A 72,089-nucleotide genomic window follows, 5' to 3' on the forward strand; every position below is an offset into this window, starting at 1 on the left:
TGTGGCACAAAAGACTTGGTCATGCAAGTCTGAATCAACTCAACAAATTAGTCTCCAAGGACTTGGTGATAGGGTTACCTAACATCAAGTTCAAGAAAGAAAAAGTTTGTGAGGCCTGTGCAAGGGGGAATCAGGTAAGATCATCCTTTAAAAGCAAGAAAATGGTAAGCACAATCAGGACGTTGGAACTGGTTCATATGGATCTCTGTGGTCCAATAAGAACATTGAGCAAAGGTGGTAAGAAATATGTGATGGTACTTGTTGATGATTACTCTAGGTTTACCTGGGTACTATTCTTAACATCTAAGGATGAAGCATTTGACATGTTTACTGCCTTTGTTAGAAAGACTCAGAAACAACTAGGTAATCAACTTCCATCCATCAGGTCTGATCATGGAACTGAATTTGAAAATGCTAAGTTTGCTGAATTTTGTGATGAGCATGGTATAGATCATAACTTCTCTGCCCCTAGGACTCCTCAACATAATGGAGTAGTTGAAATAAAGAACAGGACTCTTGAAGATATGGCTAGGACTATGCTTCTTTCAAGTAAACTGCCCCACAGCTTCTGGGCAGAGGCTGTAAACACTACATGTTATATCATAAATAGATGCATGACTAGACCTCTTGTAGAGAAGACTCCCTATGAGTTACTTAAAGGGAGAAAACCAAATATATCCCATCTTAGGGCATTTGGATGCAAGTGCTTTATGCACAATAATGGAAAGGACTCCATAGGTAAGTTTGATTCCAGAAGTGATGAGGGAGTATTTTTGGGATATTCTTCACATAGCAAAGCATATAAAGTGTTCAATAAAAGAACTTTGTGTGTAGAAGAAACTGTACATGTAATGTTTGATGAAACTAACATTCTTTCTGAGAGACATGAACATGAAGATGAAGCTATTGGGCTAGTAAAATATTTGAGTGAAGTCTTAGCTCAAGCTAAAGTGGCACCAAAAGAAGGAACAGGTGATGGAACAGGTTCTTCTATCCAGGGCAACCTTATAGGGAGAACTGATCAAAGAGGAACTGAAACCAATCCCCTAAAGGAACCGGTTCATGACCCTGTTCCTCAGCAACAGAACATGGGAGAAACATCAAGCAGAATCAGTTGGTTGTGAAACCTCACAAGTATCGAAGTTCTTATCCTATTGAGAACATAATCACTAATCCAACCTCTGGAGTCAAAACTAGATCACAATTAAAGAATCTGTGTGCTTTTAATACTTTCCTATCTCTTATTGAACCTAAAAATATTGTTGAGACTTTGCAAGATGCAGATTAGGTAAATGCAATGCAAGATGAACTCAACCAGTTCGAGAGAAGTTAAGTTTGGCATCTAGTTACAAAACCCAAGGACAGATCAGTAATTGGCACAAAATGGATTTTCAGAAACAAACTTGATGAAGATGGAATTGTTACAAGAAACAAGGCAAGACTGGTGGTCCAACGTTACAACCAAGAGGAGAGTATAGATTATGATGAGACTTTTGCTCCAGTTGTAAGAATAGAGGAGATAAGACTCCCATAGCCTTTGCAACACACATGAAATTCACACTTCATTAGATGGATGTCAGAAGTGCTTTCCTGAATGGCTTCCTGAAAGAAGAAGTGTTTGTTAAACAACCTCCATAATTTGAGAGCAAGGAATGTCCTGAGCATGTGTACAAATTAGACAAGGCTCTCTATGGACTCAAGCAGGCTCCTAGAGCATGGTATGAAAGATTGTTCAAATTCCTGCTTGAACATGGCTACAAAAGAGGTAAAATTGACAGTACTCTATTCTTGAGGGAAAAAGGTAAGGATCTTCTTGTGGTACAAATATATGTTGATGACATAATTTTTGGGGCAACCACTGACAAACTGAGTAAGGATTTTGCCAAATTAATGGGGAGTGAGTTTGAAATAAGTATGATAGGTGAGCTTAATTTTTTCTTAGGCTTACAAATCAAACAAAGCCCAAATGGAACCATGATCCATGCAGAAATATGCAAAGAAACCGATCAAAAAGTTTAAAATGGATGAATCAAAGGAAATAGCCCATAGCAACTGCCACTAAATTAGACATAGATGAACCTGGTTTATCTGTTGATCAAAAGTTGTATAGGGGTATGATTGGTTCACTTCAGTATCTTACTGCCAGCAGACCTGACATAGTTTTCAGTGTAGGGCTTTGTGCTCGCTTTCAGGCTAATCCAAATGAGTCTCACTTGACTGCTTTCAAGAGGATACTGAGATATTTGAAAGGCACTACTGATCAGTGTCTTTGGTACCCTAAAGGTAGTAATATCAATCTAGTAGGGTATGTTGATGCTGATTATGTAGGTTTCCTTATAGATAGGAAAAACACCTCAGGCATGTTCAAGAGATTTCTAAATGAAGAACTAGGTTCATTAGTATTGGTTCATCTGAAAGCTAAGGTATATTTTCTATACTCTGCATAGTTAGAAATATAAATATTTAAATCATGATCAGAAGACCTACAATTGATTCAATTCCTTAGAAAATACTATCCGCTAGCTTTGAACCAGTTCCGACTGCCATAAAACTCTAAACCACAAAATTTGCCTAAAATCTAGGGTAGCTTAACCGATCATTCAAACTTGCAATTTTAGGTTGATTAGACCTCTAATTGACCACTGCTAAAGCTGTCATTATACATTAAATGTGTATTTCTCTTTAAATACACATCATTACCTCCTGCCATCTCCATTATTCTAAACCGTCAAAAAATCCTCTTCACTTTCATTTGTCTTCTTCTCCAGAATTCTAACTAACCAATTCTCTCAACAAGCCAGTGATCATGAAAAACCCACAAGAAAATCCTGGAACTCCACCACAACCCACTCCCTCTGATTCATCTACCCCTCCTCCACCCAGTACATCTCCCAAACCTAGGCTGAGAAGGGTGAAAATGCTTGCTCAGAAAACAATAGCGTATGGGCTCTCAAAAAGAGATTAAATGAGAAACTAAAGGCAACCCATGTCTAATACTCTGACTCCAACTCTGATTCTGAGTCATACAAATCCATTAAGGGGGAAGGACTTGGGTCTTCTGACTCTGAAAAAGATCAAGAATCCCCTTCTAAGGTAAGTTCTTCTTTGTCTGAAAATCTAGAAACTAGGTTTGTTCTGGTTGGGCCTGTTAAGGATGTAGAATTACCTGAGTTACAAAGGAATGGAGTTAAAAAGAATTCTGAAAAAGAAAAAGAGAGAGAGGGTGCATGTGGTGAAGAGAGGGGAAATGGGAAAAGAGTAGTTGATCATTCACCCACTGCTGATTTGCCTGTGCCTGCTATCTGTGGGGTTGAACAAGAAAGGGTAGAAGAGAGTGGCAAGAAGTCAGGGGGAAGTGGTTCTGGTGAAACTAATGAAGGGTTAGTTCATCTAAGCACACAAAGAGATAAACCTGGTTCATCTACTGAAGAAACCCTCGTTGACCTATTGAAAAAGGTTGGGGCAAGTTATGATCCTAAGAAACAAAGAAATCCCACACCAAAAGCCCCCAGTGCTCCTAAACCCTCCAAGAAAAGAAAGGCTTCATCCTCAATAGCTACTGAAATTTCATTGCCAAAGGGAAGAGCTACAAGAAGCAGGGTAAGGCAGAGTGAGAGTGATCTCCAAAAGGCTCTAGCTGAGAGTAAGAAGAAAAAATGGCTAAAGGAAAAGGGAAGGTTGTAAAGTCCTCAGAGGATATGTAGGTTGAGGATATGGAACAGGTCCATCAGGAGGAAGTTCAACCAGTGAAGGTTCAGACCCCCAAGCCCAAAAAGCCCAAGATTTCTTCCAAGAAGTCTTTCTCTATGTCTGAGGCTGCTGAACCTTCATTAGCCAAGAAGACAAGGTCTGCAGTGAAAAGTAAATAGGTAAGAATTTCTGAAGATGAGGAATGGAGTGGAGAAGAAGTAGAAGATGATTCTGATGGGGAACAAGACAGGCTTGCCATGTTTGGCAAAAGAAAGATTTTGAAGGGTAGACTGTTGAAAGACCTGGTGGAACCAGGAATGATGAGATTGGTGGATGCCTTAGCTGCTCAGGGGTGGAAGGACATGGTCCTTCAGATGGATGGTAGGCTAGCCAGGAATGAGATCATTGAGTTCATGGCAAATGCTGAGGTTAAGGATGGCAAGGTTAGCAGCTTGGTGAAAGGAGTTCAAGTGTACTTTGATACAGAAAAACTGGGTGAGATCCTTGATATACCCTCTGAAGGGTTTGATGACTATACAAGGCAAATGTGGCCTTGTTTGGACTCTCTTCCTCATGCCCTTGACATTACCAGGAGGTTCTGTGATGTTGAAGGTGTGAATGAGGCTAGGGCTATTCAGAAAAGTGAAATGAGGCCTCAACACAAAGTCTTGTTTGAATTTGGCAATAAGTGCCTATTTCCCAGACAAGATCAAAGGCATATTGCAAATTATATGGACCTAGTTCTTATGGAGTGCCTGGAAAGTGGAAGGCAAATTAATTGTCCTGCATTCATCATCAAGCTACTGGACAGGGTCATTAATGGCTCCAAGGCTCATGCTACCCCCTATGGCTTTATTAGGACTACGATTTTGGATATGTGCAATGTGCCTCTGAAGAAATGGGAAATGGACTCAAGCAAGGATCACTTTGGCATTAACACTCTGATTGCTTGTGATTACTTAGTCAATGACATCCCAAATGAACCTGGTTCATCCAAGAAGACTCCTATCAACAGTAAAGTCAGGGCTCTTATTCAGGAATGTGAAGCCAAGGATGCTGAAATAGCTAGGCTCAAGGCTCGTGTGGCAGAGGTGGAATCTGAGAGGGATTCCTTCAGAACTGAGCTTACCAAAGAAAAGGAGAAGAATGATGGATTTCTTCATAAAATGCTGAATCTTCTCCAAGCCCAAAACCAACCCTTAGGAATTCTAGCTTTTGTCTCCTGAACTTGTCTAGTACCTTCAGTGACCTGGATTAGGGATTTTTCTATCTTTTTGCTCACATTTTAAATGTTTTTTGCTTTCTGGTTGTGGATTGTGGTAGCAACATATCCTTTATTAATGATATATACTATTTTTGCTTTTGTTCAATGTTAATCTTTCCTTGAAGTTTAAATATGTTTGTTTAATTACTGATGATTAAACCATGATTGCACTTGCAGTTGTCCCAGTGGCCTTGAGTACTTATTAAAATATGGGACACACAATTTGTATGCAACTTTTCGACGATGCCAAAAGGGGGAAGAGATATTGTGCTTTACACATTCTGAATAAGTGATATTTATAACCTAATTAACCTGGTTCTTGATAATAACTGAATTTTCTAAACATTGTACTGATAGTTAAGCTGAGTTCTTACAGGATCCAAGTAAGTAAAAAGAATAGAGTTTGTCATCATCAAAAAGGGGGAATTTCTTGGCCCAAGAACAGGTAAAGTTTTGAAGATTGACAAAAGAACTGAGACATAGACCAGGTCCATCTTGTGAAGCACAGTCATGATCAACCTATACATGTGAGATGTACGTGAAGGAGATAAATCTAACTGATCAAGAAGCAATATCTCCTTATCTGATATAAAAGATTGCATATTGGATAAGGAGGGAAAGACTCCTTATATGAAGATGACACAGTTTAGGAATAAGATAGTATTAGAGTTTGAGATCATGTGAACTCTTCTACGATAGAAGGGTAGCAATTGAATCCTAGTCAAACTCTAATTACTAACCTATTAAATGTTAGTTTTGTTCTCTTTTATAGATAATGCACATAAGCAGAAGTTAAACTTAAATTGAGAGCAAAAGAGCTAGGCGATTTTGCAAGTAATTTATGTGTGATTTGAGTGTGCAATCTTAAAACTACTTGAACGAGATAGAAGAACCAATTCCAAGTGTTTATCTTTTATTCTAGTTAAATTGTAGTCGGAGATTTTACATTGTACCTTTTAGCTTTCATAGAAGCAATTGTATCAGGTACTTAGAGTGTTCAAGTTAGAGTTAACAAAGAGTATTAGGTACCTGTGTGTCACAACGAGATTAGAATTAATCCTTAGGTTTACAAAGAGTTTTGTAAATGCTGTTTTGGATCAGTGATTTTAGTGAAAGTTTGGGAAAATCCTACTGAGTAGTAGGTCGTGTTTTTTTTTATCTTTTGAGCCAGGTATTTTCCACGTAAAAATCTCTGTGTTCTTTATTTTCTGTATTTATTATTCCGCAAACAGTAGTAGTTGGAACACCTAGAAGAACTAGGTTATTCTATAGAGTAGTTAAGCGAAAATTAGGTACCACACAAATCACCCCCTCTTGTGTGTTATTGACGCTTAAAACATCAGAGCCTCATCGATTAAATATTGCTCCTTTGCTTCGCCATTCTAGCCTCTAGAACCACATTAGCTTGATAAAATTATACTCTTAAAGCCAAACTTTAAATAGTGGTTTGAATTTCATATATTAATTATTAACGATGCTGATTGAGCCATCTTGCATTAATCGTTATCATTCATAAAGACTTTTGTAATGTTTAAGAACTATTCAGGTTTAACAATTTTTTAAAAGTTCTCACCTAGTAATTTCAATTTTTATCACTAAATGGAATGTAAAAATAATAGCATATATTTTGAAAAAAAGCACCCAGTACTTTACCCAACCGAGTACCTACATAACATATCTTTCTTATCATACTATCATGGGTAAATGAGTCAGAAAGTCCGTCATGAGATAACAAGAATAAAACATAAGGGAATTTTGGACTTATGATGACCCAACATGATATACAAAATTATACATGTGACATGCATGCCTATAAGACCGAAATGATCATTTGGACACTCAAAACATAGGCCGACAAGGCCATATAAGTATCCATATACATGACATTTGTCTACAAGCCTCTAAGAGTAAATAAACATCATAAAGGTCGGAACAAGGCCCCGCCATACCAATCAATACATGTCTAAAGCATACTGACCAAATAGGCAACTCCGGAGCAAGTTGAGTGCACCAACACCTTCTGCTGAGCTGATAGCCTACTAAAGGACTGTTAACCTATCAATCGGGACTTGCGGGCATGGAACACAGTGTCCACAGGCAAAAAGGACATTAGTACGAATAAGTACCGAGTATGTAAGGCAGGAAAGCATAAACAAAAATAGTAATGTAAAGAGAGATAGAAGAGCTACAACCTGTAACATATGAGTGCCTCTAGGGGCTACTGACATGAAATGCATATTACATATATATACATAAACTTTTAAAAACATACGCCTCTGTGGGCATCGTCATCATCATATCGTACCCGGCCTCAAAAAGGACTCGGTAAAAATATACCTGGCCATCATAAGGCTCAGTAGAATCGTACCCGGCCAGGTGGAGCTCGGTAAAATCCAACTGATCAGTGGTTGCACAATAGGTGTTGTACCCGGCCGACAATAGCGCGGCTTGATGGAGTAAAATAGATACATATATATAATGTATGCTAGACTCATGAAATCATGTTCTAAACCTTTCGGAGTGACGAAAGGTCGTTGCACCTTCAATTAACATTATGTACATCCATACCATCAATATGAACCTCAGTAGGATTTAATGATCATACATACTTGCTTAGAATAACTTTATAAGGAAAGAACAACATAGACAACCTTAGTTACTAGGAGTAGATCCGTTATGAAGTAGCATATTCATTTCACTTTAGATTATGCCAAAAGAAAGAAGTGACTTAATATACCTTTGAAATCTTCTATCCAATCGCCAAACAAGCTCAATATGATCTTCTTACGTCTACAATGAGTAAACCAACTTCGTCGTCATTATATAAGCAGTGTAACTCTCATATTTGGAAACCAATATTCTACAAGAAAATGGACAACACCTCCCTATTTGTACTACATCCCATATGTTACCAAAAGCCACCAAACAACTCAAACAAGAACAATATAATTCACAATAAGCTCTCTGATTAGTTCAACAACCATTTTGAGCGGCAAGCTCAATTTATGATTAACAAAATATAGTTTGAATCCAATTCCTTTTCCATCAATCTGCCTACAACATATATAACATCATAATTATGCTTACCATATCATTTTCAACACAAAACATAATAAGCATAATCTTCAAATATAGTCCACACGCCCAACACCTTAACCTTTACAGTCAACATCTTATTTTTCATGTTATCTTCTTCAATCCACTGAATTAACACATAGATAAGCTTAACAACAATAGCCACAACATAATGAAACTATTTATAATAATTTCTAGCCACAACAAATCATATATATAGCCTCAACACAGCCCACAAAAAAAGATAATGATTTCTTATGCAATGTCAATTACTATTTTGTAGATTTTCACTCAACAACTCAACCAACACATGATTGACCTTAAGCACAACCAAGAACATGATTTACATACCTTAGGCAGTAGATCCAAAGCTAGAAATCCCGTGATGCTTGCTAGATCGTAGTTCTTCATCTTGTGGCTGTTTTGGAGGGTTCTTCAAAGGTAAGTAATTTCAGATTTCATGTTATTCTTTATGTTTAAGATAAGAATCAGTTCCTCCTTCGTATATATTAGAGTTTCAAGGCGAAAGTATTTACACACCAACTTTATTTTTAAGTTAAAAAAGTTTAGAGTAAATACTTTTTGGCAAGTGCTAATAATTTGGTTATCTCAATTTTTTTAATATCAATAATTTTATATATTTAAAATAATTCAAATCCATTTTGAAATTGAAAAATAGCTTGGTCCATGTTGGGCCTTCACTTTTTAAGCTTAAAGCAATTGTTGTAGTGGTCTTATGCTTGACTCATTCTCGTCTAGAGCTCCCAACATCGATTGCTCTGTTGCTCCTCCACAAGTAAACCTGCAAACTCTCTCTCTCTCTCTCTCTGTCTAATAAGCTTAGATCGAAGATTTTTTTTGGGTTTCTATTAGTTTTGATCAAATAATTTACACTAATCGTTTATTGTATAATTTTCTTAGAATTAAATACGGTAAGTAATATTTATTGCCTTAACTTAATTTGTTGAATGGTTGTAAACGTATTCATCTTAACTTTGCTACTTTGTGATATTGTGCTTCTGATAATATTGTATCAGATGTTTTTCTATGTTTTACTTTTCAAGCAAAAAACGAGACTCACGCTTTAGAATTTAGCACTATTAATGTTTTAGTTTAATTTGTTCTCTTTAGTTTTTTTCTTTTCGTTGATTTAGTATCATCAAATTTGAAAAATCAATTTCAAGAATCACGGGTTATAAGTTTTACTTGTCAATTTTAAATTTAATTGATAGAATATAACTTTAAAGAGTGATACCAGAGTTATCAAACCGCACAAATCGAAACTAAAAAATAAAACTAATTTCAAGCTTATTTAGGCTTCTTTTTCTCGATCCTACTTCAATCCCATTCCTTATCCTGATATGTCGTCTTCTCTCTTGCTCTCTCACTAATCTCTACTAAACTATACTGAGGTTTTTTTTCAACAGAAGCAAACCGATCAATTTCGTAGCTACCATTTACCGACTGTACAATCGATCAAAAAATGCATACTATTTTCAGTGTTTTGGAGGAATCAACAAATTTTTTAGCACCAAAACCCAGAAAACTAATTTTCCTATCAAGTCTATCGGTAAATTGAACCAAGAAATTTATTACTTCATAAACCAACAAAAGCAGTCAATTTTATAATTAAAATAAATAAAAATTTTATCCAGAAAACCGACGAAGACACTCGATATTTTGGTCAAAACTTCGGTCAACTCATTAAAATGACCGACCAATAAATCGATCGGCACAGTAGGTAATTACTTTTTCTTAAAAACACCTATGGGGTCTGCCGGTCGTTTTTGCATAAAAATACAATTGACTAGTATAAACAAGAAAAAACAAAAGTCTCAGACCGATAAGCATTGGTGATCTAGTGATAGAATATAAGGTACTACTTGGATCGAATATCCGAGAATTCGAACCGATTCACTCTATTCAGATTTTTGGATTTCGGATTTCAAATATTCGGACTCATATGGGTTAGGTTTTTTAAAAGTTCGAATATTTGGATCGAATTCGGATTGGTATTATTTTAATCCAATCTGATCCGAATACCAAATTATATGAACATGTATAAATATTATACTAATATTTTAATGTTAAGTCTTCCCATTTATTTTGCCTCTCTTTAGACTTTTTTTTTTTTTTTAGTTTAGATCGAAGTCTCTCTCTAACCTCTTTTTAGATTGCTCTATCCGCTTCCATTAAGACTTATCTTTGTGTCTCTCATTCTTAGTCTCTCCTTCCTATCGGTGGACAACGACGCCTCTCCCTTATTAGACATTCGTTTGAAATTTCAGTTTATTTTATTATGCTATGAAACTTTTGTTTTGTCTATTGCTATGAAAGATATTTATTGCCTTTCAATTTAATAGAATGGTAATAGCAATATCCTTAAAAAGTGCAATAACCGACTAGATTGTTAGTAGCCTTAATAAGGCGTACAATCTGATCCGAAATCTAAAATATTTATCCGATCCAAAAATACGATCCGATCCAAATTTTAAAATTCGATCCGATCCAATTTAATTCAGATTGGATTTGGATTGTATTTTAAAAAATTTAAAATCTGAATTTACAATCCGAAATGTGCTAAATCCGATCCGATTAAACCGATGCACAACCCTAGTAGAATAGTACTTTTTATGGTGGCGGCTCTATCTCCAAACCATTTAGTATGGGTTTATAATAGTCCTGAATCACTCCATTCATTGGCGCAAGCTTTGAACAAAATGCTCAAATTCATTCACAAGTACATATACAGTCAAATGTCTTTTGAGTTATTCATAAAAAGCGTCCATCAAATAAAAGATAATATAGTACAAGTAATTAGATTTTTAGAATTGATAAACCTTAAATAAATAGGCCTTTCTTTACGAAATAAACTGGGAACTATTTGAGACAAAGGAGCATCATTTTCATTGTATCGGCCAAAATCTGCCCTAAGAACAAGGTCGAGCATCATTTTCATTGTATCGGCCAAAAGCAGCAAGATTCATGTACGAGATGTCAACCATGATCGAGGTCGAGCATCGTGTGAAGGACAATAACTGCTAGTGTTTGAAATAAGATATTAAAGAGAATATTCTAGTGAATATCCTTTGCACTTGTACTATTAGTATTTATGAGGGATATGTCTTCTATAAATAGAAAAAGAGATAAGGTGATGGGATATGTAATATTCACTTAATAAGAACACTTTTCTGAAGAAGATTCTCTCTCTAGCAAAGATACAAACTTTAACTTTTCATCAATATTCTTACTCACATTATTCCATACTTTTTCCATCAGATCCATGAATAGTTCAAACATTCTAGGATTTGTCTATTACTCATCACTGTTAGGAGGAACAATCATCTACCTCATTCATTATCGGGTAAATCGCTCCCCCTATTTACTTAAATGTCATTTATTGTTATTTATTACTAGTTATTCCTCCATTATTGCTCATACCTTTTGGAATATTAAATGTGTGTTACTTTCAATCTCCCACTGACGCTGTCTTACATTGTCCGTGCTTTCAAGATTTATATCTTGATATATTATCATTAACTAAGTTTAACCCTTTATTGCATAAAACTAAATAGTTTAATCGAAAGTTTATATTTTTTAATCAAACAATTTGGCGTCGTTTGTGGGGATGTCCTAGTTAAATTTTTAGTTTCTTCTAGATCTACAACTAACACAGATTGATAAAAAAACCAAGAACAAGATCCCATTTTCCTTGTATACACAGATTTGATATGGCAGGTAACAGAGAAGAAAGAACGAGGATAATGTGCTCCCTCACAACCAACCTCTTGAACGCCATCAACGAGATTTATGAAGCAGAGGACGAGGATACAATGCCTAATGCTTCCCCTAGGCGAGGTAGGTCACCTCCTCCTCACTGTAGCATCACAATATCTCTCGGTAAAGGAGCTTCCACATCCGTGGTGGAAGAGATTCCATCAGCGATAAAAAAGCTCCTCGAGGCTTAGCTAACTGACACGCTAACCGACAACCTCCACAAGCCCGCTCAGGATACGGTTGCAGAAAATGCAAGGACTTGTGTTATACCACCAACGAGCTAGCAGCGTGACTCGTTCCCTCCTAAAATGATAGGTATTACTCATAACTTCATTAATAGTGTAGGTGATGACATCCTCGCAAGTATTTTGAAAAAGATGAAGGAAATGGAGAACGAGAAAAAAGCACTTCGGGACCAAATGAGAGAATATCAAGAAATGGTGGACTAGATACCAGGTGTCCCGAAGCTCTTGCCAAAGAGAGATGCTGGCCGGTTCGTCGAGCAACCATACAGTGATGAAGCTGTCGCGTATGCCATACCAAAGACCTTTAAAATGCTGCCCCACCTGAAAATATATGATGGTACGACCAATCCCGAAGACCATGTAACTTACTACGTCACCGCTGTGAAAGGAAATGGCCTCGCCAAGGAACAAGTGTCCTCCATTTTATTGAAAAAATTCGGCAAGACCCTCACCGGAGAAGCATTAATATGGTATTCATAGCTACCTACGTATTCCATTGAAACATTCGATGAAATAGGCGACAAGTTCGTAACGGCCCATGCAGGGGCCAAAAAGGCAGAGGCGAGGGTGAATGACATATTTGCTATCAAACAGTCACCAGGAGAAGGATTGAGGGACTTCCTCGCCCGATTCAACCGAGTAAGAATGACCTTACCAAGTGTATCGGAAGGAGTGGCAGTCGCAACTTTCTAGAATGGGTTGAGCAGAAATAACTCAAGGGCAACAAGAAAGTTAGTAAGTCGACTTATGAAGTACCCCCAACAACTTGGGATGAAATACACAACACATATTATGCCGAGGTCCGAGCAGACGAGGATGATATCAATGGGACAACTCATCGACTAACCTTGGAACAAGCTGAATCCAGAAAAGATTGAAGAAATTATATCAGGAGGGACCTCGTAGCTCCACGACCCAAAAGGGAATGGCATCTACCATATGTCAGAACCGCCATTGCATCCTCTCAGCGCCACGAAGAGGGACCATCCCGACCATGAGAAGGGACTCACCGGAATAAAGTATGCCCTCTATTATCCACTCACAATTTTTATGTATCACCTATAAAAATAATCTATGCCTTGGAAAAGCTCAAACCTAAGGTGATGTGGCAGCAAAAGATGAGATCAGACCCGAATACCAGAAAATCAGATACCCTGCGTGAATTCTACTAAGAGTGAGGAGACAAAATCGAGGATTGCATCACTCTAAGGCAGGAGGTCGTAAATATGCTACGACAAGGGCATCTTAAAGAGTTGCTGAGCGACTGAGGAAGGACAAATTTTGCCAGATGACGTGAACAACATCAAGGACTACCGAAACCGCCCTTGCCAACCCGCACCATCCATATGATCAATGGCGGTGGCGATGATGCCTCTATCAGCAGTGTGAAATTCACCACAACCCAAAGCTCAAACGGTCAATCACCCATGAACAGTATGACGAACTCATAGAAAGTATCATCTTCGATAAGTCGAATACCAACGGTTTGTCTTTCCCTCACTATGATGCTCTTGTTATCACTTTACGAATTTTAGATATTGACGTGACACGTATTATGATAAACGATGGAAGTGGCGCATGCATTATCCACCCTCGATTACTTGCACAAATGAAACTCGAGGATAAGATAGTGTCGCGCTACATCACGCTAACGGGCTTTAACAATGTAATTGAGAGAACATCCGGTGAGATCACGCTCCCCGTCTTAGCCGGCGGAGTCACTCTAGAAAAAACATTCCATATCATGAACCAAGACACAACATACAACGCCATAATAGGGCGACCATGGATACACACCATGAGAGCCATTCCCTCCAACTTGTACCAAGTCATCAAATTTCCAACTCCATAGGGAATATTCAGTATACGGGGGAACATCGCACATCCCAGGAATGCTACCACATCGGTCTAGACTGTACGGTCACTCAACAAACGAAGGACAAAGAAAAAGAGGCATAACAATCAAATGGGTCGAGGTCGGACAAGAAAGTCATCAAAGATCCCGATACGGTCGAAGCCGCAGAGTCGACCATAGAAGACCTCGACCTCGTTCAATTAGATGGCAACGACCACAGCAAGAAAGCTTACATAAGCTACAAATTTCAAGAACCAGGTAAATTTTGTCAATTCTTAAATACTAATGTGGACTTATTTGATTTTAGCCATGTAGGTATGCTAGGTATCCCGAAGAAAATTGCCACGCACAAGATGAACGTCGACCCACTCCACCCCCTAGTGAGACAGGTACGGCGTAAGTACAACTCCGTAATCAACGATGTAGTACGCGAAGAGGTTGGAAAATTATTAGAAAACGACTCCATCAGGGAGTCAAAATACCCCCAATGGGTCGCCAATGTGGTTATGGTGAAAAAGAAAAATGGAATATGGCAAATGTGCAAGGACTTTACAGATTTGAACAAAGTGTGCCCCAAAGATTCATTTCCCTTGCCTCATATTGACCAACTCATCGACGCGACGAAAGGGGCATGAACTGCTAAGTTTTTTGCACGCCTACTCAGGCTATAATCAGATCCTCATGGAAGATGAGGATTAGGAGAAAACCACTTTCGTCATCCATCAGGGGATGTACTACTACAGATTCATGCCTTTCGGACTAAAAAACGTAGGAGCAATGTACCAAAGGTTAGTAACAAAGATGTTCAAAGACCAACTCTGTAAATTTATGGAAATCTACATATATGACATGTTGGTCAAATCTGAAAGGAAAGAAGACCATATAGATCACTTGATACAAACCTTCGACATACTCAGGCAATACAAAATGAAACTAAATCTCGAAAAGTGTGCAATCGGTGTGGCTTCGGGAAATTTCTTGGGCTTCCTAGTGTCACAGCAAGGTATCGAGGTCAACCCTGAACAAATCAAAGCCATATAAGGGATACCATAGCATTGACCACCAAAAAATAGGTTCAGAGGTTGCCCGGCCGTATCGCTGCCCTTTCAAGGTTCATTTCACGATCATCTGATAGGTGCCACGAATTCTTCGGCATACTCAAAAAGGATAACAACCTCCAATAGTCCTCTGAGTGGGCCCAGGTCCTGAAGGAATTGAAGGCTTACTTGTCGTCGCCACTATTGCTTTCAAAACCAAAACCGGGGGAACGCCTCCTCGTCTACCTTGCCGTATCCGAATTAGCTGTGAGCTCAGTCCTGGTCTGAGAAAATAAAGGTATGCAGTCTCCCACCTATACATTAGCAAAACACTAGTCGATGTCGAGATGAGGTACCCTTACCTCGAAAAATTGGCCCTGGCCCTGGTCGTAGCTTCACGAAAGCTTAGACCCTTCTTCCAACGCCACCCCATCTCGATATTCATGACTTTCCCCTTATGAAGTATTTTCCATAAACCCGAGCTAATGGGCAGGTCGGATAAATGGGCCATAGAAATAAGCGAACATGATATCACATATCAACCACGAACAACGATAAAGCCATAAGTTCTTGCCGACTTCATCGCCGACTACAGCGCAAAAATAATGCCCGAAGTCGAAAAAGAAGTTGCCCACACTTCTCCCCAAACACAGGATCTCTGGGTCTTGTACACCGACGACACTTCTAATACGCTAGGGTCCTGACTGGGACTCGTACTCGAAGTTCCGACCGGCGAAGTGATTCACCAGTTCATAAGGTGCCCGGACATGACTAACAACGAGGCCGAGTATGAGGCCGTAATTGCAGGGTTAAAGCTACAACTCAAATACGGGGCGAGACGGGTAAGACTACGTTGCGGTTCTTAACTCGTTGTCAACCAAGTCACAGGGACTTTCTAGATCAAAAAGCAAAGGTTACAAAAATACCAGACCAAGATTTGTATGTCGCTGCCTGAGTTTGACGAATGTCAGCTCTACTAGATCCCCGGAGCACAGAACACCGAGGCACACGACCTCGCCAAATTAGCAGCAGCCACCAAAAACGTCACAACCGGAGAAAGAAATATGGTCCACCTCCTCAACTCATCGATAGATCAAATCGAGTGAAAAAGCATAAACTTGACTTGGGACTGTCACAACCGTATTGTAACATATTTGCAAGATAGCTTACTCCCAGATGATAAAAAAGAAGCCAAGAATCTTTGAATGCAAGTAGCCAGGTACAACATCATCCACAATGACCTATAAAAAAAGATGTATGGTGGCCCCCTAGCGGAATGCTTAGTCCCAAACCAGACATGGCGCGTCCTTGAAAATGTCCACGAAGGTCATTGCGGAGCTCATTCCGGCAATCGAGCTCTAGTCAGATGCCTTGTACGGCCAGGATATTACTGGCCCACCATGAAAAAAGAGGGCGCAAATTTCACAAAAAAATGTGAGCAGTGCCAAAAGTACGCCCCAATGATCCACCAAGCGGGCGAGCACCTCCACTCAGTCACTTCTCCTTGGTCGTTCATCAAATAGGGAATAGATAATGTGGGCCCTCTTCCGGCAGGGCGAGGGTGACTATTTTTTTCTAAATTGGTAGAAGTGGGAGCATTCGCCCAAATACACGAGCAGGATGTGATCGCCTTCATATGGAAAAATATCGTATGTCATTTTGGCCTCCCCAAAGAGATCAATTGCGACAATGGATCCCAATTTACAGGAAAAATGGTTGTCGAATCTTTTGAGAAATGGCATATCAAAAGAATACTCTCAACACCATATCACCCTATGGGTAACGGGCAAGAAGACTCCTCCAACAAATAGATACTGAACATCATGAAGAAAAAACTCGAAGACGCCAAGGGGCTATTGCCGAATTTACTACCCAGAAGTACTTTGTGCCTATCGAATAACGCCGAAGACGAGCACATGAGAAACATCTTACTCATTAGTATATGGAACTGATGTTGTAGTATCGGTCAAAGTTGGCAAGCCCAGTCTAAGATACTCCCACAAGAGCGGGCCGAGGAACGACGAAAGAAGAAGGCAAGAGCTCGATGAAGACGAAGAACGAAGGCATATGGCCTACATAAGAAGAAGGCGCTCCCCCTTTTTCCTTGCAGAAGTCTGAGTTTCGACATTCATTGGGAACAACTCATTTCCTTTTTGGTAATTAGGTATGGAATTTGAAGAGTCGCCACCTAACGGATTTTGAGGTGTGTTAGGGCACCTAAAGTAAATAACTCATAAACCGGTTTGCATTATCAAAGATTGGGTAAGGGCTCGAAATAACCTTGAGGGGAAGGTGTTGGGCACCCCTCGAGTACACAACGGTGGGTCCCGGCCAAACTCGAATTAGGTGAATTAGTCTTATAAACAAATAAAGTGATTTAGACAAACGGATACTACATTTAAAACAAGGAGTAAAGGAGGTCCTAGGTTTTTTAGCCTATAGGATCACTTCTGTGTAATACTTGGTAATCGTCCCCAAGTTGGGGTGCTACACATAGCATTAGCGCATCGGTCATCATATCCTTTATTACCTAATTACCATTCCATTAGTGGTTATCTAAGCGATTCTAACTAAACGTACACTATGCGTGCATTACCCATCCCTTACTTATGGTCTTGAAGGTGTTTAGGACTTCTAGTTAAGGTGGATCTAGAATTTCCTATAGTGTTTAAAAGGAGAAAATCTAAGATACAAGCAAAACAAATAGGACTGTCAGATAAAGGAACATTTAAAGGCTCATATTTTACCTCCACAAATAAGCAGGCAATTGCATATCTCAAACAACAGTATTTCAGACACTTTAGAAGTCCTATAGCAGGATATCTAGGTGAGCACAAAGAAGAACTTATGCAGTGTTTTATTAAAGCGAGGCAGAAGGTACTTAATCAATTGTCTACTAATTTTAGGACTAGCTGAATCTGGGCAGTTCACAAACAAAGCACAATTTTATAATCTTCAGATTTTAATCGCCCTACAGGCTTGCCTAGGCGTGGATTAGAGATGTCTTATGAACATGATATCTAATCGTTAATCAGAACCGCAATAAACCAGTAAATAATTTTAAGCAGGCAGTTTGGTTCATTAGATCCTATAGGCGTGCTGTCTAGGTGTAGAAACTGATTTTAAACTTACAGATATAGTATCTAGATACGAGAACTGATTTAAACCTTATAGCCATGTTGTCTAGGTGTAGAAACTAATTTAAACTTATAGACATGGTATCTAAATGTAGAAACAGATTTAAACCTTATTTGCATGCAGAAACTGATTTAAGCCTTGTTGTCATGCAAAGACTGCTTTTAAACTTACAGACATGGTGTCTAAACAAATGAACATCGCAGTAACCTATAGGCATGATATCTAAAATGTAGGATTGATTTTAAACCCTATAGGGATGGTATCTAGAATGCATGACTAATTTTAAATTCATACACAAATTATCTGAATGTACATAGGCAAACAAACATCGCAGCAACCTATAGGCATAATATCTAGAATGCAAGACTAATTTTAAACCCAATAGGCATGGTATCTACCCTTTTCCAACAAAATATATATCAGAATCCCTCCTAGTTTTACTAATATCCCTAATATCTATTTACAAAGAAATTATTATTACAAACCAAACATAAATAATGAATTACAGAAGTAAAATTGCTAAAATTATAGAGAGCATGAACAAGCCCAAACAGTAAACCTGAAAATCCAGTCCCAAATAGTAAACTTGAAAATCCAGGCATGTTGGGGTCAGATAGTCATACAGGAAGGTAATAAGGTTGAGAACATAGAAATCACGAATCTATCAGGGCTTCTGAAAGATATACTTCAGAGGGTTCATCCTGGATATGAGGTACGTGGTATAGGCACAAAAGTAATGCCTCAATTTTTGGGCTGTCCAAGTCAAAGCACATCAAGTGCGTTCCAAAAAGGAGTATCATGCTTCATAAGGTGTGAGCTTCTTATTCAAGTAGTATATGGCTTGCTCCTTCCTTATTTTTAAGATGGGTTCACATATAACTGTGGATTGTGCTATGAAGTGGCTGATGTAGTTGAGGTGTTCTAGGAAGCTCATCACGTCCTTCTTGCTCTTTGGTGGTGGTAACTCTTGAATAGTCTTAACTTTGGACAGGTCCAACTCGATTCCTTGGCGGCTAACAATGAATCCCAACAACTTTCCTGCGGGAACCCCGAATGCACATTTTGCGTGGTTTAGTTTTAGATTGTACCTCCTTAACCTGTCAAAGAACTTTCTTAAGTCTGCTATGTGATCCGCGACCCTCTTGGATTTGATGATGACGTCATCAACATACACCTCTATTTTCTTGTGCATCATATCATGGAAGATGGTTATCATGGCTCTCATATAAGTAGCCCCAGCATTCTTTAGACTGAATGGCATCATCTTGTAGGATTACACTCCCCACGGTGTGATGAAAGCAATTTTCTCTGCATCTTCTTCGTCCATCCAAATCTGGTGATAACCCGCGAAGCAATCCACAAACTATTGGAGTTCATGCTTGGCGCAATTGTCGATCAGGATATGTATATTTGGTAGTGAAAAATTGCTCTTGGGACTTGCTCTGCTTAAATCCCGATAATCAACACACACCCTAAATTTCCCATCTTTCTTCGAAACTGGTACAATGTTGGCTAACCAGGTCGGGTACTCAACTACCCTGAGGACTTTAGCTTTAATTTGCTTAGTAACTTCCTTCTTGATTTTCAGGCTCATATCTGGTTTGAACTTTCTAAGTTTCTGTTTTACTGGCGGACACATTGGATTGGTAGGCAATTTGTGAGCCACTATGGATGTGCTCAAACCGGTCATATCATCATATGACCATGCAAAGATATCCTCATATTCCCGCAGGAAACGAATGTACTCTTCCTTCTCTGGTGGTGATAAGTGAATGCTTATGCGAGTTTCTTTGACGGTTTCGGAATCTCCCAGATTGATTGCTTCAGTCTCGTCCAAATTGGACTTAGGTTTATTCTCAAAATTCTCAACTTCTCTGACAACTTCATCAGGTATTTCATCTTCTTCCTCCGAGTCACTATCTTTATGTTGCGTTGTCTCATTACATGTCACAGTCATCGGTTCATCAGGAAAAGTAATAATAACGTTGTAGAAAGAAAAATGTGAAAGATAATAATAAATAATAAATAGCAATCAATTGATTAAATTTTAAAAATATCCAAAACAAGTACGGCTCTGTGAATCGAGCAATTATTTTGAAACAAAACACATCTTTAAAACAAAATTACTGAAAACATATGAAATGCCTAGCATGGCTATAGAAATAAATTTAGGCTAAATGCCAAGCTACCCAGGGACTCATCGGGCCCTGGATGGTGTGGCAGTCCAATTCCTGAGAACAACTCCCTTTTTTACAGTCTGAATGGTGAGGCCTTCTTCCTCCTCCTCCTCAATTATCACACTGTAATCCATATCCTTGTCCTCTAGGAACAAATTCTTCAACCTAGCTAAAGCTTCTTCCTCTGCAGTTCCCCATATTGTATCAGCCTGGTGAAAATTCTGACCAAGATGTGACACTGGTTGCTCGAGAGGATAATAAGGACCACGACATGCCAGCGACCAATCATTGTACTCCTGCCAGATGTGTGGGTATCCCAGCACAAAAGTTGTGCCGTGACGTTTCAACTGTATCGTCTTGGTAATGCCTTGGAGTTTCTTCCCAAGCCCTTTGTCGGGTTCATACCCAGACCATTCTAGTATACTTTCTATTTTTTTACTCCACCATTTGTCTTTCTCAACTGCATTTACATGTTCAATGTGGTGATAAGTTTCCCCTCCAAGCCTTCTTCTATTCTCGATAACCGGGATAGTTTGACTGGTGTAAATAGGGTTACTCTCGTCTCCGTGAATGATAACCTCCTGATGATTCCATTCGAACTTCACAGCTTGATGTAGTGTGGAAGCCATGACCCCAACGACATGTATCCAAGGTCGACCCAACAGAAGGTTGTATGTAGCTGATATGTCAAGCACTTAGAATTCAACATCAAACCAAGTTGTTCCCATCTTCAAACAAAGGTTAATCTCCCCAATCGTGGCCCTTTGAGACCCATCAAAGGATTTCACGTTCATACTTCATGCCCGTATATCGTGGAAATCTTTGCCCAATTATTTCATAGTAGTCAATAGACAAATGTTGAGGCTTGAACCCCCATCTATTAGGACCCTGGCAATGAATTTGTCTTCAAATTGTACCGTGATATGACTCTCCAGCACTAGCCCTACCATGTTGGCCATTTCGCCGCAGGTGATATTGTTGGGCACGTAAGCTTCATTTAACACCTTCATCAAAGCATTCTTATGCGCCTTCGAATTTTGCAATAGTGATAGGATGGAGATCTGGGGGGGAGGTCCAGATCAAATATTTGACGACAGAGTATTCCCTCGCTTGTACTTTCTTTCAAAGATCATCTAGTCCTGTGTCAATGACATGTTGCTTAGTAGCATCCTCCTTGCTCGATCCTCCCAAATGTTCGGGTGTATAAATCCTTCCTGTTCTGGTCATTCCTTGTGCGACATCAGACTCTTCCATCTTTGCTTTTCCTTTTAGCCTAGCTTCGGCAATATAATCTCAAGGTATGGTGTTGGAGTTGTGTCACGACCCAAATCGATGGGACGCGACGGGTGCCTAAGTCCTACCTGTCAAACACCCCTAAGCATGTGTCTAAGATATGAATCCGAATAACATCTACTGTATTACAAAAATAACATACGTGAAGGAAACCTGCCTTCAAGGCATATGTACATATACATGTAGAATATAGTGGGCGAGCTGGCAAGGCTGCTATAGAAAACTATACATCCAAAACTAAAAGCCGCCACATACAACACAACTAGACATATTGTCCACAGACCTCTAACAGAAATATAACTGTATAAAGACGGGGCTGAGCCACGTCATACCCATATACATACATATATATATATATATATATATATATATATATATATATATATATATATATATATATATACACACAAACGTATCGTACCAAAATCAAAAGCAGCTCTGGATCAAATGGAGCACGCTAACTCTCATTGATCAGGGATCCTAAGAAGAAGGACCGTCAACTTTCCTACCTGCACCTGCAGGCATGAAACACAGGCCCCGTGAAATAGGGCGTCAGTACGAAAAATGTACTGAGTATGTAAGGCATGAAAATTAGTACATAAAAGACATATATGAAACATAGAATAAAGAAACACATCTTTAAATCTGAATAACTTTGTAAATTCTGAAACGTTTATAATGTCATCCACGTGTGTATAAATGTCGTGCCATGCATAGGTATGGGTGTACATAATATCATCAAGCCACTGAGGGCATCCCATCATATCGTCTTGGCCACTGTGGGCAACATCATCAACATATACCAGCTGATCAGGTGGTGGTGCGTATATAATGTCGTAGCCTTTTCCCATACCCCATATACATATATTTACATATATACGCGTATATAACGCCATCTGGTTATGGGTCAATGCACATGTATAAATGAGTGAAATGCATGGAAAATATGTAATAATCTCAATATTCCTTCTAGATAAACATTTTCCAACTGCGTACTATTCTGAGACCCATGAATAGAAGATAATAATAATTTTTATGGGGAATCAAGAATATAGACACCCCTACTATTTCTTTGAATAGAGTAATTTATGGAAACTATGTATTTGCTCGTTTCTTCAATATAATTTGGACCATGCCAAAAGAAAGAAGGGAGAGCATAAAAATACATGTTTCTTGAATTATTTGAACGAATCTGCTTTTGCGAAATATTAATGAAATTTACACATTGATTTCCTTGAAATTCAGAAACGAAATTGGGGTTGCTCTTTGAAATGTCAATAGAAGTTTTGGCAAGAATTGGACGAAATGTTTTCTGTTTTAAGGTTCTTGGTTTCAAGCCAAGCTAATTTGGCAAGAATTGGAAGAAATGTTTTCTGTTCCAAGGTTATTGGTTTCAAGCCAAGCTAATTTGGCAAGAATTGGATAAGATTTTACAAGTCTTTCTAAGACTTAACCCTTAAGTCATGATTATGTTATTCATAGGTAGCCACCTAGAATTATGACTACTTAGTCATTTTCTAGGTTTGTGGTTTCTTGCCACGTGTGGGAGTGGGGGGTTAATTTATTAATTTGTATCCACTTATTAGTTAATTGGGTAATGTCCTGTAACCCAGTAATTAATCAATTACCACAAATTACTTAAGATTCTATTTATTTTTAAAATACTTGATATATACTTTATATATTATACTACCGTGGTCATATGGCACCTTGCATGGTACTAGTTCATAATTATCAGGTATTATCACTCAACCGGTATTTTATTCCAAATTGGCTACTTTCAACGAACCTCGTTTTCACTAATTCATGTACCCCTTTATCTTTCATAACACTTATTTATCGCTTGTTCTAAATAGCGTAAGTACGTTAACGTCAAGATGATCTCATCCCTGAGTCTACGTCGGTTAACTGAAAATAAAATTTTAACGTACGAAAACGCGAGATGTAACATCCTTCCCCCCTTAGAAACATTCGTCCTCGAATTTTCAACTCCCGTAATCCATATAACTTTGGCATGGTCACCTTTGTAATAATACTACTACCAACTCTCCCTGTAGAAGCTTAATAATCCAACGCCACACCGGACCACAATTATCAATAACAATAATGGCCTCACATGACCAATGACAATAACTAACACAAGAATTTATACACGTACCTTATGATTATGACGTCTCAGTCGGACCCTTCTCTGGAGGAGGAAATAGGTAGGGATATCTAGACTTCATGTTTTCCTCGGCCTCCCAAGTAATTTCTTCCACATTGTTGTTCCTCCAAAGTACTTTCATGGAGGCTACCTCCTTATTCCGCAGCTTGCGGATTTGTCGATCTAGGATGGCAACCGGAACTTCCTCGTATGATAAGTCTATTGTAATCTGTACATCATTCGTGGGCACCACTCGGGTAGAATCGCCAATGCACTTTCGTAACATAGATACGTGAAAAACCATATGGACAGACTCCAATTTCGAGGGCAATTCTAAGTCATAAGCTACTTGGCCCACTCTCCGAATGATCCTATAAGGCCCAATATACCATGGGCTAAGTTTATTTTTCTTGCCAAACCTCATCACACCCTTCATAGGTGACACCTTTAAGAATACCCAGTCATCAACCCCGAACTCTAAATCTTGATGCCGCACGTCAGAATATGACTTATGATGACTCTGAGCTGTCAATAGTCGATCCCGTATCAATTTTACTTTTTCTATGGCTCGTTGAACCAGGTCTGGACCATGTAATCCAGATTCTCCAACATCAAACCACCCTATAGGCAACCTACACTTCCGTCCCTAAAGAGCTTCGTATGAAGCCATCTAAATACTGGAATGGTAACTATTATTATATGCGAACTCAATAAGCGGTAGATGATCATCCGGGCTACCTTTAAAGTCTATTACACAAGCTCGTAACATATCCTCTAGTGTTTGAATAGTACGCTCATCCTGTCCGTCTGTCTGGGGATGAAATGTTGTACTAAGAATAACTTGAGTCCCCAATCCTTTTTGGAAAGACCTCCAGAAGTTAGTTATAAACAGAGCTCCTCTATCCGAGATGATAGACACAGGGACACCATGTAGTCGTACTATCTCCTTGATATAAAGCCTCGCATAATCCTCTGAGGAATATATAGTTCTCACGAGTAGAAAAAGGGCTGACTTTGTAAGCCTATCAATAATTACCCATATCGAATCAAACTTACGCTGGGTACGAGGTAAGCCTACGATGAAGTCCACATTGATTATTTCCCATTTCCAAGTCGGAATCTCCATAGCCTACAATAATCCACCGGGTTTTTGATGCCCAATCTTTACCTGCTGGCAGTTAGGACACTAGGCAACAAATTCAGCTATATCCTTTTTAATTTCGTCCCACTAATACACTTCCCTGATATCATGATACATCTTTGTTGCTCCTGGATGGATAGAATAACGAGAATAATGCGTTTCTCCCATAACTTGCCGACGCAGCCCTATAACATTAGGCACGCATAATCGTTCTCGATATCTAAGGACCTCATCTTCTGTAATTTTAAACGACATCTTCTCCTTCTGAAGGGTGGTATCCCTATAATGAACCAACACAGGATCCTCGTACTTGCGTTCATTTACTTCAGTTACTAAAGAGGATGTTTCCATATCCTAAAGATTAATTCCAACGTCACCTAAGTCTAGTAACGAAACTCCAAGACTAGTTAGCTGATGAACCTCATAGGCTATTCCCCTTTTTTCTGGCTACAAATACGACAGGCTACCCATAGATTTACGGTTAAGGGTGTCGGCTACTACGTTCACCTTCTCCGGATGGTACAAAATATCAATGTCATAGTCTTTAAGTAGCTCCAACCATCTCCTTTGACGTAGATTCAATTCCTTTTGCTTGAAGATGTACTGGAGGCTCTTATGATCCATATAGATATCAATATGAATGCCAAAGAAGTAGTGCCTCCACATCTTTAGTGCATGAATCACCGCAGCTAACTCAAAATCGTGGGACAGGTAGTTCTTCTCGTACTTTCTTAGTTGTCTAGAAGCATAAGCCACAACCTTACCATGTTGCATCAGCACACAACCCAATCCAATGCCTGAAGCATCACAATATATCACATAACCATCGGTCACTTCTGGAAGCGTTAGAACCGGTGCTAACGTTAATCTATCCTTTAATGCATGGAAACTCCGTTCACAAGCATCAATCCATTGAAACTTTGTTCCCTTCTGAGTCAACTTTGTGAAAGGTGCTAAAAGGGAAGAAAATCCTTCCACGAATCTTCTGTAATAACCTGCCAAACCGAGAAAGCTACGAACCTCCGTCGATATTGTGGGTCTAGGCCAAGTCTTTATTGCCTCAATCTTTTGTGTATCCACCTGGATACCTTCACCCGAAATAACATGCCCAAGGAAAGCTACAAAGTTTAACTAGAATTCACATTTAGAAAATTTTGCATACAACTTCCCTTCTTGTAGAACTTTGAGCACAGTACGCAGATGATCTACATGCTCAGCCTCTGAACAAGAATACACCAATATATCGTTGATAAATACAATTACGAACAAATATAAAAAAAGTCCTAAACACACGGTTCATCAAATCAATGAATGCTGCTGGGCATTGGTCAGACCGAACGACATAACCCGAAACTCAAAGTGCCCATATCTAGTCCTGAATGCTATCTTCGGAATATCTTCATCCTTAACCCTTACTTGATGGTACCCGGACCTCAAGTCTATCTTTGAAAAACACTTGGCACCTTGCAACCGATCGAATAAATCATCAATTCTTGGAAGCGGGTACTTATTCTTGATTGTCACCTTATTCACCTGCCTATAATAAATACACATTCGCAAGGAACCATCGTTCTTTCTCACAAACAAAATAGGTGCTCCCCACGGTGATGTACTAGGTCTGATAAAGCCTTTTTCAAGTAAGTCCTTTAATTGTTCTTTCAACTCTTTCAGCTATGTTCAGCTATGTGGGGGCCATTCTATAGGGAGGAATATATATTGGGTGAGTATCTGGTAGTAGGTCAATAGAAAACTCAATTTCTCGCTCTGGCGGGAGACCCGGAAGCTCATCGGGAAAAAAATTGGGATACTCTCACCACAAGGATGGACTGAATGGTTGGTGACTCCACTTCCACATCCTGAACCCAAACTAAGTGATAAATACAACCCTTTCTAATCATCTTCCTTGCCTTGAGATAGGAAATGAGTCTTCCTCTCGGCGATGTTGTATTACCTTTCCACTCCAAAACAGGCTACCCCGAAAACTGAAATCGGACTATCTTTGATCTACAATCAACGTTAGCATGACATAAAACCAACCAATCCATACCCATTATAACATCAAATTCTACCATATCTAATTTGATTAAGTCTACTAAGGTAGTTCGACCATGAACTACTAGTATACAACCCTTATATACTTGCTTAGCTAACACCGAGTCCCCAACATGTGTAGATACCTCAAAAGGTTTAACCAATTTAGGTTTTATTCCAAACTTACCAGCAACTAATGGAGCAACGTATGATAAGGTGGATCCTGGGTCAATTAGTGCATATACATCATATGAGAAGACTGATAATATACCTGTAACAATAACAGGTGATGACTCCTAGTCCTGTCGTCCTGCCAACACATAAATGTGGTTCTGAAGGCTGCTCAAGCTAGATTCTCCGCCTCTGCCTCTACCACAACTCATTGGTGCTTGGGGACCTTGCTCAGTACTGATGATGACAAACCAGCTATAGATCCCGATAGCTGAGCTATGCTTGCATCACCTCTCATCGGACAACCCCTCATAACATGGCCCAGATAATCACAAGTATAACAAATACCTAATTCCATACGACACTGCCCGGTATGCTGCTTACCATATTGAGTACATTGTGGCAAGGGAGGCCTCATCTGATTTGACTCACCCATATACTGAGAACCTAAGGCCCTGAAATTCTGACCAGACCCTGTATATGTAGAACGATCAAATCTCTTACTTCTAAACTGAGGGAGCGCGCTAGTTAAGGGCTGGGATGGATACCTCGAGTACTGCTGCCTCTGACCACCTCGAAACTCACCAGAAGGACCCGAAGACCTCGTTCTCTTATTTTGGGCCCTATCATTCTCACGATTGTCCCTCTATTTCTATTTACGCTCCTCTACACCCTGAGTGTATGCCTGAATATGAGAAATATCCATGTCTGGCTGAAGTCAGACCGACATACAATCGTTAAGCAAGTGAGGCTCTAACCCCATCACAAACCGGTGCACCCGATCCTCTATCTAAGATACAATAGTGGGAGCATACCTAGACAACAAATCAAACTGAAGACTGTACTCCCGAACACTCATGTTACCCTGTCGAAGGGTCAAAAACCTATCAACTCTGGCCCATCTAAGCTCTGGTGGCAGATAATGATGGAGAAATTCTTCTGTAAACTCCTTCCATACTACTGGAGGGGCATCCTCACCTCTGGACAATTCCCACGACTCGTACCAATTAACTGCAACATCTCAGAGTCTATAGGAAGCTAGCTCAACTGACTCAGTCACATTGGTCTTCATTACCCTTAACGTCCTCTGCATTCTATTAATAAATACCTGAGGGTCCTTGTTTGGATCTGCTCCAGTGAATACCGGAGGGTCTAAATTACTAAATTCATGAACCCTCATACTGAAGGACCTATCTGCATGACCAATACCTACTTCCTGATGTCGAGCCTGTGCAACTACTAATCAAGTCAATAACTGAATAACATCTCTCATCTCCTGACTCGGTGCATCCGCCTGAGTTGCTGAATGTACAGGGGCGGGCGCTGGAGCCGGTGCCCCTCGGAGCTCTTCTGGAAAAGGAGGGGTATGCGAAGTCTGAGATGGAACCTCGCCATAAGACTCTCCTCGAGCCCTGGTAACTTGTGGCGCTCAACTAGTAGTCTCACTAGCCACAGACTTTCCATTCTGGTCGACCGTATTCTTTGGAGGCATCGCTGAAAATATAACATATCGTTAAGAACATAAATTCTTGTATCGTACGATCTGAGATAAAAAGAGAGAATAACATCCTATATGTCATGTAGCCTCCTGTTTATAAGTGTGGTGCACAACACACCCATAAACAAGACTCTACTAGACATGGTCTGTAGACAACCCTAGGACATAACTGCTGTGATACCACTTTTGTCACGACCCAAACCGATAGGTCGCAACGGGTGCTTGAGTTCTACCTATCAAACACCTCTAAGCATGCGTCTAAGATATGAACCTGAATAACATTGGCTGCATTACGAAAATAACATACATGAAGGAAACCTGCCGTCAAGGCATATGTACGTATACATGCAGAATACAGTGGGCGAGGCGGCAAGGCTGCTATAGACAACTATACATCCAAAACTGAAAGCTGACAAGGCCACATATAACCCAACTAGACATACTGTCTACAAATCTCTAATAGAAACATAGCTATACAAAGATGGGACTGAGCCAGGTCATACCCATATACATGTATATATACAAACGTATAGTACCAAAATCAAAAGCAGCTCTGGATCAAATGGAGCACGCCAACTCTCGCTGATCAGGGATCCTTAGAAGGGGGACCGTCAGCTTGCCTACCTGCACCTGCGTGCATGAAACACAGGCCCTGTGAAATAGAGCGTTAGTACGAAAAATGTACTGAGTATGTAAGGCGTGAAAATTAGTACATAAAAGACATATATGAATTATGGAATAAAGAAACACATCTTTAAATCTGAATAACTTTGTAAATTCTGAAACGTTTATAATGTCATGCACATGCATATAAATGTCATACCATGCATAGGTATAGGTGTACATAATATCATCAAGCTACTAAGGGCATCCCATCATATCGTCTCGGCCACTGTGGGCAACATCATCAACATATACCAGCTGATCAGGTGGTGGTGCGTATATAACGCCATAGCCTTTTCCTATAACCCATATACATATATTTACATATATACGCGTATATAACGCCATCTGGTCATGAGTAAATGCACATGTATAAATGAGTGAAATGCATGAAAAATACGTAATAATCTCAATATTCCTTCTGGATAAACATTTTCCAACTACGTACTATTCTAAGACCCGTGAACAGAAGATAATAATAATTTTCATGGGGAATAAAGAATATAGACACCCCTACTATTTCTATGAATAGAGTAATTTATGGAAACTATGTATTTGCTCATTTCTTCAGTATAATTTGGAGCATGTCAAAAGAAAGAAGGGAGGGCCTTAACATATATTTTTCTTGAATTATTTGAACGAATCTGCTTCTGCAAAATATGAACAAAATTTACACTTGGATTTCCTTGAAATTCAGAAACGAAATTGGGGTTTCTCTTTGAAATGTCAATAGAAATTTTGGCAAAAATTGGACGAAATGTTTTTCGTTTCAAGGTTCTTGGTTTCAAGCCAAGCTAATTTGGCAAGAATTGGACGAAATGTTTTATGTTCCAAGGTTCTTGGTTTCAAGCCGAGCTAATTTGGCAAGAATTGGATAAGATTTTACAAGTCTTTCTAAGGCTTAACACTTAAGTCATGATTATGTTATTCATAGGTAGCCATCAAGAATTATAACTACTTAGTCATTTTCTAGGTTTATGGCTTCTTGCCACATGTGGGGGGGATTAATTTATTAATATTTATCCACTTATTAGTTAACTGGGTAATGTCCTGTTACCCGATAATTAATCAATTACCAAAAATTACTTAAAATTCTATTTATTTTTAATATACTTCATATATTACTTTATATATTACACTATCGTGGTCATATGGCACTTTGCATGGTACTAGTTCATAATTATCGGGTATTATCACTCGACCCGTATTTTATTCCAAATTTGCCACTTTCAATGAAACTCGTTTTCTTTAATCCGTGCACCCCTTTATCCTTCCTAACACTTATTTATCGCTTGTCATAAATAGAGTAAGTACGTGATGATCTCATCCCCGAGTCTACGTTGGTTAACTGAAAATGAATTTTTAACGTACGAAAACGCGAGATGTAACATCCTTCCCCTCTTAGAAACATTCTTCCTCTAATGTTCAACTCCCTGTGATCCATATAACTTTGGCAGCATCTCCTTTGTAATAACACTACTACCAACTCTCCCTGTAGAAGCTTAATAATCCAACGCCACACCAGACCACAATTATCAATAACGATACATGACCAACGACAATAACCAACAAAATAATTTATATACGTATCTTATGATTATGACGTCTCAGTCGGACCCTTCTCTGGAGGAGGAAATAGGTAGGGATATCTAGACTTCATGTTATCCTCGGCCTCCCAAGTGATTTCTTCCACATTGTTGTTCCTCCAAAGTACTTTCATGGAAGCTACCTCCTTATTCCGCAGTTGCGGATTTGTCAGTCTAGGATGGCAACCGGAATTTTCTCGTATGATAAGTCTTCTATAATCTGTACATCATTCGTGGGCACCACATGTGTAGGATCGCCAATGCACTTTCGTAATATAGATACGTGAAAAACCGGATGGACAGACTCTAATTCGGAGGGCAATTCTAACTCATAAGCTACTCGGCCTACTCTCTGAATAATCCTATAAGGCCTAATATACCGTGGGCTAAGTTTGCCTTTCTTGCCAAACTTCATCACACCCTTTATACGTGATACCTTTAAGAATACCCAGTCATAAACCCCGAACTCTAAATCTCGATGCCGCACGTCAGAATATGACTTCTGACGACTCTGAGCTGTCGATAGTCGATCCCGGATCAATTTTACTTTTTCTTTTGCTCGCTGAACTAGGTCTGGCCCGTGTAATCCAGATTCTCCAACATCAAACCACCCTATAGGCGACCTACACTTCTGTCTATAAAGAGCTTCGTATGAAGCCATTTGAATACTGGAATGGTCACTATTATTATATGCAAACTCAATAAGCGGTAGATGATCATCCCAGCTACCTTTGAAGTCTATTACACAAGCTCGTAACATATCCTCCAGTGTTTGAATAGTACGCTCAACCTGTCCGTCTATCTGGGGATGAAATGTCGTACTAAGACTTACTTGAGTCCCCAATCCTTTTTGGAAGGACCTCCAGAAGTTAGTTGTAAGCTGTGTTCCTCTATCCAAGATGATAGACATAGGGAAACCATGCAGTCGTACTATCTCCTTGATATAAAACCTCGCATAATCCTCTGAGGAATATATAGTTCTCACAGGCAGAATATGGACTGACTTTGTAAGCCTATCAACAATTACCCATATCGAATCGAACTTACGCTGGGTACGAGGTAAGCCTACAATGAAGTCCATATTGATTATTTCCCATTTCTAAGTCGGAATCTCCATAGCCTACAATAATCCACCGGGTGTTTGATGCCCAATCTTTACCTGCTGACAGTTAGGACACTAGACAACAAATTCTGCTATATCCTTTTTAATTCCGTCCCACCAATACACTTCCATGATATCATGATACATCTTTGTTGCTCTTGGATGGATAGAATAACGAGAATAATGAGTTTCTCCCATAACTTGCCGACGCAGCCCTATAACATTAGGCACGCATAATCGTTCTCGATATCTAAGGATCTCATCTTCTGTAATTTCAAACAGCATCTTCTCCTTCTGAAAGGTGGTATCCCTATAATGAACCAACATAGGATCCTCGTACTTGCGTTCATTTACTTCAGTTACTAAAGAGGATGTTGTCGTATCCTGAAGATTAATTCCAACGTCACCTGAGTCTAGTAACCGAACTCCAAGACTAGCTAGCTGATGAACCTCATAGGCTATTCCCTTTTTTTCTGGCTACAAATACGACAGGCTACCCATAGATTTATGGCTGAGGGCGTCGGCTACTACGTTCGCCTTTCCCGGATGATACAAAATATCAACGTCATAGTCTTTAAGTAGCTCCAACCATCTCCTTTGACGTAGATTCAATTTATTTTGCTTGAAGATGTACTAGAGGCTCTTATGATTCGTATAGTTATCAACATGAATGCTAAACAAGTAGTGCCTCCACATCTTTAGTGCATGAATCACCGCAACTAACTCTAAATCGTGGGTCAGGTAGTTCTTCTCGTGCTTTCTTAGTTATCTAGAAGCATAAGCCACAACCTTACCATGCTGCATCAGCACACAACCCAATCTAACGCTTGAAGCTTCCCATACTAGTTCATAATTATTGGGTAGTATCGCTCGACCCGTATTTTATTTCAAATTGGCCACATTCAACGAAACTCATTTTCCTTAATCTTTGTACCCCTTTATCCTTTATAACACATATTTATCCCTTGTTATAAATAGCTTAAGTACGTTAACGTCAAGATGATATCATCCCCGAGTCTATATCGGTTAACTGAAAATGAAATCTTAACGTACGAAAATGCGAGATGTAACAAGTTGAAAGGAGGTGTGGTTACTACTGTCATTGTGAAAGGTGTGGCCACTTCTACCTCAAATGAAATAGGTGTAGCCATAGGTGGAGCTACCTCTACCTCAAATGGAACCGATGTTGTTGCCTCAACCTCGACTGACGGCTGCGTCTGCACCATAATAGGAGTGAGTGTGACTGCAAGTTTAAAGTCATCGCCTTCTCGAATATGCCCGATTGACCCCTCAGGATTCCATTCTTCATCCGTCTCTAACACATGTACCCCATCAACCCTATGATATGGGAGAGGATAGTTGTGGACGTTGGGCGCAGATTCTTTTCCTATATGACCTTGTCATTAATCAATGTCTAGATTTTTTCTTTCAATGTTCGACACTCGTCAATGGTGTGTCCCTTCATACCGGAATGATATGGATAGGTTTTATTTGGGTTGACCCATTGAGATGATTTCTCTATTGCCACAGCATGAATATGGGTGACATAACCGATGGCCTTCAATCTTTCATACACTTGGTCAATAGGTTTAGAAATAACGGTGTATTGTCTGGGAGGTTTGAGATCAAAGTTAGGTCGGGGTTTCTGGTAATTTGGTCGAGTTGGAGGTGAATGATAGTAGGCTGGCTAGGTGTTATACGTGTTATAGGCAGTGACGGGTTGAGAATATCTGGGAGATGAGGGTTGGTATATGGGTGGAGGTGTTTGGTATGTGGGTGGAGGTGTTTGGTATGTGAGCGGAGATTTTGGGCCTTGGGACACCATTATTGCCCCCACTTCTTTCTTCTTTGATATGCTACCTGATTGTAATGCTTTGTTCGTGGCATGTAGTTCCTCGAAATTTGTCACCATCTCTATTTTGATACCCTTTTCAATCATTTCTCCTAGTTTGATGATATCGGAGAACTTGTGATTCTCAATGACTATTAGCCTTTGATAATATTATGGGTCCTGTGCCCTAACAAAGAACTTGTTCATTTGTTCTTTTTCTAGTGCTGGTCTGACCTTGGCTGCTACCGACCTCCACCGAGTACCATACTCGTGAAAAGTCTCAGTTGGATTCTTCTTTAGATTCTGGATATAGAATACATCCGGTGCATTCTCTATATTGAACCTAAACCGGTACATAAACTCATATGACATGCTCACCCAATTGGCCCACTTCTTAGGGTTCTAGCTTATGTACCAGGACAGGGCATCTCCAGTAAGACTTCTCATGAACAGCTTTATTCAGATCCTTTCATCTTTTCTGATCCCTACGAGTTTGTCATAATTAGTTCTTAAATGAACCTTAAGATCACTTGTTCCATCAAACATTTCAAACTTGGGAGGTTTGTAACCCTCCGGCAGTTCCACATCTGGTTGTATGCATAGATCCTCAGAATTCAGACTTTCTATCCATTTACCTCATTCAACACCCTGAACTCGACTTGTTAATTTCTTGAGTTCCTCGGTCATGTTCTTGATGAGCAGGTCCTTCTCAGTGAATTCTGGTGTATAGGAGATTGGTTGAGTGGAGTGAGGCACGATTTCCACGTATATGGGGATGTTTTGGTGAGTGCCAGGGATTTAGGTGTAGTGGTAGTCGTTGGTTGAGTTTTGAGGATTGGGAATGGATTGTGGTGTGTTTTGAGGAGTGTGATAGGTAGTGGTTTGTGGGTACTGGGTTGGTTGATGATGGTGTTGTGGAGGAGTTGGTATCGGTAAAGGATTGGGGTTTTGAGGTGGAGTTACATATTGATGAGGTGCGGGAGGATTTTTTTGGATGCTGGTTTGGTGTATTTTGGGGAGGTTCTGGGGTTTTTGGTATTTTGTTGGTTAACGTCTGGGATGTTCAGAGTGAGGGAGAGGTTTTCTAAGTTGCGAACCTGCTCAAATTCTCCTTGTAACTTCAGTATCTTTTGTTCCAATCTCATAACTAAGTCATTTTGTGCCGGAGTACTCCGGCCGTTTGAAGTTTCCACATTCTCAACATTTTCTTTTCGAATACCACTCAAGCCATCCATCTTAGCTTTTCCTCTGCATTTTTGGATCACTCGAAGGAGGAGGAAGTGGAGGGCCTCTAGATCTGATGTGATATGCTGATGATGCCAGTATGTGCGAACCAACCTAGGGGATGGGAATAATAATAAAAATAAAGAAAAACAAAAGGTAAAAAAACTAGTAAGGATTCTGAAATGGTTGTAGTATTTAAACACATATTGCGGGAATGTAAATTCATGTCTTAATTTGGAAGCCTCATTGTGCCCGAGGTAGGCCTAGCAACAAATAGATTTGGAGAATTCAGTGCTAATAATTGCCTCATTTCATTAAGATAAAATAGACGAACCCCAAAACGACACTAAATAAGATAAGTCACTAATGGCACTTGGCCTTAGTATATTTGAAAGGCAAGTAAACCTAATCTACTTAGTCCCAGAAGGACCTTCTATGGGGTGGATTCTCTTGTCGATCAGATCCCCCAGTTTGTGCAAGTTCAGTAGTAAGAATGACCTTGCCAAGTGTTCTCCTTCGTTTCCCTTAGCGTTCTGGCAATCGGTGACTCTCTTCCTCATTTTCCCTTCCATTTCCATCAGACTGTACTCCAGATATTCCAGCCTTTTACTGGATTTAATAGCCCTCTCTTTCCACTCATTGATCATCTCAATATCGGCCTTATGTTGCTCCATATGATTAACTTCAGACTTGCGAACTCTTTTGTGCAATTTGTTATACTTCACCTGTGCTTCGGTAACTTCGTCTATGACCCTGTTTCCTGGACCAAACCTTGGCTCGAATATTCCTACTATGTTATCCTCTAACCATGACAGGTAAAAGTTCACATGACCAGTATGATATTGATCTGGCTCAATGGTATCCTTTTCCACGATAATTTTCAAATACCACATGTGCTAAGCTTCGCATTTGTATGAGACGTCGTCGTCTTGAAAATCTACATTGTTGTGACTCATTTTAGCAACTCACGGTATGACCTGCCTCCTGCCTGCCTATCTCATAACCCTGAGGGGAGCATAAGTGTATATTCCCTTAACCCAATCAATACCAAGGGTGGAACATCCCTGCATCTGATGATGAACTCATCGGTAGGGAATCACTCGAACATCCATTGAACCTGGTTCTCGGTCAAATTGTTGAAAAACTGCACCCATCCTACAACTTCCTCTGGTTGAGCAAACCTGTCTGGGATATAGGTCATTTTCTTGGGATAATGGAAGGCTATATGATCATTTCACGACCTTTGGGGAAACTCTTGACGGTATTGACCTTTTTGGAGATGATCTAACAACCAAACCTGTAACTGCAAATTGCAACCCTCGAAATATATGTGCCCATTCTGACAGCGCTCCAAGGCCCGGTACATATCTGCAATGATCATAGGGATGATGGTATATGTCTGCCCCTTGATCCCGCCCATCAACATTTTGGCCACCACGGCCAGCCTGGTGTGGATTCTGTCCCCTTGGATCTGGAACACTAGCATACCCAAGAAACATATGATGAACACAAAGACCCTGCGGTGAATCCAACCCAAGGAGGTGATGGAGAATTCATCATCGAAAATACAGTAAAACCAATTGTGACCATATCGTTCATAGAGGAAGTCGAAGGGTATGTAGGAATTTTTTAGGTACTCCAAGTCATCATTCTTTTTTAACCCCATCATCTTAAGAAATCCCCTAGTGATGCGATTTTTAGGTACCAATAAACCAGGGCTTTTTCAAGGTAACCCAGTGAATCCCCCTATTTCTTCCAAGAGAGGGGTCATTTCTATGTTTCCAAAGCGGAACAAAACCCTTTCTTTGTCCCGGAATATGGTGGAAGACTCTATCAACATTTTTCTTGGCTGTAGGTCCAACAAAGAAGGAAAATGTCCTAAGACCTTTTTCACATGATTTTAATCACTTGATGGAAGATCCCTCTACCAATCTAGCAATAGTGATGGTATGTTACCGACCATGCCAAACCTGGGGACTTCGTGCCTCATTTTTGCAAAACAAATATGGTTAGGCCCTTCCCTCTCTAGGTTTGCCTATTTATACAACAATGATTATCATATTGGCACTTATTTCTCCTAAATTAATGCACACAATCGTGGTTGTGTCCCTTGGGATTATGAAAAACCCGATGGACTTTGGACGAGGATTGTCTTAAAGGGTTATTGTGTGCACAACATGAAGGGGAAAGTCACGGAACTATCGATTGCACCGCCGATCAACTAGTTTTACCGCAAATATGATTTTCCAAATTTAAAGGGTGATATATAGGAAGAGCGCAAGCACTCATCAAGTGTTGCTATAGGATTGATTCCGCACGAGTGAAATATGATGTTGAGCATGATTTATGCAACAATAAATAGCATGTTGTCACGTATTTGCACGTTAAAAATGATAAATGCGGTATTTAAATAATTGAAAGATGGTTAAGAAAGAAACAAGGAGACAAGTTAGTTTTTTTGTAGTAAAGGAAATCATAAGTGCTTAAATAAATAGGCAATTAAATCCAAATAAGGGGGAATGGAAAAGTGTGCACATGTATTAACAGGATAAAGCATTCTTAAGACTAATCCACAAAAACAAGTTCGTTATGGTAAGAGCCTAAAATATCCCCAGCAGAGTCGCCATGCTGTCGCGCCCCTTTTTCCTTGCGGAAGTCCGGGTTTCGACATTCATTGGAAACAAATCATTTCCTTTTTGGGAATTAGGTATGGAATTTGAAGAGTCGCCACCTAATGGATTTAAGGTGCGTTAGAGCACCTAAAGGAAATAACTCATAAACCGGTTTGCATTACCAGAGTTTGAGAAAGGCTCAAAATAACCTTGAGGGGAAGGTGTTAGGAACCCCTCGAGGTCCATAATGGTGGGTCCCGTCCAAACTCGAATTAGGTGAATTAGTCTTATAATCAAATAAAGCGATTTAGACAAATGGATACTACATTTAAAACAAGAAGTAAAGGAGGTCCTACTTTTGTAGCCTATAGGATCTCTTATGTGTAATACTTGGTAATCGCCCCCAAGTTGGGGTGCTACACATAGCATTAGCGCACATGTCATCATATCCTTTACTACCCAATTACCCTTCCCTTAGTGGTTATCTAAGCGATTCTAACTAAACGTACTCCATGTGTGCATTACCCGTCCCTTACATATGGTCCTGGAGGTGTTTAGGACTTCTAGTGAATGTGGATCTAGACTCTCCTATAGTGTTTAAAAGTGAAAATCTAAGCGACAAGCAAAACAAATAGGACTGTCAGATAAAGGAACAATTAAAGGCTCACATTTTGCCTCCACAAATAAGCAGACAATTGCACGTCTCAAACAACAGTATTTCAGACACTTTAGAAGTCCTATAGCAGGATATCTATGTGAGAACAAAGCAGAACATATGCAGTGTTTTATTAAAGCGAGGCAAATGGTACTTACTCGGTTGCCTACTGATTTTAGGACTAGCTGAATCTGGGCAGTTCACAAACAAAGTACAGTTTTATAATATTCCGATTTTAATCACCTACAGGCTTGCCTAGGCATGGATCAGAGATGTCTTATGAACATGATATCTAATCATTAATCAGAACCGCAATAAACCAGTAAAAAATTTTAAGCAGGTAGTTTGGTTCATTAGATACTATAGGCATGCTGTCTAGGTGTAGAAACTGATTTTAAACTTACAGACATGGTATCTAGATATGAGAACTCTGATTTAAAACTTATAGACATGGTATCTAAATGCAGAAATGGATTTAAACCTTATTTGCATGCAGAAACTGATTTAAGCCTTGTTGTCATGCAGAGACTGCTTTTAAAGTTACAGGCATGGTGTCTAAACAAACGAACATCGCAGTAACCTATAGGCATAGTATCTACCCTTTCCCAACAAAATATATATAAAAATCTCTCCCAGTTTTACTAATATACCCAATATCTGTTTACAAAGAAATTATTATTACAAACCAAACATAAATAATGAATTACAGAAGTGAAACTGCTAAAACTATAGGGAGCCTAAACAGGCCCAAACAGTAAACTTGAAAAGCCAGGCCTTCAACCAAGTATGAACATGCCAAATACTCTTATAGTGCACCTAATGGTATCTTGGTGTGTCAAAGTTTCCAAGGGCCTCAGGGACCCCGGGCAATACTCACACCAGAAAAACATTTAAAGAAACCTTTTGTGAGCATGTTTGGAGAGCCAGCCCCAGTACGTCAAAGGTCAGAAGAGTCTCATGGACTCTTAGGCAATGTTCACACTGGAGGGGCAGGACCCTAGATGTTCAAAGAGTAGGAGTTGCAAACAGTGTATTAAAATTGGAGACAGTTTTGTTTTTAGAAAGATAGTTTGAATTTCAAAAGTGCATAGAAGCAGATTATAAGATCCCAAGAAGCACACACTTAGTGGAAGGAGTCCAGCCCTAAACTCCATTAATCAACAATAGACAAGGCAAAGTTTCGCATGGCCTTAATTCATTAGCTATTACTAGGTGATTATACAGGAAGATATTGGTCATAGGGCAGCATGTTGGGGTCAGATAGTCATACAAGAAGGTAATAAGGTTAAGAACATAGAAATCATGAATCCATCAGGGGTTTGTTAGGGATGAGTACTTAAAACAGGGCAAGAAGAACATGCTAGTTGAGAAATAAATAGACATAGATCTAATTAACATATAAACAGACATGTAAACATGCTAAAAGCAGGAAACACATAGGTTTAATTAAACATAAGCAGACAGGCTGAACACATAGGTTAAACAAAAGTAGACATGCTGATAACAGGACACATAGTTTAATTGAATGACAGTAAACATGCTGTTTAGGAGCAATAAACATAAAGCACAAGGATCTAATGAGATAAAGTAGACATTTTGATAATAGGGCACATAGTTAAATTGAATAGCAGTAAACATGCTGAGTATGGAAATACATAAGTTTGATTGAACAAAATAAAGACATGCTGATTATAAGGAAACGTATAGGTTTAATTGAATAGCAGTAGTGAAAGCATACTAGTTAAGAGATAGCAATAGGAGAGTGAAGCAAACAGGGTCCAAAGGTCTAGCCTTGGCTTCCATCCGGCTAGATAGTGCAACAAACAAAGAATAGAAGATTGTGATAGAGGAACATAGCAAGAACTTTGTGTACTTTTCTATGTCTGTCTGTCTATGTGTTAAAGAAAAAGAATGAGACTTATATAGCATTGAGTAGAGTAGAGTAAAGCAGTTTAAAGGTTTGCAAGTAAGGCAAAGAAATAATGAGTCAATCAATTCAGGCATGGCAAGGCTAATCAATAGGCAGAAATCATGGGATTATATAAAAAATAACTCAGAATTGCGGTCCAAATAAGGTAAGTGGTAAGTCTGATAGTCAATTAGAATCAGAACACCAAAACCTGGCAAATAATAGGCAATTAGTCACACAAATAAGGTAACACAAGTAAATTATCGACCAATCTGGCATTGGTAAGTCAATCAATCCACAAATTAAGCTTAGCATGAACAATTAAGGCAAGTAGTACTAGTTAGGAGTCCAAAAAATAAGAAAAGTAATAAAATTATAGGAAGTAATCGCCTTAGTAAACAAAGCAAATTTCAAACCCTAAGCAGTTTAGGTACTCAGCCAATCACTCAAAATAACGGGCAAATATGGAAGTGAATATGAGATAATTAAACAAATTAAGACCGTAATATAGTCATGAAAGAATCAGTAGAAGAAAGATAATCAAACACATAGGAACTTTAGCAGTGTTTTTTGCAGAAACAAAATGAAATGAAACCCTAATTATTAGGAATATTAGGATCGATTAACAGTAAGGAAAGCAGAAAACCTTTAGAGAAAAATGCTATAGAAACTCGAAACCACTTCAGATCTACAGCAAATAATAAAGAATCAAAACCCTAATTTGGAGGAACATTAAAACCAATCGATGATAAGAAGAATAGGAAAATTTTAAAGAAAACTACCGTATAAACTTGAGAACGTTTAAGATATACAAGGATCTGAACAGATTCAAAGTACAAGAGATGAGGGCTTTGAGAAAATGACAGAGATGAAAAAAAATCTGGTTTGGAACCAGAGATTCGAGCCATAAACACAAGATAATAGTACTCACAAACGGAGATGACCGTAGGTGGATTCTTAAATGGTTTCGAACAAAATCTGGGTTGGATCTCTTCAAGATCCCTTCATAAAACAACAAAATCGAACAACCAGAAGAGGTAAGGGACCGGTAGAGGCCTCAAATCACAAGGGGACCCCATGGAATGGGTAATAATCAAAGGGTTTGGGGGGATTTAGATGATGTTTCTAGGGTTAGGGCTAGTTTCAAAGAGAACCGGAGAAGAAAGAGGATCTAAGGGCGGTTGTCTTCAGAGAAATGGCTAGGGTTAAGGGGTCGTTTGGGTTAAAAAAGGAAAGGGGGAATTGGGGTCGTTGATCTTAGAGATCAACGACCAAGATTAGAAGGGTTTGGGTCAGGTAGAGGTCTTTAGGTTTTGTGATGGGGTGATTTGGGCCTAGGTTAAATTAAATTGGGCTGGGGAAGGTCCGATTTTGGGTATAACTAGGGGCTATTTGTTAAATACCCAATTTACTAAATAAAATAATTTTAAAAATAGTTAATTAAATGATAAAAATGATTTTCATGCATGAAGGTGATTTAAAATAGTTACTTAATATTATAAAAATATAAAAAGACATTTTCTGTATAGATGATATAGTTATGCATATATGTGGGCTATTATTGCAAAATATGCAATTAGAGTTTTAGAAAAATGCAATTAAAATATTTGAACATAAGTATGAGCATAAATGATGAATTTAGATGACTAAATCATTGTAAAGTAATATGAGGGATAATTATTGAATATTTATATAATTAAAAATGCAAAAATAAATTGATTTGGGGCCTTTAAAAATTATAGAAAAATTATAAAAATACTTGTGCATGTTTGTAAATGTATGTACAATATTTTACAAGTATTTATGCATATTTAAAAATATATGATGGAAAAATTGGGTATCAACAGCTTCCCCTCTTTACCCCGGAAGGATGAAAGAGTTTTCGGGTAAAGAAATGATGACCGATTTTGACTGAATGGGAGTTTTGAAAAATAGAGGTCGAACCCTGGTCTCTAAGTTGCCTATATATCCCTGGTTGTACAGGAATTAGGCCATATGTAGTTCTGGACCCAGCGGTGAATGAAGCCGATGGAAAAGATTCTTTTGTGAAATGTAATGTTGGATGGAGTTATAATTGTGAGTTTGGAGCGTAACAGATGTATTATAGGGCAGATATCTAAATGGTCACAGAGTAAGGTGGGTAATTGATGGGAATTAGTTATAATGGCAAAGTGAAAATGGTATAAACGGAAACCGGAGAGAAGGTTGCTCCTGTTTGAAGAACGGTTACCTCCTTGATTACCTGGAAAACTCAAAATACGATGCATGCAAGTATATAGGTTAATGCGAGAATTTAAACGTGATGCAAATTACCCTTGGATCATAAAATATTGTCTTTGGATGGTGCAGATGACGTCCTTATACTATGATGTCCTGGGCAATGAATTATGAGATCTGAGATTCGTAGGCCATGAAATGATGTTCTCGGGCTATGAGGATGGTGCCTCTGAACCATGACGCCTTTGAATAATGATGTGCAAGTTTGAGGGATCCTCAATCCATGGCATGGTGTCTTCAGGCTATGGAGATGATGCCTTCGGACTATGACACCTTTGGACAAATTGGCTATACATCAGCCCATGAAATGAAGAGACATGATACCAAAAGCGATAGCAAGACAAAGCTTAGTCTTGTGCGGAGTTTGGGGGTAGAGCATAGCCCGAGGGAAGAAGATAGTGCCAAGTTTAGAATAGAGCAACATTTATGTAGAGAGGGACAATGCTTAGTCCCATGAGAAAGTAGTGGTTAGCCTTATGAAAATATGGAGGCAAGGATTAGCCTCATGTAGATCGGGAGGCAGGGTTTAGCCTCATGCAAGTTTGGAGACAGGGCTTAGTCTGATGCAAGGGGAAGGCAACACTTACTCTTATGCAAATATGGAGGCAGGGCTTAGCCTCATGCACGATTGGAGATAGGGCGTAGTTTCATGCAAAGGGAAGGCAACGCTTAGCCTTATGCAAATATAGAGGCAGGGCTTAACCTCATGCAAGATTTGAGACAGGGCTTAGTCTCATGCAAAGAGAAGGTAGTGATTAGCCTTATACAAAATGTGGAGGCAGGGCTTAGCCTCATGCAAGATTGGAGACAGAGCTTAGTCTCATGCAAAGAGAAGGCAGTGCTTAGCCTTATGCAAATGCGGAGACAAGGCTTAGCCTCATGCAAGATTTGATACAAGGCTTAGTCTCATGTAAAGAGAAGCCAATGCTTAACCTTATACAAATGTGGAGGCAGGGCTTAGCCTCATGCAAGATTTGAGAAAAGGCTTAGTCTCATGCAAAAAGAAGGCAGTGCTTAGCCTTATGTAGATGTGGAGGCAGTGCTTATCCTTATGCATATGTGGAGGCAGGGCTTAGCCTCATGCAAGATTTGAGACAAGGCTTAGTCTCATGCAAGGAGAAGGCAATGTGTATCCTTATATAAATATGGAGGCAAGTCTTAGCCTCATGCAAGATTTGAGACAAGGCTTAGTCTCATGCAAGGAGAAGGAAATGCTTAGCCTTATGCATTGAACATGTAGCAAATAAGAGTAAAATATTTCTTAGCTGGAGATATATTTGCGTCTGGTGGCTTGATTGATAGTAACTTTGATATGTCTATGTTTGTGAATACTTCTGTTACGTTCACCATGCCTGCATCCACAGAAAAATCATAAGTTCTGTGAGAGGAGGTTGGTTCGTGCCTTTGTCTGTTGGCTTTGCTTTGCTCCTTTCTAGAGGCCATGTTTGAGTTACCCTGGGTAATACCTGTCTGTCACAAAAATAGAGTTTTCGAAAATATGCACTTATTGATGAAACTAGAGTTATTTTAGAAAACATAGTGAAATATTAGGTAATTTTATATGAACTAATAACTGTAACACATTTCAGAGTCATTGCAGCTTTCTTGTATTAAAACTTTGAGGGTCCTCCTCAAACTTCTGCCCTAGTTTGGTACATGGTCCTTCGGTCGTTTTACGTGCAATGAGACTTGCTGAACCTTTTCGGAATTTTTAGAATCCTTCTCAAAATTCTGCCCCAGTTTCTTAACCAATTTCTAACTGTCTGGCATATGAAGGCATTGGCTAGACTTGCTCCGGAATTTCGAGGGTCCTCGTCAAAATTTTACCCCAGTTTCTGGTGCTGGGGAACATGCAAATTTTATTAAGATATGGCCAAACCCACATGGCTGCCTACTTATCCCCTCTTAAATGCAAAATCAGGTCAAGCTTAGTTCAGTTACATCAGATGAAGAAATGTAAATAGTCTAAACATAGTATCTCTTAACTGTGTCTGAATTGATTGGTTTTGGCCAGACTTCTCCGTCCATTTCTACAAGTATGAGTGCTCCTCCAATTAGCACTCGGTAAACCATGTGAGGACCTTGCCAATTGGGAGAGAATTTCACTTTGGCTTCATCTTGATGTGGGAAGATCTTCTTCAGTACCAACTGTCCTAGTGTGAATTGTCTTGGTTTGACCCTTTTGTTGAAAGCTCTGGACATTCTGTTTTGGTAAAGCTAACCGTAACATATTGCGTTCATTCTCTTTCCGTCTATAAGGGCCAGTTGCTCATAGCACCTCCTTATCTATTTTGCATCGCTGAGTTCGACTTCTTATATGATTCTTAAAAAAGAATATCTACCTCGGCTAGAATGACAGCTTCGGTACCATAAACTAGTAAATAGAGAGTTGCCCCAGTTGATGTGCGGACAGTAGTGCGGTACCCCAATAGGGCAAAGGGAAACTTCTCGTGCCATTATTTGTGATTTTCTACCATCTTCCTTAGTATATTCTTGATGTTTTTATTGGCATCTTCCACAACGCCATTCATTTGAGGCTTGTATACTGCAGAGTTTTTGTGCTTGATTTTGAAGGTTTCACACATGGCTTTCATCGGGTCAGTGTTGTGATTGGCAGCATTGTCAGTTATGATGGACTCGGAAACTCCGAATTGGCAAACAATACGATCCTTGACAAAGTCTGCGATAACTTTCTTGGTTACAGCTTTGTTAGATGCGGACTCTACCCATTTTGTGAAATAGTCGATGGCCACTAAAATGAACCAGTGCCCGTTTGAAGCAGTGGGCTAGATTAGACTCATGACATCCATTCCCCAGGCAGCAAAAGCTCGATTGAGCTCGTTTGGTGGTACCTTTATCATATCTGCATGTAGTTGGTACTGGTGGCATTTCTATACATACAGGATACAATCTATTTCCATGGTCATCCAAAAATATCCAGCTCTGAGTATCTTCTTGGCTAAAACAAAACCATTCATATGTGTCCACAAGTTCTGGCATGTATCTCCTCGAGCAACCTGGAAGCTTCCTTTGCGTCAACAAACCTTAACAACCCGAGATCAGGAGTTCTTTTATACAAGGTCCCTCTGCTTTGGAAGAAGTTATTAGACAGCCTCCGCAGCATGTGTTTCTAAGTATGGTTTGCCTGCTCTGGATATTCTCCATTCGCCAAATATTCTTTGATGTCGTGGAACCAAGGTTTTCCATCCGTTTCTTCTTCAACATGAGCATAGTAAGCCTGTTGATTATGGATTCTTACCGGGATAGGATCGATGAAATTCTTGTCTGGATGTTGTATCATCGATGACAAAGTAGCCAATGCATCTGCAAACTCATTATGAATTCTGGGAACATGCTGAAACTCTATCTTTGTGAATCTTTTCTTCAATTCCTGCACATGGTGTAGATATGGCAATATCTTGGATTTCTTGGTAGCCCATTCTCCTTGAACTTAATGTACCAGAAGGTCCAAATCACCAATTAGCAGCAGCTATTGTATATTCATATCGATGGCCAGATAGAGCCCTATGATGCAAGCTTCATATTCTGCCATGTTGTTGGTGCATGGAAACCTAAGCTTCGCAGATACAGGGTAATGTTGACATGTTTCTGATACTAAAACTCCTCTGATGCCCACTCCTTTGAAGTTTGCAGCTCCATCGAAGAACATTCTCCAGCTGTTATAAGCTTCAGCGATGTCCTCTCCTACAAATGATACTTCTTCATCAGGAAAATACGTTTTCAAGGGTTTGTATTCTCCTCCCACAGGATTTTCGGCAAGATGGTCTACCAATGATTGTCTTTTTACCGCCTTCTGAGTTACATAGACGATATCTAACTCGCTTAACAGTATCCGCCACTTAGCTAACTTCCCGGTTGGCATGGGCTTCTGAAAGATATACTTCAGAGGGTCCATCCTGGATATGAGTTATGTGGTATAGGCACAGAAGTAATGCCTCAATTTCAGGGCTGTCCAGGTCAAAGCACAACAAGTGCGTTCTAGCAGGGAGTATCGTACTTCATAAGGTGTGAACTTCTTACTCAAGTAGTATATGGCTTGGTCATTTCTTCCTGTCTCGTCATGTTGTCCCAAAGCACATCTGAAAGCTCCATCTAATACAGATAGATAGAGTAGCAAAGGTCTCCTAGGTTCTAGCAGGACTAGGACTAGTGGTGTGGACATGTATTCCTTGATTTTGTCAAAAGCTTTCTGACAACCTTTGTTCCAACTCGTTTCAGCTTCTTTCCTCAACAATTTGAATATGGGATCACATATAACTTTGGACTGTGCTATGAAGTGGCTGATGTAGTTTAGGCGTCCTAGGAAGATCATCATGTCCTTCTTGCTCTTTGGTGGTGGTAACTCTTGAATAGCCTTAACTTTGGACGGGTCCAACTCGATTCCTCGGCGGTTGACAATGAATCCCAACAACTTTCCTGCGGGAACCCCGAATGCACATTTTGCGTGGTTCAGTTTTAGATTGTACCTCCTTAACCTGTCAAAGAACTTTCTTAAGTTTGCTATGTGATCCGCGACCCTCTTGGATTTGATGATGACGTCATCAACATACACCTCTATTTTCTTGTGCATCATATCATGGAAGATGGTTATCATGGCTCTCATATAAGTAGCCCCAGCATTCTTTAGACTGAATGGCATCATCTTGTAGGATTACACTCCCCACGGTGTGATGAAAGCAATTTTCTCTGCATCTTCTTCGTCCATCCAAATTCAGTGATAACCCGCGAAACAATCCACAAAGTATTGGAGTTCATGCTTGGCACAATTGTCGATCAGGATATGTATATTTGGCAGTGGAAAATCATCCTTGGGACATGCTCTATTTCAATCTCGATAATCAACACACACCCTGACTTTCCCATCTTTCTTCGGAACTGGTACAATGCTGGCTAACCAAGTCAGGTACTTAACTACCCTAAGGACTTTAGCTTTGATTTTCTTAGTAACTTCCTCCTTGATTTTCAGGATCATATATGGTTTGAACTTTCTGAGTTTTTGCTTTACTGGCGGACACATTGGATTGGTAGGCAATTTGTGAGCCACTATGGATGTGCTCAGACCGGTCATGTCATCATATGACCATGCAAAGATATCCTCATATTCCATCAGGAAACGAATGTACTCTTCCTTCTCTGGCGGTAATAAGTGAATGCTTATGCGAGTTTCTTTGATGGTTTCGGAATCTCCCAGAATGATTGCTTCAGTCTCGTCCAGATTGGACTTAGGTTTATTCTCAAAATTCTCTACTTCTCTGACAACTTCCTCAGGTATTTCATCTTCTTCCTCTGAGTCACTATCTTTATGTTGCGTTGTCTCATTACATGTCACAGTCATCGGTTCATCAGGAAAAGTAATAATAACGTTGTAGAAAGAAAAATGTGAAAGATAATAATGAATAACAAATAGCAATGCATTGATTAAATTTTGAAAATATCCAAAACAAGTACGGCTCGATGAATCGAGCACTTATTTTGAAACAAAACACGTCTTTAAAACAAAAATTACTGAAAACATCTGAAATGCATAGCATGGCTATAGAAATAAATGTAGGCTAAATGCCAAGCTACCCAGGGACTCGGCGGGCCTGGGATGGTGTGATAGTCTAATTCCTAAGAACAACTCCCTGCTTTACAGTCTTAATGGTGAGGCCTTCTTCCTTTTTCTCCACAATTATCGCACTACAATCCATATCCTCATCCTCTGGGAACAAATTCTTCAGCCCAGCTAAAGCTTATTCCTCTATAGTTCACCATATTGTATCAGCTTGGTGAAAAGTCCAACCAAGATATGGCACTGGTTGCTCGAGAGAGTAAAAAGGACCACGCCATGGCAGCGACCAATCATTGTACTCTTGCTAGGTGTATGGGTATCCCGGCCCGAAAGTTGTGCCGTGACATTTCAACTGTATCGGCTTGGTAATGCCCTGGAGTTTCTTCCTAAACCCTTTTCCAGGTTCATACCCAGACCATTCTAGTATGCTTTCTATTTTGTTACTCCACCATTTGTCTTTCTCAACTACATTGACATGTTCAATGTGGTGATAAGTTTCCCCTCCTAGCCTTCTTCTATTCTCGATAATCGGGATAGTTTTACTGGTGTAAATGGGGTTACTCCCATCTCCGTAAATGATCACCTCCTGATGATTTCATTCGAACTTCACAGCCTGGTGTAGTGTGGAAGCCACGACCCCAATGGCATGTATCCAAGGTCGACCCAACAGAAGGTTGTATGTAGCTGATATGTCAAGAACTTGGAATTCAACATCAAACCAAGTTGGCCCCATCTGCAGACAAAGGTTAATCTCCCCAATCGTGGCCCTTTGAGACCCATCAAAGGCTTTCACGTTCATACTTCCTACCCGTATCTCATTGAAATCTTTGCCCAATCTTTTCAGAGTAGTCAACGGACAAATGTTGAGGCTTGAACCCCCATCTATTAGGACCCTAGCAATGAATTTGTCTTCAAATTGTACCGTGATATGCAGTGCCCGATTGTAACTTAACCCTTCAGGCGGTAATTCATACTCTTTGAAGGTGATCTTATGACTCTCCAGCACTTGCCCTACCATGTTGGCCATTTCACTACAGGTGATATTATTGGGAACGTAAGCTTCATTTAACACCTTCATCAAAGATTATTATGTTCCTCTGAATTTGGCAATAGTGACAGGATGGAGATCTTGGCGGGGGTCTTGTTCAAATGATCGACAACAGAGTATTACCTCGCTTGTACTTTCCTTCAAAGATCATCCAGTCTTATTTCAATGACAGGTTGCTTGGTAGCAGCCTCCTTGCTCGATCCTCCCAAATGTTCGTATGTATAGATCTTTCCCGTTCTGATCATTCCTTGTGCAGCATCAGACTCTTCCATCTTTGCTTTTCCTTTTCGCCTAGCTTCGGCAACATAATACCAAGGTATGGCATTGGAGTTGAAAGGATGTGTGGTTGCTACTGTAACTGTGAAAGGTGTGGCCACTTCTACCTCAAATGGAACAGGTGTGGCTGCAGGTGGAGCTACCTCTACCTTAAATGGAACCGATATGGTTGCCTCAACCTCAACTAATGGTTGCGTCTACGCCACAATAGGAGTGAGTGTGACTGTAGGTTTAAAGTTATCGCCTTCTCGAATAAGCGTGATTGACCCCTCAGGATTCCATTCTTCTTCTGTCTCTATCACATGTACCCCATTACCCCTATGATCTGGGAGAGGATTGTTGCAGACGTTAGGCGCAACTTCCTTTGCCTGTATGACCTTGTCATCAATCAATGTTTGAATTTTATCTTTTAATATTCGGCACTCGTCAATAGTGTGTCCCTTCATACCGGAATGATATGCACAGTTTTTGTTTGGGTTGACCTATTGAGATGAGTTCTCCATTGCCATAGCAGGAATAGGGGTGACATAACCAGCGGACTTTAATCTTTTGTACAGTTGGTCAATGGGTTCAGCAATAGCGGTGTATTGTCTGGGTGGTTTGTGATCAATGTTAGGTCGGGGTGTTTGGTAATTTGGACAAGTTGGAGGTGAATGATAGTTGGCTGGCTGGGTGTTATAAGTGTTATAGGCGGTGACGGGTTGAGAATATCTAGGAGATGAGGGTTGGTATGTGGGTGGAGGTGTTTGGTATGTGAGCGGAGATTTTGGGACTTGGGCCACCATTACTGCCCCCTCTTCTTTCTTCTTTGATATGCCACCTGATTGCAATGCTTCGTTCGTGGTCTGCAGTGCCTCGAAATTTGTCACCATACCGCTTTTGATACCCTTTTCAATCCTTTCTCTGAGTTTGATGATATCGGAGAACTTGTGATTCTCAATGATCATTAGCCTTTCATAATACTGTGGGTCCTGTGCCCTGACAAAGAACTTGTTCATTTGTTCTTCTTTTAGTGCTGGCCTGACACTGGCTGCTTTCGACCTCCACCGAGTAGCATACTTGCAAAAAGTCTCAGTTGGTTCTTCTTTAGATTCTGGATATAGAAGACATCTGGTGCATTCTCTATATTGAACCTAAACCGGTCTATAAATTCATATGCCATGCTCACCCAATTGGCTCACTTCTTAGGGTTCTGGCTTATGTACCAGGACAGGCATCTCCAGTAAGATTTCTCATGAAGAGCTTCATTTGGATCCTTTCATCTTTTTCGACCCCCACAAGCTTGTGACAGTAAGTTCTTAAATGAACCTTGGGATCACCTATTCCGTAAAACATTTCGAACTTGGGAGGTTTGTAACCCTCCGACAGTTCCACGTCTGGTTGTATGCATAAATCCTCATAATTCATATTTTCTATCCCTTTACCTCCTTCAACACCCTGAACTAGACTTGTCAATTTCTTGAGTTCCTCGGCCATGTTCTTGATGAGCAGGTCCTTCTCAGTGGATTCTGGTGTATAAGAGATTGGTTGAGTGGAGTGAGGCACAGTTTCCACGTATGTAGGGTGTTTTTGGTGAGTACCAGGGATTTAGGTGTAGTGGTAGTCGTTGGTTGAGTTTTGAGGATCAGGAATGGGTTGTGGTGCGTTCTAAGGAGTGTGATAGGTAGTGGTTTCTAGGTACTAGGTTGGTTGATGATGGTGTTGTGGAGGAGTTGGTATCAGTAAAGGATTGGGGTTTTGAGGTGAAGCTGCATATTGATGGGGTGCGGGAGGATTTTATGGATGCTGGTTTGGTGTATTTTGGGGAGGTGCTGGGTTTTTTGTATTTTGTTGGTGAACATCTGGGACGTTCAGAGTGAGGGAGAGGTTTGCTAAGTTGGGGACCTGCTCAAATTCTCCTTGTAACTCCAGTATCTTTTGTTCCAATCGAAAAACCAAGTCATTTTGTGTCGGAGTACTCTGACCGTATGAAGTTTTCGCATTCTCAACATTTTCTTTTCGAATACTACTCAAGTCATCCATCTTAGCTTTTCCTATGCTTTTGGATCACTCGGAGAAGGAGGAGGTGGAGGGCCTATAGATCTGGTGTGATATGCTGATGATGCCAGTATGTGAGAACCAACCTAGGGGATAGGAATAATGATAAAAATAAAGAAAAACAAAAGGTAAACAAGTTAGTAAGGATTTTTAAAAGTTTGCAGTATTTAAACACATATTGCGGGAATGTAAATTCGCGTCCTAATTTGGTAGCCTCGTTGTGCCCGAGGTAGGCCTAGCGACAAATAGATTTGGATAAATTCAGTGCTAATAATTGCCTCATTTCATTAAGATAAAATATACGAACCCCTACACGACACTAAATAAGATAAGTCACTAATGGCACTTGGCCTTATTACATTTGAAAAGCAAGTGAACCTAATCTACTTGGTCCCAGAAGGACCTTCTACGGCTGGATTCTCTTGTCGATCAGATCCCCCAGTTCGCGCAGGTTCAGCAGTAAGAATGACCTTGCCAAATGTCCTCCTTCGTTTCCCTCAACGTACTGGCAATAGATGACTCTCTTCCTCATTTTCCCTTTCAATTCCATCAGACTGTACTCCAGATATTCCAGCCTTTCACTGGATTTAACAGCCCTCTCTTTCCACTCATTGATCATCTCCATATCGACCTTATGTTGCTCCATCTGCTCAACTTCAGACTTGCGAACTTTTTTGTGCAATTTGTTATACTTCATTTGTGCTTCGGCAACTTCGTCTATGACCCTGTTTCCTGGACCAAACCTTGGCTCGAATATTCCTGCTATGTTATCCTCTAACCATGACGGGTAAAAGTTCACATGACCAACATGATATCTATCTGGTTCGATGGTATCTTTTTCCACGATATTTTTCAAATGCCACATGTGCTGAGCTTTGCTTTTGTATGGGACGTTGTCGTTCAGAAAATCTGCCCTTGTGACTCATTTTAGCAACTCGCGATATGACCTGCCTCCTACCTGCCTGTCTCATAACCATGAGGGGAGCATAAGGGTATATTCCCCTTAACCCAATCAATACCAAGTGTGGAACATCCCTGGATCTGATGATGAACTCGTCAGTAGGGAACCACTCAAACATCCATTGAACCTGGTCCTCGATCAAATTGTTGAAAAACTGCACCCATCCTACAACATTCTCTAGTTGAGCAAACATGTCTAGGATATAGGTCATTTTCTTGGGATTATGGAAGGCTATATGATCATTCCACGGCCTTTGGGGAAACTCATGACAACATTTACCTTTTTGGAGATGCTCTAACAACCAAACCTATAACAGAAAATTGCAACCCTCAAAATATGTGTTCCCCTTCTGATAGCGCTCCAAGTCCCGGTACATATCTGCAATGATCATAGGGATGAGGGTATATGTTTTCCCCTCGATTCCGCTCATCAAAGTTTTGGCCACCACGGCCAGCTTGGTGTGGATTATGTCACATTAGATCAGGAACACTAGCATACCCAAGAAACACAAGATGAACACAAAAACCCTGCGGTGAATCCAAACCAAGGAGGTGATGGAGAATTCATCATCGAAAATACGGTAAGACCTGTTGTGACCGTATCGTTCATAGAGGAAGTCGAAGGGTATGTGAGAGTTTTTCAGCAACTCCAAGTCATCATTCTTCTTTAACCCCATCATCTTAAGAAATCCCCTAGTGGTGCGATTTTCAAGTACCAATAAACCAGGTTTTCCCAAGGCAACCTAGTGAATCCCCCTATTTCTTCCAAGAGATGGGTCATTTCTATGTTTCCAAAGCGGAACACAACCCTTTCTTTGTACCAGAACATGGTGGCGGCCTCGATCAATATTTTGTTTAGCTGCAGGTCCAACAAAGAAGGCAAATTTCCTAAGACCCTTTTCTCATGTTTTTGGTCACTTGATGGAAGATCCCTCTACCAATCTAGCAATAGTGATGGTATGTTACCGACCATGCCGAACCTTGGGACTTCGTGCCTCATTTCTGCAAAACAAATATAGTTAGGCCCTTTCCCCCTCCAGGTTCGCCTATTTATACAACAATGATTAGCATATTAGTAATTATTTCTCCAAAATTAATGCACACAATCATGGTTGTGTCCGTTGGGATTATGAAAACACCGATGGACTTTGGACAAGGATTATCTTAAAGGGTTATTATGTGGACAACATACTAACCCGACTAGGTTTGACCATAATGCATGCATAATTAATCAGAGTAAGGTTTCTATAGAGGTCTAGACTGGAACCCTCAAGCGGACAACTTGAAGGGGAAAGGCACAGAACCGTCGACTGCACCACTGGTCGACTAGTTTTACCGCAAATACACCTTTCCGAATTTAAAGGGTAATATATAGGAAGAGCGCAAACACTCATGAAATGTTGCTATAGGATTAATTCCGCACGAGTGAAATATGATGTTGAGCATGATTTATGAAGCAATAAATAACATGTTGTCACGTATTTGCACATTAAAAATGATAAATGCGGTATTTAAATAATTGAAAGACAATTAAGAAAGAAACAAGGAGACAAGTCAGTTTTTTGTAGTAAAGGAAATCATAAGTACTTAAATAAATATGCAATTAAATCCAAATAAAGGGGAAGGGGAGAGGGTGCACATGTATTAACAGAATAAAGCATGCTTAAGACTAATCCACAAAAACAAGTTCGTTATGGTAAGAGCCTAAAATATCCCCAGCAGAGTCGCCATGCTGTCGCGCCCCCTTTTTCCTTGCGAAAGTCTGGGTTTCGATATTCATTGGGAACAACTCATTTCCTTTTTGGGAATTAGGCATGGAATTTGAAGAGTCGCCACCTAACGGATTTAAGGTGGGTTAGAGCACCTAAAGGAAATAACTCATAAACCGGTTTGCATTACTAGAGTTTGAGAAAGGATCGAAATAACCTTGAGGGGAAGGTGTTAGGAACCCCTCGAGGTCCACAATGGTGGGTCCCGTCCAAACTCGAATTAGGTGAATTAGTCTTATAAGCAAATAAAGCGATTTAGACAAATGGATACTACATTTAAAACAAGGAGTAAAGGAGGTCCTAGTTTTTTTAGCCTATAGGATCTCTTATGTGTAATACTTGGTAATCGCCCCCAAGTTGGGGTGCTACACATAGCATTAGCGCACAGGTCATCATATCCTTTACTACCCAATTACCCTTCCCTTAGTGGTTATCTAAGCGATTCTAACTAAACGTACTCCATGCGTGCATTACCCGTCCCTTACATATGGTCCTGGAGGTGTTTAGGACTTCTAGTGAATGTGGATCTAGACTCTCCTATAGTGTTTAAAAGGAGAAATCTAAGTGACAAGCAAAAGAAATAGGACTATCAAATAAAGGAACAATTAAAGGCTCACATTTTACCTCCACAAATAAGTAGGCAATTGCACGTCTCAAACAACAATATTTCAGACACTTTAGAAGTCCTATAGCAGGATATCTAGGTGAGCACATAGAAGAACATATGCAGTGTTTTATTAAAGTGAGGCAGAAGGTACTTAATCAGTTTCCTACTGATTTTAGGACTAGCAGAATCTTGGCAGTTCACAAACAAAGCACAGTTATATAATCTTCATATTTTAATCGCCCTACAGGCTTACCTTGGCGTGGATCAGAGATGTCTTATGAACATGATATCTAATCGCTAATCAGAACCGCAATAAACCACTAAATAATTTTAAGCAGGCTGTTTGGTTCATTAGATCCTCTAGGCATGCTGTCTAGGTGTAGAAACTAATTTTAAACTTACAAACATGGTATCTAGATACAAGAACTAATTTAAACCTTATAAGCATGTTTTCTAGGTGTAGAAACTGATTTAAAACTTATAGACATGGTATCTAAATGCAGAAATGGATTTAAACCTTATTTGCATGCAGAAACTGATTTAAGCCTTGTTGTCATGCAGAGACTGCTTTTAAAGTTACAGGCATGGTGTCTAAACAAATGAACATCGCAATAATCAATAGGCATGGTATCTGGAATGCAGGACTGATTTTAAACCCTATAGGCATGGTATCTAGAATGCATGACTAATTTTAAATCTATAGGCAAAGTATATGAATGTACATAGGCAAGAAAACATTGCAGCAACCCATAGGCATAATATCTAGAATGCAGGACTGATTTTAAACCCTATAGGCATGGTATCTACCCTTTCCCAACAAAATATATATACGAATCCCTCCCAGTTTTACTAATATCCCCAATATAATTTTACAAAGAAATTATTATTACAAACCAAACATAAATAATGAATTATAGAAGTGAAACTGCTAAAACTATAGGAAACCTAAACAAGCCCAAACAGTAAACCTGAAAAGCCAGGCCTTCAATAAAGTACGAACATGCGAAATACTCTTATAGTGCACCCAATGGTATCCTGGTGTGTCAAAGTTTCCAAGGACCTCAAGGACCCCGGGCAATGCTCACACCAGAAAAACTTTTAAAGAGACCTTTTGTGAGCATGTTTGGAGAGCTAGCCCCTGTGTGTCAAAGTTCAGAGGAGTCTCGTGGACTCCTAGGCAATGCTCACACTAGAGGGGCAGGACCCTAGATGTTCTAAGAGTAGGAGTTGAAAATAGTGTATTAAAATAGGAAACAGTTTTGTTTTTAGAAAGATAGTTTGGATTTCAGAAGTGCATAAAAAAGTAGATTATCAGATCCCAAGCAGCACACACACTTAGTGGAAAGAGTTCATCCCTTAACTCCATCAATCAACAATAGATAAGGCAAAGTTTCGCATGGACTTAATTCATTAATTATTACTAGGTGATCATATAGGAAGATATTGTTCATAGGGCAGCATAATGGTGTCAGATAGTCATACAGGAAGGTAATAAGGTTGAGAACATAGAAATCATGAATCCATCAGGGGTTTGTAAGGGATGAGTACTTAAAATAGGGCAAGAAGAACATGCTAGTTGAGAAATAAATAGACACAGGTCTAATTAACATATAAACAGACATGTAAACACGCTGAAAGCAGGAAACACATAGGTTTAATTAAACATAAGTAGACAAGCTGAACACATAGGTTAAACAGAAGTAGACATGCTGATAACAGGACACATAGTTTAATTGAATAGCAGTAAACATGATGTTTAGGAACAATAAACATAAAGCACAGGGATCTAATGAGATAAAGTAGACATGCTGATAACAGGGCACATAGTTAAATTGAATAGCAGTAAACATGCTAAGTAGGGAAACACATAGGTTTGATTAAACAAAACAAAGACATGCCCATTATAAAGAAACACACAGGTTTAATTGAATAGCAGTAGTGAAAGCATACCAGTTAAGGGATAGCAATATGAGACTGAAGCAAACATGGTCCAAAGGTCTAGCCTTGGCTTCCAGCCGGCTAGACAGTGCAACAAACAAAGAATAGAAGATTGTGATAGAGGAAGAGAGCAAGAACTTTGTGTACTTTTCTATGTCTGTCTTTATGTGTGTTAAAGAAAAATAATGAGGCTTATATAGCATTGAGTAGAGTAGAGTAAAGCAGTTTAAAGGTTTGTAAGTAAGGCAAAGAAATAATGAGTCGATCAATTCAGGCATGACAAGGCTAATCAATTGGTAGATATCATGTGATTATATCAAAACTAACTCAGAATTGAGGTCCAAATAAGGTAAGTGGTGAGTCTGATAGCCAATTAGAATCAGAACACCAAAATATGGCAAATAACAGGCAATTAGTAAATTAGCGACCAATCTGGTGTTGGTAAGTCAATCAACCCATAAATTAAGCTTAGCAGGAACAATTAAGGCAAGTAGTACAAGTTAGGAGTTCAAAAAATAAGGAAAGTAAATAAAATTACAGGAAGTAATCGTCTCAATAAGCAAAGCAAATTTCAAACCCCTAGGTAGTTTAGGGTACTCAGTCAATCACTCAAAATAACAGACAAATATTGAAGTAAATAATGAAATAATCAAACTAATTAAAGACCGTAATATAGTCATGAAAGAATCAGTAGAAGGAAGATAATTAAACACATAGGAACTTTAGCAAAGTGTTTTGCAGAAACAAAACGAAATGAAACCCTAATTATTAGGAATATTAGGATCAATTAACAATAAGAAAAGAAGAAAACATTTTAAGAAAAATGCTATAGAAACTCGAAACCACTTTAGATCTATAACAAATAATAAAGAATCAAAACACTAATTTAGAGGAACATTAACCGGAGAAGAAGGAGGATCTAAGGGAGGTTGTCTTCACAGAAATGGCTAGGGTTAGGGGGTCGATTGTGTTAAAAAGGAAAGGGGGAATGGGGGCCGTTGAACTTAGAGATCAACGGCCAAGATTAGAGGGGTTTGGGTCGGGTAGAGGACTTTAGGTTTTGGGCTGGGGTGATTTGGGATTAGGTTAAATTAAATTGGGCTGGGGAAGGTCCGATTTTGGGTATAATTAGGGACTATTTGTTAAATACCCAATTTACTAAATAAAATAATTTTAAAATAGCTGATTAAATGATAAAAATAATTTTCATGAATGAAGGTGATTTAAAAATAATTACTTAACATTATAAAAATATAAAAATTTATTTTCTGTATAGATGATGTAGTTGTGCATATATGTGGGCTATTATTGCAAAATATGCAATTTGAGTTTTAAAAAAATGCAAATGTAATTGTAAAAAATGCAATTAAAATATTTGAACACTCATATGAGCATAAATGATGAATTTTGATGACTAAATTAATGTAAAGTAATATGAGTGATAATTATTGAATATTTATATAATTAAAAATGCAGAAATAAATTGATTTAGGGCCTTTAAAAATTATAGAAAATTGTAAAAACACTTGTGCATGTTTGTAAATGCATATGCAATATTTTGAAAGTATTTATACATATTTAAAAATATATGAGGGAAAAATTGGGTATCAACCGGGATTACGTGCTCAAAGTTAAAACACAAACCAGAAAAGACCTACAGAAGGTAAACTGGGAACAAATTAGGACGGCTCATACAAAATCACGGCAACAACAAACAAAGGTTCATTCCAACTAGAAACAATGGAAGAAAAACTACTACCAAACAACTGGAATATCACCCACCTCAAGTACTTCAACTTTTACGAAAAAGCGTCCTCCAAGTCTTACTCATTTTTTCCTCACTTGAGTTTTGTCCCAATTATGTTTTCTCGGGGAGGTTTTTAACGAGGCGACAAAGAAGAGACTTCAAGTTGAAGTGCGAACAGACGGAGGTACAGAACAGCTAGTTCATTGCTCAACCCCTCAATATACTTCTCCAGGTCGACCAATAAAGGGACTAGATAGACTAGGACTGGAATGCCAGCCCGGATAATATGTAAATTTCTCTAAATGTATAAACAAAGCACAAATGCATGAAACTTACCCATATTTTCGCCAAATGTGTAGCCAAAGGAACGTCGCCTCAACACTTATTCGGCCCTCGACCATAACTAAATATAGGTTATATTCGACCTCATTCGAATCAACACCTATTCGGCCCTCGGCCATATCTAATTATAGGTTATATTCGACCTCATTCGAATCAACACCTATTCGGCCCCTGTGCATAACAAATATAGGTTATATTCAATGTCGTTCGAATCACGCCTATTTGGCCCCCGGTCATAACTAAATATAGGTTATATTCGACCTCGTTCGAATCAGCACCTATTCGTCCCTCGTCCATAACTAAATATAGGTTATATTCGAGCTCATTCGAATCAACACCTATTCGTCCCTCGGCCATAACTAAATATAGGTTATATTCAACCTCGTTCGAACCAACACCTAATTGGCCCTCGGCCATAAATAAACATGCGATGTGTTCGACCTCGTCCGAATAACACCTATTGGCCCTTGGCCATAATCAAACCGAGGTTTTGTTTCAACCTCGTTCAACCTACTCGAAAAAAGTTATTATGACTAAAGCAACCAAGCAACAAAATCAATAAAACATCCAAACTCGAACAGAAGAAAAAGAACCAGGTACGAGTAACAGAACTAGCATTTCATACTTACAATATTTTTTACAAAGGCTCGAAAAGATGCCCACAAAACAATATACATAAGCCTCTGGCTAAGAAAAAAATAAAGGAAAAACAACTAATCACCACATGGCCCAGCAGCGCCATCAGCTTGATCGCCTAGGCCATCTCCATCTGTCTCCTCGCCATCGCCATTGTCACGACTCGGATTTCCCACCGTTGGTACCGTGATGGCACCTAATGTCGCACTCGCTAGGAAAGCCAATGCTAGAGTTATATTCACATTTTTCCTTTGCATTTTTAAAGTACAATTAACAAAGCTAAATCAACCAGAAATAAACGCGGAAGTACATAATAAACCGATTATCTATATACTATTAACAAAGCCGAAACTATTACCACCCAAAAACTTGTGTCATAATCCACGAACATACTAAGAATATCAACAAGTATTAGCCTGAAAGAAAAGTACATATATCTCGAAAGAAGATAAAATAGGAAAGTAGAAACATAGGAGGGGACGCCAGGGCCTGCGGACGCCTGCAGGACTACCTTGGGTCTCATAGATGAATGCCTGCAACCAACCTCTCGCTCAGCCACAACCAGCTCCAAAATTTGCACAAAACGTGCAGAGTGCAGTATCAGTAAGACCGACCTCATATACTGGCAAGTGTCGAGCCTAACCTCAATGAGGTAGTGACGAGGCTAAGGCGGGGGCATTCACAATATAACCTGCATACAGTTGATAATAAAGCAAAAGGAAGTACAGAACGAAATGGAACAGTAACTTGCAGTAAAATAAATACGGAACTCAATTATCTTGCCAGTACTCAGCTATAACCAATCCTTAAGTGAGTTGCAATGCTTCAAAATAAAATCACAGCAGAGGAAGAATACATAAACAACAAAATGATGCGGCGTGCATCCCGATCCCATCATATCATCAGTAACAATATGAACATCCACCCTTATTACTCCTCAATATATCACCTTTATTTCTCCGGTTGCGGCGTGCAACTCGATCCCACCTGTCCACCCTTATTACTCATATTACAGTGCGCAACCTGATCCCACCAGACAATCACATTTCACCCTCATTCCTCCTGTTGCGGCGTGCAACTCGATCCCACCATATCAATACCAATCACACCATAAGAACAAGTATTTCAAAATTTGGCTCAAAATCCTCCACAACATTTATGCCTCAACCCAAAAGAAACGGAAAGATATACAATTAATACTACACAGCAAGACCAACCAAAATATACCATGAAACACCGATAAACCAACTTAAACCAATAATGTGACACAATGAACTACGAAACAGTTAATACCTTCAATAAAGAAAACAACATCTAACAAGAGGCAATTAAACATGGAAGCATTGATAAGCATGTTGCAGTTAAGACTATTAGGAACGGGGAAGGGAACAAGCTAACAGATAATTTGGCGGCGCATAGGTACTCGTCACCACACCTATATGCCACACATATGGAATTTCACATAGAAAATAAGACAGGGATTCCTAATCCCTCGAGTCAAAGTTAGACCAAACACTTACCTCGATCCAACGACCAACTCAAAGCTCAATTACCGCTTTTCCTTTAGATTCCACCTCCAATCCACTCGTATCTAGTCATAATTAACGTAATAACATCAATTATCGCTAAAGAAATCAATTCCAATGCATAATTATAGGTTTCCCAACATTACCCCCAAAAAGTCAAAAATCGACCCCGGTCTCGCTTGGTCAAAACTCAAGGTTCGGACCAAAACTCATTCACCCACGAATCCAAATATGAAATTAGTTTTGGAATCCGACCTCAAGTTGAGGTCTAAATCCCCAAATTTGAAATTCCTGAGTTCTACCCAAAAATCTCCAATTCCACCATGAAAACCCTAGATTCTACGTCAAAAATAGTGAAAGAAATGAGTTAAGAATCACTTACTTATGATTTGGGGAAGAAAAAACAACAACAACAACAACAACAACAACGACCCAGTATAATCCCACAGGTGGGGTCTGGGGAGGGTAATATATACGCAGACCTTACCCCTACCCCGAAGGGTAGATAGGCTGTTTCCAGGAGACCCTCGGCTCAAAAAGCAACAGGAGCCAATATATTAGTACCATAAAAATGCATAATAAAATAACATCAATATAAGAGATATGAAATACAGAATACGAAATACGAAATAGATGGTTGGTATAGTAAAACTAGCAGGTAAAGCCCTACATCAATAAACGACCAATGACATTCTTAGTCTAACTCCTAACTGGCTAGTCTCACTCTATTGTGCTGTATAAATATTCACAACTTTCCCTAACCTACAACCTTAATGCTCGACCTCCATAATTCCCTGTCAAGGGACATGTCCTCAGTAATCCTAATTCGCGCCATGTCCTGTCTGATTACCTCTCCCCAATACTTCTTAGGTCTCCTTCTACCTCTCCGCGTGCCCACTACAGTCAGTCGCTCACACCTCCTCACCGGTGCATCAGTGCTCCTCCTCTGAATGTGCCCGAACCATCTGAGTCTTACTTCCCGCATCTTGTCCTCCATGGGGGCCACGCCCACCTTCTCTCGAATATCTTCATTCCTAATCTTATCCATCCTTGTATGCCCGCACATCCACCTCAACATCCTCATCTCTGCTACTTTCATCTTCTGGATGTGTGAGTTCTTTACCGGCCAACATTCAGTTCCATATAACATGGCAGGCCTAACCACTGCTCTATAAAACTTACCTTTTAGTAACGGTGGCACTTTCTTGTCACACAAGACTCCCGACGCTAACCTCCACTTCATCCACCCCACCCCTATACGGTGTGTGACATCCTCGTCAATCTCCCCGATCCCCTGAATAACCGATCCAAGGTACTTGAAACTACCCCTCTTGGGAATGACTTGAGAGTCAAGCCTCACTTCAACTCCCGCTTCTGTCGGCTCAACTCCAAATTTGCACTCGAGGTATTCCGTCTTCGTCCTGCTCAACTTGAAACCTTTAGACTCAAGAGCATGTCTCCAAATCTCTAGTCTCTCGTTGACGTCGCCTCGTGTCTCGTCAATTAGAATAATGTCATCAACAAATAGCATGCACCATGGCACCTCCCCTTAAATATGATGAGTCAGTGCATCCATCACCAGGGCAAATAGGAATGGGATGAGCGCAGACCCTTGGTGCAACCCCGTAATAACTGGAAAGTGTTCAGAGTCGCCTCCTACTGTCCTAACCCGAGTCTTAGCTCCAGCATACATGTCTTTAATCACCGTAATATAGTCAACCGGGACCCCATTATCCTCTAAGCAGCTCCATAAGACCTCCATAGGAACCCTATCGTACGCTTTCTCCAGATCAATAAACACCATGTGGAGATCCTTTTTCCTATCCCTGTACTGTTCCACCATCCTCCTAATAAGGTGGATAGTTTCTGTGGTAGATCGCCCCGGCATGAACCCGAACTGGTTGTCTGAAATAGACACCGTCCTTCGCACTCTCATCTCTACCACTCTCTCCCAAACTTTCATGGTATGACTTAGTAATTTGATGCCCCTATAGTTGTTACAGCTCTGGACATCACCTTTGTTCTTATACAATGGGACCATTGTACTCCACCTCCACTCTTCAGGCATCCTATTAGTCTTGAATATAACACTAAACAATGCAGTAAGCCATTCCACGCCTGCTCTACCCACACACCTCCACAATTCAACCGTAATTTCGTCTGGCCCAGTAGCTCTGCCCCTTCTCATCTTACGCATTGCCTCCATGACTTGAGGAAGAAAAAGTGTTTGGAAAATCATCTTTTACGCTTTAGGGTTTGAAAAATAGAAAAATGAATGAACTCCCATTTATATAACACCCCTCTGACCTATACTAAGCGGTCCGCAAAATTCCGAAAGCGGTCGCGAACCTCCACCGCGGTCTGCGATGTTATGGGTGCATCCGCGAAACCTGAGTCTTACCCTACCGCAGCCGCGCTCTTCTACTACGGTCTGCGAATTTCACTCTGCGACCTCTCTCCTAAGACCTGAGGCCTGCAATTTCTGCAGCTATCCAACACCAGGTCTTTTTTTCTAAGTCTAAACTTCTCGTAGCCTATCCGAAACTCACCCGAGCCCTCAGGGCTCCAAACCAAACACTCACAGAAGTTTTAACACATCATATGAACTTGCTCAGATGATCAAATCGCCAAAATAACACCTAGAACTACGAATTTAACACCAAATTGCATGAAATCTTCAAGAGAGTTTTAAAATTTCCAACTTTCCAACCTAAAGGTCTGAATTATGCCAAACCAGTCCCGTTTCTCACCAAATTTCACAGATAAGGTATAAATATTCTAATGGACCTGTACCGGGCTCCGAAAGCAAAATACGGGCCCGATACCAATGAGATCAAATATTAACCAATTTCTTTAAATCATTATAATTCCATTTTTACAATTTTCATCAAAATTTTATTTCTCGGGCTAGGGACCTCGGAATTCGATTTTGGGCATATGCCCAGGTCCCATATTTTACTACGGACCCACTAGGACTGTCAAAACACGAGTTCGGGACCGTTTCCTAAAAATGTTGACCGAAGTCAATAAAAATCAACTTTTTAGGCAAAAAATTATTATTTCATAAATTTTCCACTTAAAGGCTTTACGAAATCATGTCCGGACTGCACACGCAAATCGAGAAGAGGTAAAATAAGGTTTTTAAGGCCACAAAATACGGAATCGAGTTCTAAAACATATGATGACCATTTTGGTCATCATAGTCATCGCCATTGCCATCGGGATACTCGTCCTCATACCAGGCGTCTTGTTCAATCCGATTCATGCCTGCATCCTCCTCATCATCACCGGTGTTGCACCCCATGCTTTCGCAAGTAAAAGTATGCCATAAGCAAATTGGTGAAAGCTCGGAAATGAGATATTACATCCCGCATTTTCGTACGTTAAAGTTTCGTCGTAAGTTAATCTATGTAAATTAGGGAATGAGATTATAAGCATTATCCTTTTTCAAACAAGTGATGAGTAAATTCATGATGTTGAGAGGGTAAGCAAGTCGAAGAAAATAAATTTTGTTGAGGTTTGACACTTTGGGATAAAATACGGTCCGAGCTAAAATACCTGATATTTATGGATTAGTATCATATAAGGTACCCCATGGCCAAGATAGTAAGATGTATAATGTGTATTAAAAGTGAGTAGTATTCTAAATATTTTAAGATAATTTTTAATTATGTAAGTAATTGATTAATTATTGGTTTAATGGGAGATTAACCATGTAATTAAAGATTTACAGATAATTAATAAGTGGGGACAAAGGACCCCACGCGGCAGCCCATTAAGTGGTCAAAAAGCCACAAAGTGACTCATATAGTACATGGAAAGGTGTCACCTTATTAAAGTACTAGTCATGACTTATAGTGTCGTACTAATCACATATTCCTCCATTCAAATTAATCTTCACTTGCCTTTGTTTATTCAAAATTCTTCACCCTTACCACCATTGAAATTTATATATCTTCAGGAATATATCTAAGTATTGAAAGTGACAAAAACGATATTTGCACATTTAGCGGCTTCTGCCTAAAACTCTTGAGACATCTTCTTTCTATCCATGATATACTTTGAACCATAATTAAGATGTTTTATTCTTATGTTCAATGTTGAGGTGGCCTCGGAACTGTTACGCCCCGTAACATTACTTTGGTATTATGCTTCGCAGTATTAAATTACGATGATATTGCACCCTGTAGTATTGTACGCCGAATTTGTCGTAAGGTAATTGACATCAGTCCAAGAAAAAGATTATTTGGAGATTATAAGGATTATGCTATTTCAAACAAGTGATGAGTAAATTCGTGAAGGTGCGAGGTGAAGAAAGTCAAAGAAAATGAATTTTCGTCCAAATTTGGCATGTTGGGATAAAATACGGGTCAAGCGATACTACCCAATATTTATGGACTAGTGTCATATAAGGTACCATATGGCCATGATAGTAGGATGTATAAAGTATATTAAAAATAAGTAAAATTTTAAGTAATTTGAGAAAATTCTTAATTATGCGGGTAATTGATTAATTACCGAGTAGCGGGATATTACCTAGTTAATAAATTAATTATTGGAAAAGATTAAAATTTTCCCACCCCACGTGGTAGCAAATGCCTTAGGTAGTAGTGACTCTTAGTTTAATTAAGTTAGGTGGCTTATTTAGATAATAGTTCTTTAGGTTAAGTGGCTTATTAAAATGATTTTGTAACATTAACATTAGCCATTAAAGATGAGGTTTCTTTAAAAGAATCAGACTATTTCATTTCTTCTATTCACATGTCTAGCATTATCTAGGATTTGATCATTAGCCACATACAAGGGTTCCACAATAGACTTATTGGACAAATAAACTTGTGAAGCTTCTTCAATAGTGTCATATGTGAAGCTTTGATTTTTGTAGCATTTCCAACAGTTACGTTTCCAACAATTTATTTTTTGCAAATTTGGTAACGATTCCTATAGTTTCAATACAAAATCAAATGTGAAGCTTTTGAAAGGTTAGCAACGTGATTTATTCAACCATTTCCTACAAAAAAAAATCCAACAAGAATTATTAGAACCTTAGCAACGTAAAATTTTGCGGTTCTAAAGGAGTACAGTGCAACCTTTTCCAAGAATATCATACGGATTTTTTCCTACTGCAGGTATGTTAAGACTAAGCCCTTTTTTCATTTTGACATGATCTTGTAATTACACGAGTTTGATAAGGAGGCATAAAGAAAAATTCACACCCCGGAATTTACATATATTTTCCTAGTCTTGTAAGTTACAATATTCTCCTTATCGGGACTTCATATTCAATTGAGTATTTTCTTCTTCCAGTCAAGAGAGCATAGAGTTTATATATATAGTATTAAAGTATGTTCATTACCATCGATCTATAATCGATGGGCAGGCCCCTATTGGACAACCTCTGATCAGATGGTAAGTTATATACCGATCCTACTGTGGCCGAGCGCCTATGAGCGAGCCCAGTTGGCAAATATACAGAGCCTAGTATGGCCGAGTACCTATGAGAGAGCCTACAACGACAGAGCATTTATATATATATACCGAGTCTTATAGGGTCGGACAGCTATTTTACTTACTATATTGAGAGAGTTGAGTCACTATCAGTACATTATTTCGTACTGACGTCCCTTTTCTGGGGCGCTGCATTTCATGTATGTAGGTTCAGACAGACAGACGGGTAGGCCTCCTCATTAAGTGTTGCCCAAGTTCAGCTTGATCGGTAAGCTCCATAACTTTCGGAGTTGCCGAGTCTAGAGTCTTATGTACATCTTGTATATATATATATATATATATATATATATATATATATATATATATATATATGTTATGAGTAGGTCGGGGAGCTGTTCCAGTATATCTATCAGTAGAGGCTTGTAGACATATCCTATTAGTTAGTGCAGTATGTTGGGCTTGCAAGCCTTGTATGTATATTTGGTTGGTTTGTCAGCTGTAATAATTATGACGGCCTTGCCGGCCCAGTTTTATATTGACATTTAGTCAGCATTTGTAGCTGTCTTGCAATGTGGCCCATGGCCAAAGTATGATATCATATGTTCAGAGTCTCGTAGTTGCAAATTGGTACGCAAAAGGGAAAGGGAAACCCGGGCTTCCCCGTCAAAAGGGAAAAAAGGGGAAGCGGCAAGTACTACGAAGATAGGCACTAAAAGCTTGGAAAGGATAAATATTACCTTAGTGTGACTCTCATCCATGGTAAAGCGAGGATGTTGAGAAACCCGAAGAGCCGACGAATGAAGCAAGGGGAGCTAAAAGCAAAATAATGTCTTGTTGAAGTTTTCACAAGAAAGGGATAGGCAGAAATATTAGCAGAGTAATGAGAAGAGAGATAAGAAAGAATTATGAGTAAGATGTGATACATGGATGACAACGATAGAAGAATAAAATGAAATGACAGTATTACATAGTCGATAATCGAGGGAAGGAAAAAATGAGAGGTGTCAGGCCTGGAGACAACAAAAGAGTATAGTCCATACAGTCACATCCTCATATCGAGAAATAAGTTCGCGACTCTAATGTGATTAACAGAAGGGAAAGTTATACCCCAGAGCTATAGAAATCAGTATGGACTGGTGAACAGGACAACCTAAACATGAATTAGGAACTGAGTTATTTGATAATATTCAGCATCATGAGAATTTTAGATTGTTTTCCAGCAATAATAGAATAGACAACAGAAGAAGATCTATAATGAATTCAGAGAATGGTCATTCAGGAAAACTCTTCCCTAAAGCAAGCAATGTGAGCAAAATTAAGCTTAAGGGACTATATGTGCCAGTTATACTAAGTGTCACCATTGCGAGTGAGGAATTTTGTTATCATTGGTACAGAAGGATTACCGCAAGGCGAGTAAGGGTCATTGATGATGCGAAAAGACGCCAAAGATGGAGAGGAAAAACATCTATAGACAGGTCGTCATAGCTCCAAGACTTAGTACTCCCCTAAAGGGGGGATATGGAATGATAAAGGAAGAATGCGATAAAAATGAGGAAGGGATGGGATTGCACTTATTCAAGTCCTACAGATATGCTACAATTCCAGAACGTTATGTAAGCACGACGTCAAGAAAAGGAAGTAAGGGTTCCTTCCTGGAATATTATTGATAGGTAAGGAGCCAGTACATGAGGTAAGTTAAGACAAGGAAATAACTCAAGAAAGATTACGCGGAATATGGATATGAGAATGGACCGACGAGTAATTAGTAGTTGATTCAAGAAGAGCCTAGTCCTGACTAGACAAGAGGTTACACACAAATTAGCAGATCATGCAAGATAAATATAATAAACCCAAACATGGGGAATTTAGCCCGTAGTAATGTCATTATAATATTTGAAAGATATTCAAATAGGAATCGGGTTAGTTAAAGGTGTCGTATGAATATTACGGGGATAAAAGAAAGTGTCACTGGGAAGACAGTCAAAATATCAATTCAGGAGCAACCCTACAAGCACAAGGGTATGGAGGTAAGCAACTACGGATGATTATAGGCAAGGAACAACATCAAAAGGTCTGTGGTACGCTCACAGCTTTACAAAAGTCAAAGGTTCTCCCTAAAAGACTAGCTGAGGAAATAAGGAAGAAGGTTACAACCTAAGTACAATAACCTAAAGAGAAAATGGTCGTGTAACAACAGTCTCACAACAATATTGTAAGCACTATAAAGGAAAGTAGCACCTACCGTAGCTAATAAACGGGAAGTAAAATTAAAAGTAATATTGGGGATCATATGAGTTGCACGAAAACTCTGTCATGTGTGGGCACTAAGATAAGGTAAGTATGGACACAATAAGGGAGGAGAAAGACCAGGAAAAGCAATAGCTTACGTTGAAAGAAAGCTAAGATGGAACGAAAGAAATTATTCGATCAATGATTCTGAGTTGGTTACGTTATGAACGCACTTAAGGGTTCGGAGTTTTATACATGCAGCATATACAGTCGTAGTCGATTCTGGTATATACGTTAAAAGAAAGAATTGAGCCCAAGTCATAGACAAAGGATTAAATTGTTAAAGGATTGTATCATGCATATTCCTCAGCGCCCATGAAAGGTTAAACAGAATAACTAATACTAGGAACCCCAGATCGGAAGATAACTTAACCCGACATACAGGCCGATCAAAAGAAGGGGCAAACTAAAGAATTACATCAATGAAGTAAATCTAGAATCTGATTATTGGACCCAGAAGTTATAGAAATCATGATTGAGAACATAGCAGAATCACTCTAAATATTAGAGGTGCAAAAGAGATAGCACAACAACCATATTCTATAACGGCTCTACGATAAAGCCAATTAGAAGAAGTACCAGCCTCATAAGAAGTCGGTATGAAGCTCCCACCGAATCGTGTATGCCCAGAGGTGAAAGTATTATAATAGAGCTTAAAGTTGTGAACGTGAATTATACCTGAGATAAAAGATACGATACAAGATTTTAAGGTAAGAAAGGTAAATGTGAACAACGTACGAGATACTCAAATGCAGAAGGTTGTGAATAGTCCATACTATGGATAAATGGCTAGAAGCGCGGGGATTCGATATCCAGGAATGATAGTAGCATCATCAGTGGCATACCTTCCAGCCTATGGCTTCTAAGTTCCACGAAAGCATAAGGGAATCGATCACCAGCTAAAGGGTGATAGAACGACAAGGTTTTAGAAAAACAATAGTAAGGATACGAAGAAGGCAAGTGAGAAGGTGACGAAAATGGATAAGTCATCGGGATTAAACCCATGAAAACAAAGGAGTTGATGGTTTCTTTAAGTTATAGACAACTCAATATAGCTTGAATAAACTCAAAGGAGTCTAAGACTAGTAGCATTTAGAAGAGATGGGATGCTGCCTTGATAGCAGAATGAGGGTGTAATTGTGATAAGAAAAAAGATGACGTTTGGGCTTTCACTTGATTAATGATTTGAAGAAAAAAAGAAGGAAAAAAAAGGAAGAGGATTTCCTGAATTGTAAGGGACTAAAATACCCATATAAGGTGAGTTACATTGGGATGCTAAAAAGTACGGTAATGGAAATATAGTATCACCCCTAGGTGGATCAATCTAACTACTCTAGATGTCCCCGATGAGACTCGAGCTCTAGCGGCGGTGTTACATAAAAGATCAACTTATCAGTGGTAGATGATGAATCAACATTAAGGTGAATCAATAATAGATGGATAAAAGTTCAATAGTATGAGATGAGATTAGACCATCAGTCTTAAGGATAAGCAACGAGAGTAACCTAGAGTTGGTTGCAAACCTTAGTAACGATAAATCAAAGTAAGAATTATGGTATAGTATGACCTACGTAGATGCGGTAAAGTCATACGAATGGATAACTAGGTCTATGAAATAAGATATAGCCATATTCCCAAGTTCTACAAAGTACCAAGAAAAGAACTTCAGTACACCAAGAGCTGCCCAGAGAGGCACCCTATTAAGCCTTGTATATGTTTATAAAGTAAGGCCTAGAGATTGGCTAAAAGCTGGAGGAAAAAGGAGAGAAGAGTCACATAGGCCTACTTACAAGGTCAGTATCATAGAGGCTACATGATAGGAGGTAGCAACAGTTACGAGATTGGAAGGAATTCTATCACAAGTCATGGCGTGGGAAAGAGGCCTAAAGGGAGGAATGCAAGGCCTTTGGATTTATTCAAAGAACAGTTGCCTAAATGGAAAGGAGAATATTAAGATATTCACAAGAGCTATAAATTATGAAAATGATAAGAGCATCAGTCAACATTCGAGGACGAATGTTCCAAAGGGGGGAATGATATTATGCCTTGTAACATTACGTTGGTATTACGCTTCGCAGTATTAAATTACGACCATGTTGCACCCTGCAATATTGTACGTCACATTTGTCGTAAGGTAATTAATATCAGTCCAAGGAAAATATTATTTGGAGATTATAAGGATTATGCTATTTCAAACAAGTGATGAGTAAATTCGTGAAGGTGAGAGGGGAAGCAAGTCAAAGAAAATGAATTTTCGTCCAAATTTGGCAGGTTAGGATAAAATATGGGTCGAGCAATAATACCCGATATTTATGGACTAGTACCATATGACCATGATAGTAGGATGTATAAAGTCTATTAAAAATAAGTAGAATTTTAAGTAATTTGAGACAATTCTTAATTATGTGGGTAATTGATTAATTACCGAGTAGCGGAATATTACCTAGTTAATAAATTAATTGTTGGATAAGATTAAAATTTTCCCACCCACATGTGACAGCAAATGCTTTAGGTAGTAGCGACTCTTAGTTTAATTAGGATAGATGGCTTATTTAGATAATAGTTCATTAGGTTAGGTGGCTTATTTAAATGATGTTGTAACATTAACATTAGCCATTAAAGATGAGGTTTCTTTAAAAGAATCAGACTATTTCATCTCTTCTATTCACATGACTAGCATTATCTAAGATTTGATCATTATCCACATACAAGGATTCCACAATAGACTTCTTGGACAAATAAACTTGTGAAGCTTCTTCAATAGTGTCAAATGTGAAGCTTTGATTTTTGTAGCATTTCCAACAGTTTGATTTTTGCAAAGTTGGTAACGGTTCCAATAGTTTCAATACAAAATTAAATGTGAAGCTTTGGCAAGGTTAGCAACGTGATTTCTTCAACCATTTCCTACCAAAAAAATCCAACAAGAATTATTAGAACCTTGCAATGTAAAATTTTACGGTTCTAAAGGAGTACGGTGCAACCTTTTCCAAGAATATCATACGGATTTTTCCCTACTCCAGATATGTTAAGGCTAAGTCCTTCCTTCATTTTGGCATGATCTTGTAATTACACGAGTTTGATAACGAAGCATAAAGAAAAATTCATATCCCGGAATTTACGTATATTTTCCTAGTCTTGTAAGTTACAATATTCTCCTTATCAGGACTTCATTTCAATTGAGTATTTCCTTCTTCCAGTCAAGAGATCAGAGAGTTTATATATACAGTACTAAAGTATTTTCATTACCATCGAGCTATAATCGATGGGCAGACCCCCATTGGGTAACCTCAGATCAGATGGTAAGTTATATATCGATCCTACTGTGGCCGAGCGCCTATGAGTGAGCCCAGTTGGTCGAGATATAGAGCCTAGTATGGCCGAGTGGCTATGAGCGAGCCTACTACGGCAAAGCATTTATATATATACCGATCCTTATAGGTCCGGAAAGCTATTTTACTTACTATATTGAGAGAGTTGAGTCAGTATCAGCAGGTAAG

Source organism: Nicotiana sylvestris, chromosome 4 (assembly GCF_000393655.2).
Source record: "Nicotiana sylvestris chromosome 4, ASM39365v2, whole genome shotgun sequence".
NCBI lineage: Eukaryota > Viridiplantae > Streptophyta > Magnoliopsida > Solanales > Solanaceae > Nicotiana > Nicotiana sylvestris.